At 57.3% G+C, this 62,375-nt stretch overlaps 4 protein-coding genes and 1 pseudogene across 4 annotated transcripts; 3 read left to right on the top strand and 2 right to left on the bottom strand.

Moving 5' to 3' along the window:
- Positions 1-3,271: 3,271 nt before the first annotated feature.
- LOC133264348 (multifunctional procollagen lysine hydroxylase and glycosyltransferase LH3-like) lies at positions 3,272-22,479 on the bottom strand (the record flags this gene model as incomplete). Its single annotated transcript, XM_061444298.1, has 11 exons — positions 22,388-22,479; positions 20,551-20,642; positions 18,582-18,718; positions 16,197-16,378; positions 12,995-13,107; positions 11,433-11,496; positions 11,243-11,340; positions 8,348-8,446; positions 6,676-6,807; positions 4,193-4,314; positions 3,272-3,405 (listed from the first exon to the last, which is right to left on the bottom strand). Coding segments are annotated over exons 1-11 (1,240 nt in total), but the record flags the coding sequence as incomplete, so codon positions are not given.
- On the top strand, positions 18,849-20,533 carry LOC133264346 (uncharacterized). Its single transcript, XM_061444295.1, has 3 exons — positions 18,849-18,987; positions 20,184-20,245; positions 20,507-20,533. Exons 1-3 carry the CDS (start codon positions 18,849-18,851, stop codon positions 20,531-20,533), a joined length of 228 nt encoding a protein of 75 aa, XP_061300279.1.
- Positions 22,480-23,181: 702 nt separating the features above from the next.
- On the top strand, positions 23,182-30,251 carry ZNHIT1 (zinc finger HIT-type containing 1). The gene is made up of 5 exons (XM_061444299.1): positions 23,182-23,216; positions 24,130-24,300; positions 26,606-26,685; positions 28,547-28,716; positions 30,186-30,251. Exons 1-5 carry the CDS (start codon positions 23,195-23,197, stop codon positions 30,205-30,207), a joined length of 465 nt encoding a protein of 154 aa, XP_061300283.1. The 5' UTR covers positions 23,182-23,194; the 3' UTR covers positions 30,208-30,251.
- On the top strand, positions 24,355-25,804 carry LOC133264350 (uncharacterized; annotated as a pseudogene).
- Positions 30,252-30,477: 226 nt separating the features above from the next.
- On the bottom strand, positions 30,478-60,439 carry LOC133264347 (retinal guanylyl cyclase 1-like). Its single transcript, XM_061444296.1, is given in 24 exon segments — positions 30,478-30,624; positions 31,217-31,312; positions 32,773-32,795; positions 32,798-32,858; positions 35,144-35,238; positions 36,175-36,273; positions 38,011-38,185; positions 39,580-39,772; positions 41,433-41,596; positions 42,766-42,914; positions 44,521-44,670; positions 46,295-46,451; positions 47,942-48,118; positions 50,211-50,291; positions 52,451-52,534; positions 52,815-52,919; positions 53,614-53,710; positions 53,831-53,915; positions 54,951-55,305; positions 56,419-56,720; positions 57,055-58,120; positions 58,523-59,180; positions 59,391-59,815; positions 60,353-60,439. Coding segments are annotated over 24 exon segments (5,031 nt in total).
- Positions 60,440-62,375: the final 1,936 nt, after the last annotated feature.

Raw genomic sequence — 62,375 nt, 5'->3', positions numbered from 1 at the left:
TGTGGAATGGGGTTATAATGGGGTGTAATGGGGTTATAATGGGGTATAATGGGGTGGAATGGGGTTATAATGGGGTGTAATGGGGTTATAATGGGGTATAATGGGGTGGAATGGGGTTATAATGGGGTGGAATGGGGTGTAATGGGGTGGAATGGGGTGGAATGGAGTGGAATGGGGTTATAATGGGGTTATAATGGGGTGGAATGAGGTGGAATGGTGTATAATGAGGTGTAATGGGGTTATAATAGGGTTATAATGGGGTGTAATGGGGTGGAATGGGGTTATAATGGGGTGTAATGGGGTTATAATGGGGTGTAATGGGGTTATAATGGGGTGGAATGTGGTGTAATGGGGTGTAATGGGGTTATAATGGGGTGTAATGGGGTGTAATGGGGTTATAATGGGGTGTAATGGGGTTATAATGGGGTGTAATGGGGTGTAATGGGGTTATAATGGGGTGTAATGGGGTGGAATGGGGTTATAATGGGGTGGAATTGGGTTATAATGGGGTGTAATGGGGTGGAATGGGGTTATAATGGGGTGGAATGGGGTAGAATGGGGTGTAATGGGGTGGAATGGGGTTATAATGGGGTGTAATGGGGTGGAATGGGGTTATAATGGGTTATAATGGGGTGGAATGGGGTGTAATGGGGTGTAATGGGGTTATAATGGGGTGTAATGGGGTGGAATGGGGTTATAATGGGGTGTAATGGGGTTATAATGGGGTTATAATGGGGTATAATGGGGTGTAATGGGGTTATAATGGGGTGGAATGGGGTAGAATGGGGTGTAATGGGGTGGAATGGGGTTATAATGGGGTGTAATGGGGTGTAATGGGGTTATAATGGGGTGGAATGGGGTGGAATGGGGTTATAATGGGGTGAAATGGGGTGTAATGGGGGTAATGGGGTTATAATGGGGTGTAATGGGGTGGAATGGGGTTATAATGAGGTGTAATGGGGTTATACATAGGGTATAATGGGGTGTAATGGGGTGGAATGGGGTTATAATGGGGTGTAATGGGGTTATAATGGGGTGTAATGGGGTTATAATGGGGTGGAATGAGGTGTAATGGGGTGTAATGGGGTTATAAGGGGTGGAATGGGGTTATAATGGGTGGAATGGGGTGGAATGGGGTTATAATGGGGTGTAATGGGGTTATAATGGGGTGTAATGGGGTGATGGGGTTTTAATGGGGTGTAATGGGGTTATAATGGGGTGTAATGGGGTTTTAATGGGGTTGGAATGAGGTGTATGGGTGTAATGGGGTTATAATGGGGGGAATGGGGTTATAATGGGGTGGAATGGGGTGGAATGGGGTTATAATGGGGTGTAATGGGGTTTAATGGGTGTGTAATGGGGTGGAATGGGGTTATAATGGGGTGTAATGGGGTTATAATGGGGTGTAATGGGGTTATAATGGGGTGGAATGAGGTGTAATGGGGTGTAATGGGTTATAATGGGGTGGAATGGGGTTATAATGGGGTGGAATGGGGTGGAATGGGTTATAATGGGGTGTAATGGGGTTATAATGGGGTGTAATGGGGTGGAATGGGGTTATAATGGGGTGTAATGGGGTTATAATGGGGTGTAATGGGGTTATAATGGGGTGGAATGAGGTGGTAATGGGGTGTAATGGGGTTATAATGGGGTGGAATGGGTTATAATGGGGTGGAATGGGGTGGAATGGGGTTATACTGGGGTGTAATGGGGTTATAATGGGGTGTAATGGGGTGGAATGGGGTTATAATGGGTGTAATTGGGTTATAATGGGGTGTAATGGGGTTATAATGGGGTGGAATGAGGTGTAATGGGGTGTAATGGGGTTATAATGGGGTGGAATGGGGTTATAATGGGGTGGAATGGGGTGGAATGGGGTTATAATGGGGTGTAATGGGGTGGAATGGGGTTATAATGGGTGTAATGGGGTTATAATGGGGTGTAATGGGGTTATAATGGGGTGGAATGAGGTGTAATGGGGTGTAATGGGGTTATAATGGGGTGGAATGGGGTGGAATGGGGTTATAATGGGGTGTAATGGGGTTATAATGGGTGTGTAAATGGGTGGAATGGGGTTATAATGGGGTTATAATGGGGTGTAATGGGGTGGAATGGGGTTATAATGGGGTTATAATGGGGTGTAATGGGGTGGAATGGGGTTATAATGGGGTGTAATGGGTTATAATGGCGTTATAATGGGGTGGAATGGGGTTATAATGGGGTTATAATGGGGTTATAATGGGATATAATGGGTGTAATGCAGCATAATGGCATCTAATGGGATATAATGGGGATATAATGGGGTGTCCATTGGAATGGGGTATGGGGTATTATGGGATGTGACGGGGTATTATGGGATGCGATGTGGCACTATGGGATGTGATGGGGTATTATGGGGTATTATGGGATGCGATGTGGCACTATGGGATGTGATGGGGTATTATGGGGTATTATGGGATGCGATGCGGTACTATGGAATGTGATGGGGTATTATGGGATGCGATGTGGCACTATGGGGTATTATGGGATGCGATGTGGTACTATGGGATGTGATGGGGTATTATGGGATGCGATGTGGTACTATGGGATGTGATGGGGTATTATGGGATGCGATGTGGTACTATGGGATGTGATGTGGCACTATGGGGTATTATGGGATGCGATGTGGTACTATGGGATGCGATGGGGTATTATGGGATGCGATGTGGCACTATGGGATGCGATGGGGTATTATGGGATGCGATGTGGCACTATGGGATGCGATGGGGTATTATGGGATGCGATGTGGCACTATGGGATGTGATGGGGTATTATGGGATGCGATGTGGCACTATGGGATGCGATGGGGTATTATGGGATGCAATGTGGTACTATGGGATGTGATGGGGTATTATGGGATGCGATGGGGTATTATGGGATGCGATGTGGCACTATGGGATGTGATGGGGTATTATGGGATGCGATGTGGCACTATGGGATGCGATGGGGTATTATGGGATGCAATGTGGTACTATGGGATGTGATGGGGTATTATGGGATGCGATGTGGCACTATGGGATGTGATGGGGTATTATGGGATGCGATGTGGCACTATGGGATGCGATGGGGTATTATGGGATGCAATGTGGTACTATGGGATGTGATGGGGTATTATGGGATGCGATGTGGCACTATGGGGTATTATGGGATGCGATGTGGTACTATGGGATGTGATGGGGTATTATGGGATGCGATGTGGCACTATGGGGTATTATGGGATGCGATGTGGCACTATGGGGTATTATGGGATGCGGGCCGCACCGGTTCTGCCGCAGCAGCGCCCGCAGGGTCCCCTTGTGGGTCAGGGCCACGTCCGCGTCCAGGCTCAGGTAATGCTCGCACTGAGGGTCCTGGCGGCAAAGGGACCTGCACCGGGGGCACCGTCACCCCATAGGGACCCATAGACCCCCCCTAGACAGCCGCAGACCCCCATGGAGCCCCATAGACACCCATAGACCTCCAGAGACCACCACAGACCCCAATAGGCCCCCATAGACACCTATAGACACCCCATAGACCCCCCATAGACCCCCACAGACCCCCATAGACCCCCCCATAGACCCCCTCATAGACCCACCACAGACCCCCATAGACCCTCCATTGACCCCTCATAGACCCCCATAGACCCCCCATAGACCCCCATAGTGCCCCATAGACCCCCCATAGACCCTCATAGCCCCCCCATAGAACCCCCATAGAGCCCCCACAGACCCCCCATAGACCCCCATAGTGCCCCATAGACCCCCATAGACCCCCCACTGACCCCTATAGACCCCCATAGACCCCCCATAGACCCCCATAGTGCCCCATAGACCCCCCATAGACCCCCATAGTGCCCCATAGACCCCTATAGACCCCCATAGACCCCCCATAGACCCTCATAGACCCCCATAGACCCCCCCGGACACCCCATAGACCCCCCACAGACCCCCCATAGACCCCCCATAGACCCTCATAGACCCCCATAGAGCTCCCACAGACCCCCCATAGACCCCCATAGACCCCCCACAGACCCCCCATAGACCCCCATGGACCCCCACAGACCCCTCATAGACTCCCATAGACCCCCATAGTGCCCCATAGACCCCCATAGCCCCCCATAGCGCCCCATAGAACCCCATAGACCCCCCATAGCGCCCATCCCCGTCCCTACATGCCCATGTCCCGCGCCTCTCCCGGCTCCAGCCCCTCCTCGGGCCCCACGAGGCGGACGGAGGCGAAGCGGCGGCGCAGGCGCGGCCACCAGGCGGCGATGTGGGGCTCGTGGTGCGGCACCTGCCATAGGGAACCATAGGGACCCATAGAGACCCCATAGGGAACCATAGGGACCCATAGAGACCCCATAGGGAACCATAGGGACCCATAGAGACCCCATAGGGAACCATAGGGACCCATAGAGACCCCATAGGGAACCATAGAGACCCCATAGGGAACCATAGGGACCCATAGAGACCCCATAGGGAACCATAGGGACCCATAGAGACCCCATAGGGACCCCATAGGGAACCATAGGGAACCATAGGGACCCATAGAGACCCCATAGGGACCCATAGGGACCCATAGAGACCCCATAGGGACCCCATAGGGACCCATAGAGACCCATACAGACCCCATAGAGACCCATAGAGCCCCATAGAGACCCCATAGGGACCCATAGGGAACCATAGAGACCCCATAGGGACCCATAGGGAACCATAGAGACCCATAGAGACCCCATAGAGACCCATAGAGACCCATAGAGACCCATAGAGACCACATACAGACCCATAGAGACCCCATAGAGACCCATAGAGACCCCATAGAGACCCATAGGGAACCATAGAGACCCATAGAGACCCCATAGAGACCCATAGAGACCCATAGAGACCCCATAGAGACCCATAGGGACCCATAGAGATCCATAGAGACCCATAGAGACCCCATAGGGACCCATAGAGACCCATAGAGACCCCATAGGGAACCATAGGGACCCATAGAGACCCCATAGGGAACCATAGGGACCCATAGAGACCCCATAGGGAACCATAGGGACCCATAGAGACCCCATAGGGAACCATAGGGACCCATAGAGACCCCATAGGGACCCCATAGGGAACCATAGGGAACCATAGGGACCCATAGAGACCCCATAGGGAACCATAGGGACCCCATAGGGAACCATAGGGACCCATAGAGACCCCATAGGGACCCATAGGGACCCATAGGGACCCATAGAGACCCATACAGACCCCATAGAGACCCATAGAGCCCCATAGAGACCCCATAGGGACCCATAGGGAACCATAGAGACCCCATAGGGACCCATAGGGAACCATAGAGACCCATAGAGACCCCATAGAGACCCATAGAGACCCATAGAGACCCCATAGAGACCACATACAGACCCATAGAGACCCCATAGAGACCCATAGAGACCCCATAGAGACCCATAGGGAACCATAGAGACCCATAGAGACCCATAGAGACCCATAGAGACCCATAGAGACCCCATAGGGACCCATAGAGATCCATAGAGACCCATAGAGACCCCATAGGGACCCATAGAGACCCCATAGGGGCCCATAGAGACCCATAGAGACCCATAAAGACCCCATAGAGACCCACAGAGACCACATAGGGACCCATAGAGAGCCCATAGAGACCCATAGACACCCACAGAGACCCATAGAGACCCCACAGACACCCATAAAGACCCCAGAGAGACCCAAAGAGACCCCATAGAGACCCATAGAGACCCACAGAGACCCCATAGAGACCCATAGAGACCCCACAGAGACCCATAAATGTACTTATGGATCCCATAGGGTACTTAGGGGTCCCATAGAGCACTTACGGCTCCCATAGGGTACTTAGGGGTCACTTATGGGTCCCATAGAGCACTTATGCCCTCCCCATAGCACCCCATAGCCCCATACCCCCCATAGCCCCATTCCCCCTATAGAGCTCCATAGCCCCCCCCCGACCCCATAGCGCCCCATCCCCCCCATAGAGCCCCATGCCCTGCATAGAGCCCCATAGCCCCCCCAGACCCCACAGCACCCCATACAGCCCATAGAGCCCCATAGCCCCCCCCCAGACCCCATAGCTCCCCCTAGCGCCCCATAGCACCCCATACACCCCATAGCGCCCCATAGCCCCCCCCAGACCCCATAGCGCCCCATCCCCCCCATAGCCCCCCAGACCCCATAGTGCCCCATAGCCTCCCCAGACCCCATAGCTCCCCAACCCCCCCATAGAGCCCCATACCCCCCCCAGACCCCATAGCACCCCATACACCCCATAGCGCCCCATAGCCCCCCCCAGACCCCATAGCACCCCATCCCCCCCATAGAGCCCCATGCCCTGCATAGAGCCCCATAGCCCCCCCAGACCCCATAGCACCCCATACACCCCATAGAGCCCCATAGCCCCCCCCAGACCCCATAGCGCCCCATAGCCCCCCCCAGACCCCACAGCGCCCCATAGCCCCCCCCAGACCCCATAGCACCCCATCCCCCCCCATAGCACCCCATAGCCCCACACAGACCCCATAGTGCCCCATAGCGCCCCATAGCCCCCCCCCCAGACCCCATAGCGCCCCCATAGCGCCCCATAGCGCCCCATAGAGCCCCATAGCGCCCCATAGCGGGGACGGACCCTGTTGTGCACGAAGAGGCGCAGGCGGCTCCCGGGGTAGCTCCAGTGCAGGAGGCGCCGCAGGAAGTGGGGCAGGAACGGGGTCGGCTCCTCCACAAAGACCCCCACGAGCACGGAGGGCAGCGCCTCCGCCTGGACCCATAGAGAGGGGGCAAGAGCATCCCCATAGGGCCCTATGGTGTCCTATGGCGTCCCCATAGGGCCCTATGGTATCCTAGAGCATCCCCATAGGGCCCTATGGAAGCCTATGGTATCCTAGAGCATCCCCATAGGGCCCTATGGAAGCCTATGGTATCCTAGAGCATCCCCATAGGGCCCTATGGTGCCCTATGGCGTCTCCATAGGGCCCTATAGTATCCTATGGTATCCCAGAGCATCCCCATAGGGCCCTATGGTATCCTATGGCGTCTCCATAGGGCCCTATGGAAGCCTAGAGTATCCTATGGCGTCCCCATAGGGCCCTATGGTGTCCTATGGCGTCCCCATAGGGCCCTATGGCATCCCCATAGGGCCCTATGGTGTCCTATGGCGTCCCCATAGGGCCCTATGGCATCCCTATAGAGCCTTATGGCATCCTATGGTGTCCCCATAGGGCCCTATGGAAGCCTATGGTATCCTAGAGCATCCCCATAGGGCCCTATGGTAACCTATGGCGTCCCCATAGGGCCCTATGGTGTCCTATGGCGTCCCCATAGGGCCCTATGGCACCCCATAGCCCGCATAGCACCCTATAGCACCCTATAGCACCCCATACCCCCCATAGCACCCCATAGCACCCCACAGCACCCCATACCCCCCATAGCACCCCATACCCCCCATAGCACCCCACAGCACCCCATAGCACCCCATACCCCCATAGCACCCCATAGCACCCTATAGCACCCCATACCCCCCATAGCACCCCACAGCACCCCATAGCCCGCATAGCACCCCATAGCACCCTATAGCACCCCATACCCCCCATAGCACTCCACAGCACCCCATACCCCCCATAGCACCCCATAGCACCCCACAGCACCCCATACCCCCCATAGCACCCCATACCCCCCATAGCACCCCACAGCACCCCATAGCACCCCATACCCCCATAGCACCCCATAGCACCCTATAGCACCCCATACCCCCCATAGCACCCTATAGCACCCCATACCCCCCATAGCACTCCACAGCACCCCATACCCCCCATAGCACCCCATAGCACCCCACAGCACCCCATACCCCCCATAGCACCCCATACCCCCCATAGCACCCCACAGCACCCCATAGCACCCCATACCCCCATAGCACCCCATAGCACCCTATAGCACCCCATACCCCCCATAGCACCCTATAGCACCCCATACCCCCCATAGCACCCCACAGCACCCCATAGCCCGCATAGCACCCCATAGCACCCTATAGCACCCCATACCCCCCATAGCACTCCACAGCACCCCACAGCCCGCAGAGCACCCCATAGGACCCCACAGCACCCCATAGCACCCCATACCCCCCATAGCACCCCACAGCACCCCATAGCACCCCATACCCCCCATAGCACCCCATACCCCCCATAGCACCCCATACCCCCCATACCCCCCATAGCACCCCACAGCACCCCATAGCCCACATAGCACCCCATACCCCCCATAGCACCCCATAGCACCCCACAGCACCCCATAGCACCCCATACCTTGACCCCACGCAGGTCCCGGAGCCCATAGTCACAGTCCCCACAGCCCTCGGGGCTCCAGCCCCACGGCACGTAGTTCCCCAGGTAATTGAGCTGGAGCTGTGGGGCAGGGGCACAGGGCACCCTATAGAGCCCTATAGGGGCTATAGGGGGGGCTATAGGGGGGGAATGGGGTGCTATAGGGGGTAATGGGGTGCTATAGGGGGTAATGGGGTGCTATGGGGGGGAATGGGGTGCTATAGGGGGTAATGGGGTGCTATAGGGGGGGTAATGGGGTGCTATAGGGGGGGTAATGGGGTGCTATGGGGGGGAATGGGGTGCTATGGGGGGGGAATGGGGTGCTATGGGGGTAATGGGGTGCTATGGGGGGGCTATAGGGGGGGAATGGGGTGCTATGGGGGGGGAATGGGGTGCTATGGGGGTAATGGGGTGCTATAGGGGGGGAATGGGGTGCTATAGGGGCTATAGGGGGGGCTATAGGGGGGGAATGGGGTGCTATAGGGGGGGAATGGGGTGCTATGGGGGGGTAATGGGGTGCAATAGGGGGGAATGGGGTGCTATAGGGGGGGTAATGGGGTGCAATAGGGGGGAATGGGGTGCTATGGGGGGGAATGGGGTGCTATAGGGGGGTAATAGGGTGCTATGGGGGGAATGGGGTGCTATAGGGGGGGAATGGGGTGCTATGGGGGATAATGGGGTGCTATAGGGGGGTAATGGGGTGCTATGAGGGGGAATGGGGTGCTATGGGGGTAATGGGGTGCTATAGGGGGGTAATGGGGTACTATGGGGGGTAATGGGGTGCTATGGGGGGAATGGGGTGCTATGGGGGGAATGGGGTGCTATGGAGGGTAATGGGGGTGCTATGGAGGGTAATGGGGTGCTATGGGGGGTAATGGGGTGCTATGGGGGGGGAATGGGGTGCTATAGGGGGGTAATGGGGTGCTAAAGGGGGGTAATGGGGTGCTATAGGGGGGAATGGGATGCCATTTTTGGGTGCAAAAAGGGCGTTTTTGGGTGCAAAAAGGGCAGATTTGGGTCCAAAAAGTCCATTTTTGGGTGCGAAAAGGCCGGTTTTGGGTTCAAAAAGGCCGGTTTTGGGTGCGAAAAGGTTCATTTTGGGTGCAAAAAGGCCGGTTTTGGGTCTGAAAAAGCCATTTTTGGGTCCGAAAAGGCTGGATTTGGGTCCAAAAAGGCCAGTTTTGGGTCTGAAAAGGGCGTTTTTTGGGTGCAAAAAGGCGGGTTTTGGGTGCAAAAAGGCCGGTTTGGGGTCCAAAAAAGCCATTTTTGGGGTGCAAAACAGAGTGATTTTGGGTCGCCAGACCTGATTTTGGGTCCTAAAAGAGCAATTTTTGGTCCCCAGACCTGATTTTGGGTCCCAAAAGAGCAGTTTTGGGGTCCCCAGCTGTGATTTTGGGTCCTAAAAGGGCAATTTTGGGTCCCCAGACCGGATTTTGGGTCCTAAAAGGGCAATTTTGGGTCCTAAAAAGCAATTTTAGGTCCCCAGACCCGATTTTGGGTCCTAAAAGAGCAATTTTGGGGCTCCAGACCCGATTTTGGGTCCTAAAAAAGCAATTTTAGGTCCCCAGACCCGATTTTGGGTCCTAAAAGCTCAATTTTGGGTCCTAAAAGAGCAATTTTGGGGCTCCAGACCCGATTTTGGTTCCTAAAAGAGCAATTTTGGGTCCGCATACCCGATTTTGGGTCCTAAAAGAGCAATTTTGGTCCCCAGACACGATTTTGGGTCCCAAAAGAGCAGTTTTGGGGTCCCCAGCTGTGATTTTGGGTCCTAAAAGGGCAATTTTGGGTCCCCAGACCGGATTTTGGGTCCTAAAAGGGCAATTTTAGGTCCTAAAAGAGCAATTTTGGGTCCCCAGCTGTGATTTTGGGTCCTAAAAGCTCAATTTTTGGGTCCTAAAAGAGCAATTTTGGGTCCTAAAAGAGCAATTTTGGGTCCCCAGACCCGATTTTGGGTCCTAAAAGAGCAATTTTGGGTCCTAAAAGGGCAATTTTGGGTCCCCAGACCCGATTTTAGGGCCTAAAAGGGCAATTTTAGGTCCTAAAAGAGCAATTTTGGGTCCTAAAAGGGCAATTTTGGGTCCCCAGACCCGATTTTGGGTCCTAAAAGGGCAATTTTGGGTCCTAAAAGAGCAATTTTGGGGTCCCCAGACCCGATTCTGGGTCCTAAAAGTGCAATTTTGGGTCCCAGAACAGCAATTTTGGGTCCCCAGACCCGATTTTGGGTCCTAAAAGCTCAATTTTGGGTCCTAAAAGAGCAATTTTGGGGCTCCAGACCTGATTTTGGGTCCTAAAAGGGCAATTTTGGGTCCTAAAAGAGCAATTTTGGCGCTCCAGACCTGATTTTGGGTCCTAAAAGCTCAATTTTGGGTCCTAAAAGAGCAATTTTGGGGCTCCAGACCTGATTTTGGGTCCTAAAAGGGCAATTTTGGGTCCTAAAAGAGCAATTTTGGGGCTCCAGACCTGATTTTGGGTCCTAAAAGGGCAATTTTGGGTCCTAAAAGAGCAATTTTGGGGCTCCAGACCTGATTTTGGGTCCTAAAAGGGCAATTTTGGGTCCTAAAAGAGCAATTTTGGGGTCCCCAGACCCAATTTTGGGTCCTAAAAGGGCAATTTTGGGTCCTAAAAGAGGAATTTTGGGGTCCCCAGACCCGATTTTGGGTCCTAAAAGGGCAATTTTAGGTCCTAAAAGAGCAATTTTGGGTCCCAAAAGAGCAATTTTGGGGTCCCCAGCTGTGATTTTGGGTCCTAAAAGGGCAATTCTGGTGTCCCCGGGGGGGTTTTTGGGGTGCCCGGACCCATTTTTGGGCCCCCAAAAGCCGTTTTTGCCCCCCCAAAAGGGGTTTTTGGGTGCAGAAAGGCCGTTTTTGGGGTCCTCACCTTGGTGGGGCCGTTGCCATGGATCACAATGGGCAGGGAATCGGTGGCCACGTTGCGGACCCGCACGCGCCCCGGCTCGAACTTGACCACGACCTCGTCTATGGGGGGGGGAAATGGGGTCCTATAGGGGGGTCCTATGGGGGGGGGGTATAGGGACCCCCATAGGACCCACACCCCCCCCCATTGGTACCTATGGCTCCATTGAGGTTCTGGAAGATGCGGGAATGATGATCCAGGGCCAGCCCCAGCTCTTCCTATAGGGAACAATGGGGGGTTATTGGGGGGCTATAGGGGGGGAATGGGGTTCTATGGGGGAGAATGGGGTGTTATGGGGGAATGGGGTTCTATGGGGGGGTAATGGGGTGTTATGGGGGGAATGGGGTTCTATGGGGGGAAATGGGGTTCTATAGGGGGGTATTGGGGTTCTATGGGGGGAGAATTGGGTTCTATGGGGGGGAATGGGGTCCTATGGGGGGGAATGGGGTTCTATAGGGGGGTATTGGGGTTCTATGGGGGGAGAATTGGGTTCTATGGGGGGGAATGGGATTCTATGGGGGGGAATGGGGTTCTATAGGGGGGGTATTGGGGTTCTATGGGGGGAGAATTGGGTTCTATGGGGGGAATGGGGTGTTATGGGGGGGAAATGGGGTTCTATGGGGGGGAATGGGGTGTTATGGGGGGAATGGGGTTCTATAGGGGGTAATGGGGTGTTATAGGGGGGAAATGGGGTCCTATGGGGGGGATTGGGGTTCTATTGGGGGTAATGGGGTGTTATAGGGGGGGAATGGGGTTCTATGGTGGGGAATGGGGTTCTATGGGGGGGTAATGGGGTTCTGTAGGCGGAGAATGGGGTTCTATGGGGGCAATGGGGTTCTATGGGGAGAAATGGGGTCCTATGGGGGGGAATGGGGTTCTATAGGGGGAGAATGGGGTTCTATGGGGGGGTAATGGGGTTCTATAGGGGGGTATTGGGGTTCTATGGGGGGAGAATGGGGTTCTATGGGGGGAATGGGGTTCTATAATGGGATAATGGGGTTCTATGGGGGGGTAATGGGGTTCTATAGGGGGGGAAATGGGGTCCTATAGGGGGGGGAAATGGGGTTCTATAGGGGAAATGGGGTTCTATGGGGGAGAATAGGGCTCTATGGGGGGGAATGGGGTTCTATTGGGGGTAATGGGGTGTTATAGGGGGGTAATGGGGTCCTATGGGGGGGAAATGGGGTGCTATAGGGCTGTTTTGGGCTGGTTTAGGGTGATTTTGGGCCATTTCAGGCGATTTTGGGGCTATTTTCGAGCGTTTTGGGGTATTTTGGGGTGTTTTCTAGTGTTTTTGGGGGTGGTTTTGTCCCTTTTGGGGGTGTTTTTGCCCATTTTGGGTGGGTTTTGGGGTGTTTTGGGGCTCACCCGTAGCTGGGGAGCTGCAGGTCCAGAAGAGCCGTTTTGGGGCTATTTCAGGCCATTTTGGGGCTATTTTCGAGCGTGTTTTTGGCATTTTGGGGTATTTTGGGGTGTTTTATGGCGTATTTTGGGGTGGTTTTGCCCGATTTTGGGTGTTTTTGGGGGGTTTTTGGGGTGCTCACCAGCACCTGGGGCTGCAGGTCCAGAAGAGCCGTTTTGGGGCTATTTCAGGCCATTTTGGGGCTATTTTCGAGCGTTTTTTTGGCATTTTGGGGTATTTGGGGGTGTTTTCTAGCGTTTTTTGGGGTGTTTTTGCCCGTTTTTGGGTGTTTTTGGGGTGTTTTTGGGGCTCACCCGTAGCTGGGGCTGCAGGTAGAGGCGGGTATAGAAGAGCTGGTCGTCGTCGTCGTCGCGATAGCGCCACCTCTCGACTAGGCGCCAGATGGCGGGGGCGAAGCCAATGAAGCCTGGGGGGGGGAGTGACCCCCATTGAGACCCATTGAACCCCATTGAGCCCCATTGAACCCCATTGAGACCCATTGAGACCCATTGACACCCATTGAGACCCATTGAGACCCATTGAGCCCCATTGACACCCATTGATCCCCATTGACACCCATTGAGCCCCATTGAACCCCATTGAGCCCCATTGAACCCCATTGAGACCCATTGACACCCATTGAGCCCCATTGACACCCATTGAGCCCCATTGAGCCCCATTGACACCCATTGATCCCCATTGACACCCATTGAGCCCCATTGACACCCATTGAGCCCCACTGACTCCCATTGAACCCCACTGACACCCATTGAACCCCATAGAGCCCCCTTGACTCCCACTGAACCCCATTGATTCCCCCTGACACCCCCCACGAACCCCATATCCAACATAGGAACCCATTCCCCTCCCCATAGAACCCGATTCCCACCCCATAGCCCCTCACAGGATCCCATTCCCACCCTATAGAACCCCATTCCCACCCCATAGAACCCCATAGCCCCCCCATATCCCCCCATTCCCACCTCATTCCCACCCCATAAAACCCCCTAGCCCCCCCATAGAACCCATAGAACCCCATCCTCACCCCATAGACCCCCCATAGAACCCCATAGCCCCCCATTCCCACCCATAGAATCCCATAGCCCCCCCATCCCCCCCCATTCCCACCCCATAGCCCCCCCATCCCCCCATTCCCACCCCATAGCCCCCCCATAGAACCCCATCCCCACCCCATAGCCCCCCCCATCTCCCCCCATTCCCACCCCATAGCCCCCCATAGCCCCCCCATTCCCACCCCATAGAACCCCATAGAACCCATAGAACCCCATCCCCACCCCATAGAACCCATAGCCCCCCCCATAGCCCCCCCATAGAACCCCATAGCCCCCCATTCCCACCCCCATAGCCCCCCATAGAACCCCATAGCCCCCCATCCCCACCCCATAGCCCCCCCATAGAACCCCATAGTCCCCCATTCCCACCCCATAGCCCCCCATAGAACCCCATCCCCACCCCATTCCCACCCCATAGAACCCCATCCCCCCCATCCTCACCCCATAGCCCCCCATAGAACCCATAGAACCCCATCCCCACCCCATAGAACCCATAGCCCCCCCCATAGCCCCCCCATAGAACCCCATAGCCCCCATAGCCCCCCCATCTCCCCCCATTCCCACCCCATAGAACCCCATAGCCCCCCCATCCCCCCCCATTCCCACCCCATAGAACCCCATCCCCCCCATTCCCATCCCATAGCCCTCCCATCCCCACCCCATAGAACCCCATCCCCACCCCATAGCCCCCCCATAGAACCCCATCCTCCCCCATCCCCACCCCATAGCCCCCCATTCCCATCCCATAGCCCCCCCATCCCCCCCCATCCTCACCCCATAGCCCCCCATAGAACCCATAGAACCCCATCCCCACCCCATAGAACCCATAGCCCCCCCATAGCCCCCCATAGAACCCCATCCCCCCCATCCTCACCCCATAGCCCCCCATAGAACCCATAGAACCCCATCCTCACCCCATAGCCCCCCACAGAACCCATAGAACCCCATCCCCACCCCATAGAACCCCATAGCCCCCCATTCCCACCCCATAGAACCCCATAGCCCCTCCCATCCCCACCCCATAGAACCCCATTCCCACCCCATAGCCCCCCCATAGAACCCCATCCTCACCCCATAGCCCCCCCATCCCCACACCATAGAACCCATAGCCCCCCATAGCCCCCCCATAGAACCCCATCCCCCATCCCCACCCCATAGCCCCCCCATAGAACCCCATAGCCCCCCATCCCCACCCCATAGAACCCCATCCCCACCCCATAGCCCCCCCATAGAACCCCATCCCCCCCATTCCCAACCCATAGCCCCCCCATAGAACCCATAGCCCCCATCCTCACCCCATAGCCCCCCCATAGAACCCCATAGCCCCCCCCATCTCCCCCATTCCCACCCCATAGAACCCCATCCCCACCCCATCCCCACCCCATAGCCCCCCCATAGAACCCCATAGCCCCCCCATCTCCCCCCATTCCCACCCCATAGAACCCCATCCCCACCCCCATAGCCCACCCCATAGAACCCCATCCCACCCCATAGAACCCCACCCCCACCCCATAGCCCCCCATAGCCCCCCCATAGAACCCCATAGCCCCCATAGCCCCCCCCATCTCCCCCCATTCCCACCCCATAGAACCCCATCCCCACCCCATTCCCACCCCATCCCCACCCCATAGCCCCCCATCCCCACCCCATAGAACCCATAGCCCCCCCCATAGCCCCCCATAGAACCCCATAGCCCCCCATAGCCCCCCCATCTCCCCCCATTCCCACCCCATAGAACCCCATCCCCACCCCATTCCCACCCCATCCCCACCCCATAGAACCCCATCCCCACCCCATAGAACCCCACCCCCACCCCATAGCCCCCCATAGCCCCCCCATAGAACCCCATAGCCCCCCATAGCCCCCCCCATCTCCCCCCATTCCCACCCCATAGAACCCCATCCCCACCCCATTCCCACCCCATCCCCACCCCATAGAACCCCATCCCCACCCCATAGAACCCCACCCCCACCCCATAGCCCCCCATAGCCCCCCCATAGAACCCCATAGCCCCCCATAGCCCCCCCCATCTCCCCCCATTCCCACCCCATAGAACCCCATCCCCACCCCATTCCCACCCATTCCCACCCCATAGAACCCCATCCCCCCCCATTCCCATCCCATAGCCCTCCCATCCCCACCCCATAGAACCCCATCCCCCCCCATCCTCACCCCATAGAACCCCATAGCCCCCCCATAGCCCACCCCATAGCCCCCCCATAGAACCCCATAGCCCCCCCCATCTCCCCCCATTCCCACCCCATAGAACCCCATCCCCACCCCATAGCCCACCCCATAGAACCCCATCCCCACCCCATAGAACCCCACCCCCACCCCATAGCCCCCCATAGCCCCCCATAGAACCCCATAGCCCCCCATAGAACCCATAGAACCCCATCCCCACCCCATAGCCCCCCATAGCCCCCCATAGCCCCCCCCGTACCTCCGGAGTTAAGGAAGGGCTTTCCGCGGGGGGGAGGCCGGGGGTAGGCTCCGGCCAGGCCGGGCTGGGGCCAGCAAAAGGCCTCGGCCGAGAACAGGAGCCCGGGGGGGGAGGCACCGCCGGCGGCAGCGGCGAAGGAGGAGACGAGCTCGGGGGGCGGAGCGGCCAGGAGCACGTCATAACTGGGGGCGGGCAGCGGAGACCCCATAGGGGGATTATATAGGGAGGGATGGGGGTGCGGAGAGAGACCTATGGGGATCTATAGGGATACAGAGAGACCTATAGGGACCCCATAAAGAGACTCATAGAGACCTATAGAGACCTATAGAGACCCCATAGAGAGACCCATAGAGACCTATAGGGACCCCATAGAGAGACCCATAGAGACCTATAGGGACCCCATAGAGACCCATAGAGACCTATAGGGACCCCATAGAGAGACCCATAGAGACCTATAGGGACCCCATAGAGACACATAGAGACCCATAGGGACCCATAGAGACCCCATTGAGACACATAGGGACCCATAGAGACACATAGAGACCCCATAGGGGGATTATATAGGGAGAGATGGGGGTGCGGAGAGAGACCTATGGGGATCTATAGGGATACAGAGAGACCTATAGGGACCCCATAGAGACCTATAGGGACCTATAGAGACCCATAGGGACCTATAGAGACCCATAGAGACACATAGGGACCCCATAGAGAGACCCATAGGGGGATTATATAGGGAGGGATGGGGGTGTGGAGAGAGACCTATGGGGATTTATAGGGATACAGAGAGACCTATAGGGACCCCATAGAGACCCATAGAGACCTATAGGGACCCCATAGAAAGACCTATAGAGACCTAGAGAGACCCTATAGAGACCCCATAGGGGGATTATATAGGGAGGGATGGGGGCACGGAGAGAGACCTATGGGGATCTATAGGGACACAGAGAGACCTATAGGGACCTATAGAGACCCACAGAGACCCACAGGGACCCCATAGAGAGACCTATAGGGACCCCATAGAGAGACCCATAGAGCCCTACAGGGACCCCATAAAGAGACCCATAGGGACCTATAGAGACCCCATAGGGACCTATAGGGACCCCATAGGGACACATAGAGCCCTACAGAGACCCCATAGAGAAACCCATAGGAACCTATAGAGACCCCAGAGGGACACATAGAGCCCTATAGAGACCCCATAGGGGGATTATATAGGGAAGGATGGGGGGGCAGAGAGAGACCTATGGGGACTATAGAGACCCCATAGAGAGAGACCCTATAGGCACCCCATAGGGACCCACAGAGAGACACATAGAGCCCTATAGAGACCCCATAGAGAGACCCATAGGGGACCTAGAGAGACCCCATGGGGACCACATAGGGACACATAGAGCCCTATAGGGACCCCATAGAGAGACCCATAGAGCCTATAGGGACCCCATAGAGACCCACATAGAGCCCTATAGAGACCCCATACAGAGAGATACATAGGGGGATGTGGGGGGCGGGCCCCATAGGGATACATAGGGACCCCTAGAAACCCCATAGACCCCCCTTGAGTTCCACACCCCCCCCGAGACTCCCCCATAGACACTCACAGCACACCCCATAGATGCCCCCATAGACCCACCCCACAGCACCCCCCCATAGCACAACCCCATAGACCCCCCCAGCGCACCCCCCATAGCACAACCCCATAGATCCCCCCTACCACCCCCCCACAGCACACCCCCTAGACCCCCCACAGCACCCCCCCATAGCACACACCCCATAGACCCCCCCCAGCGCACCCCCCATAGCACAACCCCCTAGACCCCCCATAGCGCACACCCCATAGACCCCCCACAGCACCCCCCCATAGCACACACCCCATAGACCCCCCCAGCGCACCCCCATAGCACAACCCCCTAGACCCCCCCTAGTGCACACCCATAGACCCCCCCATAGCGCACACCCCATAGACCCCCCACCGCACCCCCCATAGCACCCCCCCATAGCGCACACCCCATAGACCCCCCACAGCACCTCCCCATAGACCCCCCATAGCACACCCCATAGACCCCCCCCAGCGCACCCCCCATAGCACCCCCCCATAGCGCACACCCCATAGACCCCCCATAGACCCCCCCCAGCGCACCCCCCCATAGCACAACCCCCTAGACCCCCATAGCGCACACCCCATAGACCCCCCACAGCACACCCCATAGCACAACCCCATAGATCCCCCCTACCACCCCCCCACAGCACACCCCATAGACCCCCATAGCACCCCCCCATAGCGCACACCCCATAGACCCCCCATAGCACCCCCCATAGACCCCCCATAGCGCACACCCCATAGACCCCCCACAGCACACCCCATAGCACCCCCCATAGCGCCCCCACCTGTCCACGAAGAGCACGAGGAGCTCCCCCCTCGCCTTCAGGGGTTCCAGCGCCTCCTTGAGCCACCGAACCTTCTGCCCCCCCCCCACCGTGTGGGCCACGTCCCCCCCCCGCCATTCCTGACCCATTCCCAGCGTCTGGAACGGGAGCAAACGGGGGGGGGGGGGGAGCGATAATGAGGGGACACCGCCATCAAGACCTGCCCCCCCCTTTCCTATTGGTTCCTTCCACCCCCCCCTTAGCTGCCCATTGGGGTCCCCCCCCTTTATGGGGTCCCCCTCCCATTGTGTCCCCCCCCCATTGGTTCCTCCCACATTGGTCCCCCCCATTGCTTCCCCCCCCCGGTTCCCATTGGTCCCCCCCCTTATTGGGTCCCCCTTTTCTCCCCCCATTGGTCACCCCCTCTGTTAGGTTCCCTCTCATTGAGCCCCCCATAGGTTCCCCCCTCTATTGGTTTGGTTCCTCCCCCATTGGTCCCCCCCCTTATTGGGTCCCCCATTGCTTCCCCCCCCCCCCCCATTGCTTCCCCCCCCCCCCATTGGTCCATCCCTCTGTTGTGTTCCCCCCCTCTATTGATTCCCCCCCCATTGCTCCTCCCCCCCATTGGTCCACCCCTCTGTTGTGTTCCCCCCCAAAGGGTCCCCCCCCTCTATTGGGTCCCCCCCTTATTGGGTCCCCCCATTGCCCCCCCCCCCGCCCCTTGGTTCCCCCCCCCCCCCCATTGGTCCATCCCTCTGTTGTGTTCCCCCCCTCTATTGGTTCCTCCCCACTGGGTTCCCATGCCATAAGCCCCCCCACAATGGGGTCTCCCTCCCCATTGGTTCCTTTCTTCCCCCCCCCCCCCCCATTAAATTCCCCCTCCCATTGGGTGTCGCCCCCCCCCCCATTGGTTCCTTCCTATTGGTTCCACCATCTATTGGGTCCCCCATTGGTTTCCCCCCCCATTGGGTTCCGCCATTTTGTTCCCGTCCCCATTGGGTCCCCCTCTATTGTGTTCCCCCCTCTATTGGGTCCTCCCATTGGTCCCCCTCTCTATTGGATCCCTCCCCATTGGTTCCCCCTCATTGGACCCACCCCCCCATTGGTTCCCCCCCATTGGACCCACCCCCCCATTGGTTCCCCCCTCTATTGGGTCCCTCCCCATTGGTTCCCCCCCCCCCGCCATTGGTCCCCCCCTCATTGAGTCCCCCCATTGCGTTCCCTTCCCATATGGGTCCCCCCTCTTATTGATTCCTCCTCCCATTGGGCCCCCTCTATTGGTTCCTCCCCCATTGGTTCCCCCCCTCCCATTGGGTCCCGTTCCCCCCATTGGGTTCCACCCCTTTATTGGGTCCCCACATTGGTTCCACCCCATTGGTCCCCCCTCTATTGGTTCACCCCATTGGTCCCCCCCATTGGGTTCCCATCCCCATTGGTTCCCCCCCATTGGTCCCCCCTCTATTGGTTCACCCCATTGGTCCCCCCCATTGGGTTCCCATCCCCATTGGTTCCCCCCATTGGTACTCCTCTATTGGTTTACCTCATTGGTCCCCCATTGGGTTCCCATCCCCATTGGTTCCCCCCCATTGGTTCCCCCCCCTCCATTGGGTTCCCTTCCCCATTGGTCACCCCCTCTATTGGTTCCCCCTCCCATTGGTTCCCCCCCATTGGCTCCGCCCCCATTGGTGTCCCTTCCCCATTGGTCCCCTGCTCCATGGGTTTCCCCCATTGGTTCCTCTCCCCATTGGTTCCCCCCCATTGGCTCCGCCCCCATTGGCGTCCCTTCCCCATTGGTCCCCTGCTCCATGGGTTCCCCCCATTGGTTCCCCCCCTTTGGCTCCGCCCCCATTACTCCCCACCCCTTCACCCCTCCATTGGTCCCCTGCATTCCCGTCCCCCTCCCTCCCACTCTCCCCTCCATTAGTTCCGCCCCCATTCATTCCCAGCCCCCCACTTATGGGTCCGCCCCATAGCGCCCCCCCCCCCCCACCTTGACGCTGTAGTTGAAGCGCTGCGCCGAGCGCAGGAACCGCTCGTAGCCCTCCGTGGCCTCCGTGGCCACCGTCAGCACCAGGAGCTGCTCTGCCGGGGGCACAGGAGACCCATTGGGACCCATAGAGACCCATAGACACCCATGGGGACCCATAGAGACCCATTGGGACCCATAGAGACCCCATAGACACCCATTGGGACCCATAGAGACCCCATAGACACCCATGGGGACCCATAGACACCCACTGGGACCCATAGAGACCCCATAGACACCCATTGGGACCCATAGAGACCCCATAGACACCTACTGGGACCCCATAGAGACCCCATAGACACCCACTGGGACCCATAGAGACCCATAGAGAACCCATAGAGACCCCATAGACACCCATTGGGACTCATAGGGACCCCATAGACACCGATAGAGACCCCATTAGAGACCCATAGAGACCCCATAGACACCCATTGGGACTCATAGAGACCCCATAGACACCGATAGAGACCCCATAGACACCCATTGGGACCCATAGAGACCCATTCACCCCTGTTATGGCCCCATTGAGCTCATGGACCACCCATAGAGACCCCATAGAGCCCCATGGAGACCCCATAGACCACCACAGAACCCCATACAGACTCGAGAGAGACCCATAGAGCCCCATAACCACCATAGAGCCCCATAACCCCCCCATAGACACCCACAGAGACCTCTATAGACCCCCATAGATCCCCCTTTAGACTCCCTAGAGCCCCATAGAGACCACTAGACCCCATAGAAGCTTCATAAGCCCCATAGAGACCCCATAGACCCCACCAACCCCACCACAGACCACCCATAGACACCCCCAGAGATGCTTAGAGACCCCATAGTGAACTATAGACCCCCACAGAGCCCCATGGAGACCTCTATAGACCCCATAGACCCCATAGAGACCTCTGTAGACCCCCATAGAAACCCCACAGACCTGCCCATAGACACCCCATAGACCCCCCACATAGACCCCATAGAGACCTCTGTAGACCCCCATAGAAACCCCATAGACCCCCATACAGAACTATAGACCCCCCACAGACAACCCTAGAGCCCCATAGAGACCTCTAGAGACCCCATAGACCACTCATAGACCCCAGAGAGACCCATAAGAGACCTCTATAGACCCCATAGAAGCCCCATACAGCCACACAGACACCCCTAGAGCCCCATAGACCATAGAGACCTCTGTAGACCCCATAGAGACCCCACAGACACCCCTAGAGCCCCATAGACCCCACAGACACCCCTAGAGCCCCATAGACCACCCATAGACCCCATAGAGACCCTACAGACACCCCTAGAGCCCCATAGACCACCCACAGACCCCATAGAGACCTCTGTAGACCCCATAGAGACCTCATAGATGCCCCACAGACACTCCTAGAGCCCCATAGACCACCCATAGACCCCCAGAGACCTCTATAGACCCCACAGAAACCCCATAGACCCCCATAGAGAACTATAGACCCCCCACAGAGACCTCTAGAGACCCCATAGACGCCCCATAGACCACTCATAGACCCCAGAGAGACCCATAAGAGACCTCTATAGACCCCATAGAAACCCCATAGACCCCCATAGATTCCCCCCCATAGACCCCACAGAGACCCATAAGAGACCTCTATAGACCCCATAGACCCCCCCAGATCCCCCCCTCATAGACCCCACAGAGACCCATAAGAGATCTCTATAGACCCCATAGACCCCCCCCATAGACACCCCATAGACCCCCCCACAGACACCCCATAGACCCCCCCCATAGACACCCCATAGACCCCCCCCCCTCTCCGTCGCCCCCTACCGGGCCGGAGGTCCCCGAGGGCCGCGGGCGGCGGCAGCGCCAGGAGCAGGAGCAGCAGCGGGGCCATGGCGGGCACCGGGGCGGAGGGGCGGGGCCTGCGGACGGCGCCGGCCAATCAGGGGGCGGCTCACGGCGGCGCCCGCCCAATCGCGGCGCGTTGCCACGTTGGCTGGGGGGAGGAAGGGGCGGGGCAAGGGAAGGAAGGGGCGGGGCGACGATACCAAGATGGCGGCGCCACACTCAAGATGGCGGCGTCCGGGTCAAGATGGCGGCGCGGAGGCCTCCGGAACCATAGAGAAGGCGGCGGTTTGGCCTAGAGAGGCGCTGTGCCGCCAGCAATGGCGCTCCGTACGGGGCCCTATGGCTGCCGATGCCCTTCTCTATGGTCACAGGGCATCAAGTCCTCCAACCCCATAGAGTCTGACCCCCAACCCCACTGCAGGCCCCTCTAAGAGCCCTCCAAGAGACCATCGAGACGAAGACAGAGCGGCCCCCCCCCCTCCCTCCCTTCACAACCCCTCCTCTTCCCAGCCCAGGGGGATTTATGGGGCGGCGACACACTCAAGATGGCGGCGCCCCATGCATCACGGTGCCACACTCAACATGGCGGCGCCCTCGCAAGCTGACGGTGCCACACTCAACATGGCGGCTCCCGTCTTACGCTGGGGTGGGGGGAGCCACACTCAAGATGGCGGCGCCCGGCTCACCACGCTGCCACACTCAACATGGCGCCTCCCCACGCCTCACACCGGAAGCCCCCCTCCTCACCGGAAGCCCCAGCCTCCCAAACCGGAAGCCGCCTCAGCGATGGTGGAGAAGAAGCCTCCCGGTACCGCTCCCCTCCCGTCCCTTTTTCCCCCTTTTACCCCCTTTTCCACCCTTTTTCCCCCTTTCCCCCCGTTTTCCCCTCTTTTCTTCCCCCTTCCCCCCTTTTTCCGCCCTTTTTCCCCTTTCTCCCCCATTTTTCCCCCTTTTCCCTTCTTTTCCTCTTTTCCCCCCTTTTCACCCCCTTTTTCCACCCTTTTTCCCCCTTTCCCCCCGTTTTCCCCTCTTTCCCCCTTTTCTCCGCCCTTTCCCCCATTTTTCCCCCCTTTCCCCCCATTATTTCCCCCTTTCCCTCCCCTTTCCTCCCTTTTCCCCCTTCCTCCCCCTTTTCTCCTCTTTTTCCCCCTTTTTGCCCTTTCTCCCCCTTTTCTCCCCTTTTTTCTCCCCCCCCCCCCTTTCCCCCTTCCCCCTTTTTCCCCTTCTTTTCCCCCCTTTTCCCCCTTCCCCCTTTCGCCCCCTTTTTCCCATCCCCCCACTTTTCTTTCTTTCCCTTTTCCCCCTTTTCCCCCCTTCCCCCCTTTTTCCTCCCCTTTCCTCCCCTTTTCCCCCTTCTTTTCCCCCCTTTTCCCCCTTCCCCCCTTTCACCCCCTTTTTCCCTTCCCCCCCTTTTCCTTCTTTCCCCTTTTCCCCCCTTTTCCCCCCTTTTCCCCCCTTTCTCCCCCTTTCCCCCCATTTCCCCCCATTTCCTCCCTTTTCCCCCTTTCCTCCCCTTTTCCCCCTTCTTTTCCCCCTTTTCCCCCTTCCCCTTTTGCCCCCTTTTTCCCTTCCCCCATTGTTGCCCTTTTTTCCCCTCTTTTCTCCCCTTCCCCTCCTTTTCCCCCCCCTTCCCCCCCATTTCCTCCCTTTCCCCCCTTTTCCCCCTTCTTTTCCTCCCTTCCCCCCCGTTTCCCCCCGCTCACCGCCCCCGTTCCCCGCAGGCCGCCTCCCGGACGGGCCCCACGGCCGGGTTTTGGACCGGGCCGCCCGGCAGCGCCGCCTCCACCGCCAGCTCGAGGCCCTGGAGAACGACAACTTCGGCGACGACCCCCAGGCGGGGCTGCCCCGGCCCGGCAAGCGCCTCCCGCACTTCGCAGACACCGCCGAGACCGGTGCGGGCCTCTAGGGGGCTCTAGGGGAGCTCTATTGGGGCTCTGTGGGGCTCTATGGGGCTCTGTGGGGCTCTATTGGGTGTCTATGGGGATCTAGGGGTGTCTATGGGGCTCTATGGGGCTCTGTGGGGCTCTATTGGGTATCTAGGGGGCTCTATGGGTGTCTATGGGGCTCTGTGGGGCTCTATTCGGTGTCTATGGGGCTCTATTGGGTGTCTATGGGGCTCTGTGGGGCTCTATTCGGTGTCTATGGGGCTCTATTGGGTGTCTATGGGGCTCTAGGGGTGTCTATGGGGCTCTGTGGGGCTCTATTCGGTGTCTATGGGGCTCTGTGGGGCTCTATTGGGTGTCTATGGGGCTCTATTGGGTGTCTATGGGGCTCTAGGGGTGTCTATGGGGCTCTGTGGGGCTCTATTGGGTGTCTATGGGGCTCTAGGGGTGTCTATGGGGCTCTATGGGGCTCTGTGGGGCTCTATTGGGTGTCTATGGGGCTCTGTGGGGCTCTATTGGGTGTCTATGGGGCTCTATTGGGTGTCTATGGGGCTCTGTGGGGCTCTGTTGGGTGTGGGGCTCTGTTGGGTGTCTGTGGGGCTCTATTGGGTGTCTGTGGGGCTCTATTGGGTGTCTATGGGGCTCTATTGGGTGTCTATGGGGCTCTGGGGGGCTCTATTGGGTGTCTAGGGGGCTCTGGGGGGCTGTATTCCGTGTCTAGGGGGCTCTGGGGAGCTCTGTGGGTGTCTATGGGGCTCTGTGGGTGTCTATGGGGCTCTGTGGGTGTCTATGGGGCTCTATTGGGTGTCTAGGGGGCTCTGTTGGGTGTCTATGGGGCTCTGTTGGGTGTCTATGGGGCCCTATGGGTGTCTATGGGGCTCTATTGGGTGTCTAGGGGGCTCTGTTGGGCTGTATTCGGTATCTATGGGGCTCTAGGAGTCTCTATTGGGTGTCTATGGGGCTCTGTGAGTCTGTATTTGGTGTCTAGGGGCCCTATGGGGCTCTATTGGGTGTCTATGGGGCTCTATGGGGCTCTTTTGGGTGTCTATGAGGCTCTGTTGTGTGTCTGTGGGGCTCTATGGGGCTCTGTTGGGTGTCTATGGGGCTCTGGGGGTCTCTATTGGGTGTCTATGGGGCTCTGCTGGGTCTCTATTGGGTGCCTGTGTGGCTCTATGGGGTGTCTGGGGGCTATGGGGGGGCTAAGGGGGTCTATTGGACTTTGTGGGGGGTCTGTGGGTCTCCATGGGGCCTCTATGGGAGTCTATGTGGGGCTAAGGGGGGTCTGTGCGGGTCTGTGTTGGGGCTCTATGGGGGTCTGGGGGGCTCTATGGGTCTCTATGGGGGGGTCTGTGGGTCCCTATGGGGCTCTATGGGGTCCTTATGGGGCTATATGGGGGGCTCTGGGGTGTCTATGGGGGTCTGTGGGTGTCTATGGCGCATCTGTGGGGGTCTGTAGTTCTCTATGGGGATCTATGGGGGGCTGTGGGTCAGTGGGGTCCCTATGGAGTCTTGAGGGGGTCTCTGTGGGGTCTCTATGGGGCTCTGTGGGTCTCTATGGGTCTTAATGTCTCTCTATGGGGCGCTTGAGGCTCTCTGTGGGTTCCTGTTGGGTCCCTGTGTGGCTGAATCTCTCTCTATGGGGCCCGTGGGAGTCTCTATGGGTCACTGCAGCCCTATGGCCCCTATGCAATCTCTGGTTCCTATGGGTCCCTATATACCCCTTGTCGTCCCTATACATCCCTGTGTCTCGTATACATCCTTATGGCTCCTATGGGTCCCTATACATCCCTATGGGTTTATATGGGTCCCTATACATACCTATACGTTTGTATAGGACCTATACATCCCTATGGCCCCTGTGCATCTCTATGGGTCGCTATACATCCCTATGGGTCGCTATACATCCCTATGATATCTATACATTTATATAGGACCTATATATCCCTATGGGTCGCTATACATACCTATGGGTCCCTATACATACCTATACATTTGTATAGGACCTATACATCCCTATGGCCCCTATGCATCCCTATGGGTCCCTATACATACCTATACATTTGTATAGGACCTATACATCCCTATGGCCCCTATGCATCCCTATGGGTCCCTATGCATACCTATACATTTGTATAGGACCTATACATCCCTATGGCTCCCTATACATCCCTTGGCCTCTGTGCATCCCATATGGGTCTCTATCCATCCCTATGGTCCTTAGACAACCTTATGGCCCCTATGCATCCCTATGGTCGCTATGGGTCCCTATGGGTCCCTATGGGTCTCTATGGGTCGCTATGGGTCCCGTCCCTAGGGAAGAAGAAGAAGAAGACGCGTGGGGACCACTTCAAGCTCCGCTTCCGCAAGAACTTCCAGGCACTGCTGGAGGAGCAGGTGGGGGCTATGGGGGGGGCTATGGGGCTATGGGGGGGGCTATGGGGCTATGGGGGGGCTATGGGGCTATAGGGAGTCTATGGGGCTCCATTTTGGGTGACTTTGGGTCCGATTTGTTCTCATTTGACCCAGTTTTAGCTCATTTTTAGCCCGTATTTGCCCATTTTTGGCTCATTTTCCCTAGTTTTAGCTCCTTTCTGACCATTTTTGGCCCATTTTGGCCCATTTTTGGCTCCTTTCTGCCCAGTTTTGCCCATTTTTAGCTCTTTTTTGCACATATTTAGCTCCTTTGGCTCATTTTTTGCTCCTTTTGCCCCCTTTTTATCTCATTATACCCATTTTTAGCTCCTTTTTTTGCACGTTTTTGGCCCGTTTTGGCCCCTTTTGATCTCATTATATAACCATTTTTCGCTCCTTTTTCCCCATTTTCCCCTCCTTTTTCCCCATTTTCTCTCCTTTTCCCCCATTTTCCCCTCCTTTTTCCCCATTTTCCCCTCCTTTTCCCCCATTTTTTGCTTCTTTTTTCCCCATTTTTTGCTTCTTTTCCCCATTTTCTCTCCTTTTTCCCCATTTTCCCCTCCTTTTCCCCCATTTTCCCCTCCTTTTTCCCCATTTTCCCCTCCTTTTTCCCCATTTTCCCTCCTTTCCCCTCCTTTTTCCCTCCTTTTCCCATTTTTTGCTGCTTTTTCCCCATTTTTTGCTTCTTTTCCCCATTTTCCCCTTCTTTTTTCCCCATTTTCCCCTTCTTTTTCCCCATTTTCCCCTCCTTTTTCCCCATTTTCCCCTCCTTTTCCCCTCCTTTTCCCCCATTTTCCCCTCCTTTTCCCCATTTTCCCCTCCTTTTTCCCCATTTTCCCCTCCTTTTCCCCCATTTTCCCTCCTTTTCCCCCATTTTCCCTCCTTTTTCCCCATTTTCCCCTCCTTTTCCCCATTTTCCCCTCCTTTTTCCCCATTTTCCCCTCCTTTTTCCCCATTTTCCCCTCCTTTTCCCCATTTTCCCCTCCTTTTCCCCATTTTCCCCTCCTTTTTCCCCATTTTCTCTCATTTTTCCCCATTTTCCCCTCCTTTTTCCCCATTTTTTGCTTCTTTTCCCCCATTTTTGCTTCTTTTCCCCCATTTTCCCCTCCTTTTCCCCCATTTTCCCCTCCTTTTCCCCCATTTTCCCCTCCTTTTCCCCATTTCCCCTCCTTTTCCCCCATTTTCCCCTCCTTTTCCCCCATTTTCCCCTCCTTTTCCCCCATTTTCCCCCATTTCCCCCATTTTCCCCTCCTTTTTCCCCATTTTTTGCTCCTTTTCCCCATTTTCCCCTCCTTTTCCCCATTTTCCCCTCCTTTTTCCCCATTTTCTCTCATTTTTCCCCATTTTCCCCTCCTTTTTCCCCATTTTTTCTCCTTTTCCCCATTTTCCCCTCCTTTTTCCCCTCCTTTTCCCCCATTTTCCCCTCCTTTTCCCCCATTTTCCCCTCCTTTTCCCCCATTTTCCCCTCCTTTTCCCCATTTCCCCTCCTTTTCCCCCATTTTCCCCCATTTTCCCCCATTTTTTCTCCTTTTTCCCCCAATTTTTGCTCCTTTTTCCCCATTTTTTGCTCCTTTTTCCCCATTTTTTGCTCCTTTTTCCCCATTTTTTGCTCCTTTTTCCCCATTTTCCCCTCCTTGTTCCCCATTTTCCCCTCCTTGTTCCCCATTTTCCCCTCCTTTTTCCCCATTTTTTCTCCTTTTTCCCCCATTTTTTCTCCTTTTTCCCCAATTTTTGCTCCTTTTTCCCCATTTTCCTCTCCTTTTTCCCCATTTCCCCTCCTTTTTCCCCATTTTTCCCCCCTTTTCCCCCCCTCTTTCCCCGTTTCCTCCTCTTTCCTGCGCAGAACCTGAGCGCTGCCGAGGGCCCCACGTACGTGTCTGCGTGTGCGGGGCCCTCGCGCCGGCCCCAGCGCCACTTCTGCAGCGTCTGCGGCTTCCCCTCGGCCTACACCTGCGTGAGCTGTGGGGCCCGCTTCTGCTGCGCACGCTGCCTCGGCACCCACCAGGACACGCGGTAACGGGGGGGGAACACATGGGAGAACGTGGGATAACGTGGGGAGAACATGGGGGAATGCATGGGATAACATGGGGAGAACATGGGGAGAATGCATGGGATAACGTGGGGAGAACATGGGGATAACGTGGGGAGAACATGGGGGGAATGCATGGGATAACATGGGGAGAACATGGGGGGAACGTGGGGGATAAAATGGGGAGAACATGGGGGGAATGCATGGGATAACATGGGAGAACATGGGGACAACATGGGGAGAACGTGGGGGGAATGCATGGGATAACGTGGGGAGAACATGGGGACAACATGGGGAGAACGTGGGGAGAACACGGGGGGAATGCATGGGAGAACGTGGGATAACGTGGGGGAATGCATGGGATAACATGGGGACAACGTGGGGAGAACATGGGGAGAACATGGGGAGAATGCATGGGATAACGTGGGGAGAACATGGGGCTAACATGGGGAGAACATGGGGGGAATTCATGGGATAACATGGGGAGAACGTGGGGAGAACATGGGGGGAATACATGGGAGAACATGGGGGTAACATGGGGAGAACATGGGGGTAACGTGGGGGTAACATGGGGAGAATGCATGGGATAACATGGGGAGAACATGGGGGTAACATGGGGAGAACATGGGGGTAACATGGGGAGAACATGGGGGGAATACATGGGAGAACATGGGGGTAACATGGGGAGAACATGGGGGTAACGTGGGGGTAACGGGGGGAATTCATGGGATAACATGGGGGGAACATGGGAGAACATGGGGAGAACATGGGGGGAATTCATGGGATAACATGGGGAGAACATGGGAGTAACATGGGTATAACATGGGGAGAATGCATGGGATAACATGGGGAGAACATGGGGGGAATTCATGGGATAACATGGGAGAACATGGGGATAACGTGGGGAGAACATGGGGGGAATGCATGGGAGAACATGGGGGGAATTCATGGGATAACATGGGGGAACGTGGGATAACGGGGTAACATGGGGAGAATACATGGGGGAACATGGGGAGAACATGGGGGGAATTCATGGGATAATATGGGGGAATTCATGGGATAACATGGGGAGAGCATGGGATAACGTGGGGGTAACATGGGGAGAATTCATGGGATAACATGGGGGGAACATGGGGACAACATGGGGAGAACATGGGAGTAACGTGGGGGTAATATGGGGAGAACAGGGAGAATGCATGGGATAACATGGGGGGAACGTGGGGGAATACATGGGGGAACATGGGGGTAACACGTATAGAACGGGGGGTAACATGGGGGGAACATGGGGGTAATACATGGGATAACATGGGGGGACTTCATGGGATAACATGGGGAGAACATGGGGGGAATACATGGGATAACATGGGGATAACACGGGAATAACACGGGATAACGCTCTATGGGATCCTGGCCTGTGCTGACGTGAACCCTCCCCCCCCCCATCTCCCCCCAGCTGCCTCAAATGGACGGTGTGAGATGACGTCACCCACCCCCCCCCGTGATGACGTCACCCCCCCATCCCCGATGACGTCATCCCCACGACGGCGCCGCCACCCGGAGCCCCCGTTTTGGGGTCGAAACCCGTGGTTTTGGGGCCAAAAAAAGGCAACAAAGAGATTTGGGTGAATTCTTGGTGTCTATGCTTTAAATGGGGGGGGAAGGGGGGGAGGAACCCCTTTAAATGGGGACGGGGCCCCTTTAAATGGGGGGGGGGGACCACAGAGGGCGACGGAGCCGTTGCCCCTTTAAGAGCGGCCGCCCAAGATGGCCGCTGCCATCGAGCGTCGATCCAACATGGCCGCCGCCAGCGGGCTCTCTGCGCGTCGCCTTCCTGTGACGTCACTGGAGGGGTGGGGGGACGTCGACCAATCAGAGCGGAGCCGTCGCTGTCCCTGCAAGGGGTTGGGGGCGCCGCTAGGGGGCGCTCTAGGCGGTTGTCTATGGGGGGGTGCTCTAGGCCCTGATCTCTATGGTCTTGGAGGACTCTATGCTCTATGACCATAGAGAGGGCTCCATGGTGGGATAGAGCGGCCTTGGAGGACCATAGAGAAGGGCTCTGTTGGGATAGAGCGGCCACCTTGGAGCAGCTCTCTATGGTCTTGGAGGACTCTATGGCCTATAACCATAGAGAGGGCGCCGTGGTGGGATAGAGCGGCCTTGGAGGACCATAGAGAAGGGCCCTATTTGGGGATAAAGCGGCCATCTTGGAGCTGCTCTCTATGGTCTTGGAGGACTCTATGCCCTATAACCATAGAGAGGGCTCCATGGTGGGATAGAGCGGCCTTGGAGGACCATAGAGAAGGGCTATGTGTTGGGATAGAGCGGCCACCTTGGAGCAGCTCTCTATGGTCCTGGAGGACTCCGTAAGTCCTCCAAGGAGCCATTGACCTCTATGGGCAGCTGGAGGGGGCGGAACCTATTGGAGGGGGCGGAGCCTGTTGGGAGGGGTGGGAGCCAATGGGAGGGGAGGGGGCGTGGCCTCACCTGCCTTATTTGGGCACCTGCCCCGGCCGCGCCTTCTCCAGCTTCCTCCTGCGCTCGGCGGGGATCTCGTCCAGGCTGATGCCGTGGTTGCTGGCGCTGGGGGGCGGAGGCAATGGGGCGCTATGGGGCGGGCCTGAGCCCCGCCTTCAGCCCCATAGACCCCCATGGACACCCCATAGACACCTGTGTCCCTATGGGGGCCCCGATATCCGCCCCAAAGGTCCCCATATCCGCCCCATAGATCCCAATGTTCACCCCATAGACCCCCATATCCCCCCCATAGAACCCCATATCCATCCCATAGACCCAATATCCCCCCCAAAGACCCCCATATCCACCCCATAGACCCCAATACCCCCCCATAGACCCCAATACCCCCCCATAGACCCCCATATCCACCCCATAGACCCCAATACCCCCCCATAGACCCCAATACCCCCCCATAGACCCCCATATCCACCCCATAGACCCCAATACCCCCCCATAGACCCCAATACCCCCCCATAGACCCCCATATCCACCCCATAGACCCCCATATCCGCCCCATAGACCCCCATACCCCCCCATAGACCCCAATACCCCCCCATAGACCCCCATACCCCCCCCATAGACCCCCATATCCACCCCATAGACCCCAATACCCCCCCATAGACCCCCATATCCACCCCATAGACCCCAATACCCCCCCATAGACCCCCATATCCACCCCATAGACCCCAATACCCCCCCATAGACCCCCATATCCACCCCATAGACCCCAATACCCCCCCATAGACCCCAATACCCCCCCATAGACCCCCATATCCACCCCATAGACCCCCATATCCGCCCCATAGACCCCCATACCCCCCCATAGACCCCAATACCCCCCCATAGACCCCCATACCCCCCCCATAGACCCCCATATCCACCCCATAGACCCCAATACCCCCCCATAGACCCCCATATCCACCCCATAGACCCCAATACCCCCCCATAGACCCCCATATCCACCCCATAGACCCCAATACCCCCCCATAGACCCCCATATCCACCCCATAGACCCCCATATCCGCCCCATAGACCCCCATACCCCCCCATAGACCCCAATACCCCCCATAGACCCCCATACCCCCCCATAGACCCCCATATCCACCCCATAGACCCCAATACCCCCCCATAGACCCCCATATCCACCCCATAGACCCCAATACCCCCCCATAGACCCCCATATCCACCCCATAGACCCCAATACCCCCCCATAGACCCCCATATCCACCCCATAGACCCCAATACCCCCCCATAGACCCCCATATCCACCCCATAGACCCCAATACCCCCCCATAGACCCCCATATCCACCCCATAGGCCCCCATATCCACCCCATAGACCCCCATATCCACCCCATAGACCCCAATACCCCCCCCATAGACCCCCATATCCACCCCATAGACCCCAATACCCCCCCATAGACCCCCATATCCACCCCATAGGCCCCCATATCCACCCCATAGACCCCCATATCCACCCCATAGACCCCAATACCCCCCCCATAGGGCCCCCCCCTTTGGTCTCACCCAGGCAGGAGGTCGGGGGGGGTGGGGATGGGTTTGGTGAAGCCCTCGCGTCCAACCAGCCAATAGGTGTCCTCCACCCCCTTCCCCTGGGGGGGGGGCAATGGGGGTCAATGGGGGTAATGGGGGTCAATGGGACAATGGGGGTAATGGGGGTCAATGGGACAATGGGGGGCAATGGGGCAATGGGGGTAATGGGGGTCAATGGGGGTAATGGAGGCAATGGGGGTCAATGGGGGTAAAGGGGGGAATGGGGGCAATGGGGGCAATGGGGGTAATGGGGGTCAATGAGGGGTAATGAGGGCAATGAGGGTCAATGGGAGCAATGGAGGCAATGGGGGTCAATGGGGTAATGGGGGTCAATGGGGGGCAATGGGGGTCAATGGGGGCCATGAGGGTCAATGGGAGCAATGGAGGCAATGGGGGTCAATGGGGGGTAATGGGGGTAATGGGGGTCAATGGGGGTAATGGGGTAATGGAGGTCAATGTGAGCAATGGGGGTCAATGGGGGTCAATGGGGGTAATAGGAGTCAACATATAAGGGGCAATAGGGGTCAATGGGGCAAGAGGAACCAATGGGGGCAATGAGGCCTCAATGGGGGCAATAAGGCCTCAATGGGGGTGATAAGGGCTCAATGGGGCAATAGGGGTCAATGGGGGTGATAAGGACTCAATGGGGCACTAAGGAGTCAATGGGGCAATAAGGAGTCAATGGGGCACTAAGGAGTCAATGGGATCCCTCAATGGCCGAGGGGCTCCAATGAAGGAGCCAGGGGGCTGCTTATGGGGCACTTGGGGGGCCCTTGGGGGGCACTTATGGGGCACTTACGGGTCCCTTGGGGGGCACTTGTGGGTCACTTACGGGTCCCTTGGGGGGCACTTCGAGGTCACTTATGGGGCATTTGGGGTGCACTTGTGGGGCACTTGTGGGGCACTTATGGGTCCCTTGGGGGCACTTCGAGGTCACTTATGGGGCACTTGGGGGGCACTTGTGGGGCACTTGGGGGTCACTTATGGGTCCCTTGGGGGGCACTTGGAGGTCACTTATGGGGCATTTGGGGTGCACTTGTGGGGCACTTGTGGGTCACCTATGGGTCCCTTGGGGGGCACTTGGAGGTCACTTATGGGGCACTTGGGGGGCACTTGTGGGGCACTTGGGGGTCACTTATGGGTCCCTTGGGGAGCACTTGGAGGTCACTTATGGGGCACTTGGGGGGCACTTGTGGGGCACTTGTGGGGCACTTATGGGTCCCTTGGGGGGCACTTCGAGGTCACTTATGGGGCATTTGGGGTGCACTTGTGGGGCACTTATGGGTCACCTATGGGTCCCTTGGGGGGCACTTGGAGGTCACTTATGGGGCACTTGGGGTGCACTTGTGGGGCCCTTGTGGGGCACTTGTGGGGCACTTGTGGGGCACTTATGGGTCCCTTGGGGGGCACTTCGAGGTCACTTATGGGGCATTTGGGGTGCACTTGTGGGTCCCTTGGGGGGCACTTATGGGTCCCTTGGGGGGCACTTCGAGGTCACTTATGGGGCATTTGGGGTGCACTTGTGGGGCACTTGGGGTGCACTTATGGGTCCCTTGGGGGGCACTTCGAGGTCACTTATGGGGCATTTGGGGTGCACTTATGGGGCACTTGTGGGGCACTTATGGGTCCCTTGGGGGGCACTTGGAGGTCACTTATGGGGCCCTTGGGGTGCACTTGTGGGGCCCTTGTGGGGCACTTGTGGGGCACTTGTGGGTCACCTATGGGTCCCTTGGGGGGCACTTGGAGGTCACTTATGGGGCATTTGGGGTGCACTTGTGGGGCACTTGTGGGGCACTTGTGGGGCACTTGGGGGGCACTTATGGGTCCCTTGGGGGGCACTTCGAGGTCACTTATGGGGCACTTGGGGTGCACTTGTGGGGCACTTGTGGGGCACTTGGGGGGCACTTATGGGTCCCTTGGGGGGCACTTGGAGGTCACTTATGGGGCATTTGGGGTGCACTTGTGGGGCACTTGTGGGGCACTTATGGGTCCCTTGGGGGCACTTCGAGGTCACTTATGGGGCACTTGGGGGGCACTTGTGGGGCACTTGGGGGTCACTTATGGGTCCCTTGGGGGGCACTTGGAGGTCACTTATGGGGCACTTGGGGTGCACTTGTGGGGCCCTTGTGGGGCACTTGTGGGTCACCTATGGGTCCCTTGGGGGGCACTTGGAGGTCACTTATGGGGCACTTGGGGGGCACTTGTGGGGCACTTGGGGTGCACTTGTGGGGCACCTATGGGTCCCTTGGGGGGCACTTGGAGGTCACTTATGGGGCCCTTGGGGGGCACTTGTGGGGCACTTGGGGTGCACTTGTGGGGCACTTATGGGGCACTTGGGGGTCACCTTGAGCTCGGTCTTGCCCCTGATGTCCAGCTTGAAGCCCTCCTGCAGCGCGTGCAAGATGGCGACGGTGCGGGCGTTCACATGGATCCGATAGGCTGTGGGGACAGTGACGTCATCGCGGGGCCCCTCCCCCCCTGCCCCACAGCCCCTATGGGGGCCCCATTGGTGGCCCCATTGATGGGGGGATGTGGGGCAGGGACGCTTGTGTGGGGCAGGGGCGTGCGTGTGTGGGGCAGGGATGTGTATGTGGGGCAGGGATACGTATGTGGGGCAGGGATACGCGTGTGGGGTAGGGACCCGCGTGTGTGGGGCTGGGACCCGCGTGTGTGGGGCAGGGACCCATATGTGGGGCACGAATACATATATGGGGCAGGGACCCACATGTGTGGGGCCGGGATGCACATGTGGGGCAGGGGCACGTGTGTGTGTGTGACAGGGACCTATGTGTGTGGGGCAGGGACGCATATGTGTAGGGCAGGGGCATGCGTGTGTGGGGCAGGGATGCATATGTGGAGCAGGGACCCATATGTGGGGCGGGGACACGCATGTGTGGGGCAGGGACCCACGTGTGTGGGGCCGGGATGCACATGTGGGGCAGGGGCATGTGTGTGTGTGTGACAGGGACCCATGTGTGTGGGGCAGGCATGCATATGTGTAGGGCAGGGGCATGCGTGTGTGGGGCAGGGACGCATATGTGGAGCAGGGACCCATATGTGGGGCGGGGACATGCATGTGTGGGGCAGGGACCCACGTGTGTGGGGCAGGGATGCACATGTGGGGCAGGGGCACGTGTGTGTGTGTGACAGGGACCTATGTGTGTGGGGCAGGGACGCATATGTGTAGGGCAGGGGCATGCGTGTGTGGGGCAGGGACGCATATGTGGAGCAGGGACCCATATGTGGGGTGGGGACACGCATGTGTGGGGCAGGGACCCACGTGTGTGGGGCAGGGATGCACATGTGGGGCAGGGACCCATGTGTGGGGCAGGGACCCATGTGTGGGGCTGGGACCCCCACGTGTGGGGCACTCACGGAGGCCGGTGGACTCCATGCGCGAGGCCGTGTTGACGGTGTCACCAAAGAGGCAGTAGCGGGGCATGGTGAGGCCCACGACGCCGGCGACGCAGGGGCCTATGGGGTGGGCAAGGGGGGAAGGTCAATGGGGGGTGGGCAACGGGGGATGGGCAATGGGAGATGGTCAATGGGAGAAGGTCAATGGTCAACAGGTGATGGGCAATGGGCAATGGGTGATGGTCAATGGGAGAAGGTCAATGGGAGAAGGTCAATGGTCGACAGGTGATGGTCAATGGGAAAAGGTCAATGGGAGATGGTCAATGGTCAATGGGAGAAGGTCAATGGTCAGCAGGTGATGGTCAATGGGCAATGGGTGATGGTCAATGGGAGAAGGTCAATGGGAGATGGTCAATGGTCAATGGGTGATGGTCAATGGGAGATGGTCAATGGGAGATGGTCAATGGTCGACAGGTGATGGTCAATGGGAAAAGGTCAATGGGAGATGGTCAATGGGTGATGGTCAATGGTCAACGGTCAACGGGTGATGGTCAATGGGAGAAGGTCAATGGTCAACGGGTGATGGTCAATGGTCAATGGGAGATGGTCAATGGGAGATGGTCAATGGGAGATGGTCAACAGGTGATGGTCAATGGTCAATGGGTGATGGTCAATGGGTGATGGTCAATGGTCAATGGGTGATGGTCAATGGGAGAAGGTCAATGGGAGAAGGTCAATGGTCAATGGGAAATGGGTGATTGTCAATGGGTGATGGTCAATGGGTGATGGTCAATGGGTGATGGTCAATGGGAGATGGTCAATGGGTGATGGTCAATGGGAGGTGGTCAATGGTCAGTGGGTGATGGGCAATGGGCAATGGGTGATGGTCAACGGGTGGTGGTCAATGGGAGATGGTCAATGGGCAATGGGTGGTGGGTGGTGGTCAATGGGTGGTGGTCAATGGGAGATGGTCGATGGTCAATGGGTGATAGGCAATGGGCAATGGTCAATGGGTGATAGGCAATGGGCAATGGTCAATGGGAGATGGTCAATGGTCAATGGGTGATAGGCAACGGGTAATGGTCAACGGGAGATGGTCAATGGTCAATGGGTGATAGGCAACGGGTAATGGTCAATGGGAGATGGTCGATGGTCAATGGGTGATGGTCAACAGATGATGCTCAATGGGAGATGGTCAATGGTCAATGGGTGATAGGCAATGGGCAATGGTCAATGGGAGATGGTCAATGGTCAATGGGTGATAGGCAACAGGCAATGGTCAACGGGAGATGGTCAATGGTCAATGGGTGATAGGCAACGGGTAATGGTCAATGGGAGATGGTCGATGGTCAATGGGTGATGGTCAACAGATGATGCTCAATGGGAGATGGTCAATGGTCAATGGGTGATAGGCAATGGGCAATGGTCAACAGGAGATGGTCAATGGTCAATGGGTGATAGGCAACAGGCAATGGTCAATGGGAGATGGTCAATGGTCAATGGGTGATAGGCAACGGGTAATGGTCAATGGGAGATGGTCGATGGTCAATGGGTGATGGTCAACAGATGATGCTCAATGGGAGATGGTCAATGGTCAATGGGTGATAGGCAACGGGCAATGGTCAATGGGAGATGGTCAATTGAAGGCACCCAACGGCGGACACCCAACGGCAGACACCCAATGGAAGACACCCAATGGAAGACACCCAACGGAAGACACCCAACAGCAGACACCCAACGGCAGACACCCAACGGAAGACACCCAACGGCAGACACCCAACGGCAGACACCCAACGGAAGACACCCCTATCCCCTCCATGGCACCCAATGGAAGACGCCCCACGGCCCCGCGCTCACCCGAGTGGAGGCCGATGCGGATGCGCACGGGCACCTCGGGCATGTGGCGCATCTTGAAGGTGCCCACGGAGCTGAGGATGTCCAACGCCATGTTGGCGATCTCCCCCGCGTGCCGGTTCCCGTTGCGCTTGGGCAGCCCCGACGCCACCATGTAGGCGTCGCCGATGGTCTCCACCTAGAGGAGGATGTGGGGCACGGCCATAGGCACCCAATGGGGTGGGGGGTGTGGACCCTATGGGAGGAGGTGGTGGTGGTGGTGGTGGTGGGGATGGGGAACTTGGTGGGATGCTATAGGGAGGTATATGGCTGGTGGGGACCCATAGGGTTATATGGGGCTGGTGGAACTCCATAGGGAGATATGGGACTCTGTAGGGAGAGAGGGGGCTGGTGGGACTCTATAGGGTCATATGGGGCTGGTAGAACTCCCTAGGGAGATATGGGACTCTGTAGGGAGATAGGGGGCTGGTGGGACTCCATAGACACATATGGGGCTGGTAGAACTCCCTAGGGAGATATGGGACTCTGTAGGGAGGTAGGGGGCTGGTGGGACTCTATAGGGTCATAGGGGGCTGGTAGGAAACTATATGGAGATAAGGGGTTCCATAGAGAGATATGGGGCTGGTGGGACTCTGTAAGGACGTATGGGACTCTATAGGGAGATATAGGGCTGGTGGGACTCCGTAGGGACATATGGGGCTGGTAGAACTCTATAGGGAGATATGGGAGTCCATGCTAACATAGGGAGCTGGTAGAACTCCATAAGCACATGTGGGGCTGGTAGAACTCCATAAGGACATGTGGGGCTGGTAGAACTCCATATGGAGATATGGGACTCCATAGGGAGATATGGGACTCCATAGGGAGTTATGGGGCTGGTAGACCTCCATATGAAGATATAGGACTCCATATGGAGATATGGGACTCCATAGGGAGATATGGGACTCCATAGGGAGTTATGGGGCTGGTAGACCTCCATATAAAGATATAGGACTCCATATGGAGATATGGGACTCCATAGGGAGATATGGGACTCCATAGGGAGTTATGGGTCTGGTAGACCTCCATATGGAGATATAGGACTCCATATGGAGATATGGGACTCCATAGGGAGATATGGGACTCCATAGGGAGATATGGGACTCCATAGGTAGTTATGGGTCTGGTAGACCTCCATATGGAGATATGGGACTCCATAGGGACATATGGGTCTGGTAGACCTCCATATGGAGATATGGGACTCCATAGGGACATATGGGTCTGGTAGACCTCCATATGGAGATACGGGACTCCATATGGAGATATGGGACTCCATAGGGAGATATGGGACTCCATAGGGAGTTATGGGGCTGGTAGACCTCCATATGAAGATATAGGACTCCATATGGAGATATGGGACTCCATAGGGAGATATGGGTCTGGTAGACCTCCACATGGAGATATGGGCCTTCATATGGCGATATGGGACTCCATAGGTAGTTATGGGTCTGCTAGACCTCCATTTAGACCCCTGGAACTGACGGGACACCATGGGGGAGCTGTGGGTCCCATTCCCCCCCCCACCCCCCCAACCTTGTAGACATCATGGGAGCCGATGATGGCGTCGAAGAGGGTGTAGAGGTCGTTGAGGAGATCGACCACCTCGATGGGCTCGCTCATGGCCGAGATGGTGGTGAAGCCCACGATGTCGCTGAAGTACAGCGTCACCTCCTCGAAGTACTCGGGCTCCACCGGCGTGCCCATCTTCAGCGCCTCGGCCACCGACCTGACGAGGAAATGGGGTGTGTGGGGGGGTGATGGGGGGCGATGGGGGGCGATGGGGGGCGATGGGAGTCAATGGGGGGCAATGGGAGTCAATGGGGGGCAATGGGAGTCAATGGGGGGCAATGGGGGGCAATGGGGGGCAATGGGGGGCAATGGGGGGCAATGGGAGTCAATGGGAGTCAATGGGGGTCAATGGGGGTCAATGGGGGGCAATGGGGGGCAATGGGGAGCAATGGGGGTCAATGGGGGTCAATGGGAGTCAATGGGGGGCAATGGGGGCAATGTGAGTCAATGTGAGTCAATGGGGGCAATGGGGGGCAATGGGGGGCAATGGGGGGCAATGGGAGTCAATGAGGGAAATGGGGGGCAATGGGAGTCAATGGGAGTCAATGGGGGTCAATGGGGATCAATGGGAGGCAATAGGGGGCAATGGGAGTCAATGGGGGGCAATGGGGTGCAATGGGGGGCAATGGGGGGCAATGGGAGTCAATGGAAGTCAATGGAAGTCAATGGGGGTCAATGGTGGTCAATGTCCCCTAACTCCCTATGGACCCCCCACCCCATAGCTCCCCATAGACACCCCCCCGAACCCCACCCCATAGCTCCCCATAGACCCCCCCAACAACCCAACCCCATAGACACCCCACCCCCATAGCTCCCCATAGACACCCCCTCAAACTCCGCCCCATAGCTCCCCATAGACACCCCCCCAAACTCCGCCCCATAGCTCCCCATAGACCCCCCCAACCCAACCCCATAGACACCCCACCCCCATAGCTCCCCATAGACACCCCCGCCCCCCAACAACCCAGCCCCATAGCTCCCTATGCACCCCTCCCAACCCAACCCCATAGACACCCCACCCCCATAGCTCCCCATAGACACCCCCCCCGAACCCCACACCCATAGCTCCCCATAGACCCCCCCAACAACCCAACCCCATAGACACCCCACCCCCATAGCTCCCCATAGACACCCCCCCAAACTCCGCCCCATAGCTCCCCATAGACACCCCCCCAAACTCTGCCCCATAGCTCCCCATAGACCCTCCCAACCCAACCCCATAGACACCCCACCCCCATAGCTCCCCATAGACACCCCCGCCCCCCAACAACCCCGCCCCATAGCTCCCTATGCACCCCTCCCAACCCAACCCCATAGACACCCCACCCCCATAGCTCCCCATAGACCCCCCCCAACAACCCAACCCCGTAGACACCCCACCCCCATAGCTCCCCATAGACACCCCCCCCGAACTCCGCCCCATAGCTCCTCATAGACCCCCCCAACCCAACCCCATAGACACCCCACCCCCATAGCTCCCCATAGACATCCCCCCCCGCCCCCCAACAACCCAGCCCCATAGCTCCCTATGCACCCCTCCCAACCCAACCCCATAGACACCCCACCCCCATAGCTCCCCATAGACCCCCCGCCAACAACCCAACCCCATAGACACCCCACCCCCATAGCTCCCCATAGACACCCCCCCCAAAATTCACCCCATAGCTCCCCATAGACCCCCCCAACCCAACCCCATAGACACCCCACCCCCATAGCTCCCCATAGACACCCCTCCCAACCCAGCCCCATAGACACCCCCGCCCCATAGCTCCCCATAGACACCCCCGCCCCCCAACACCCCCGCCCCATAGCCGCACGGGGGCAGCATCTGCGTGAGGAGCCGGTCTGTTTTCTGCTTCTCGAGCTCGAGCTCCTCGGTGCGCTCGCGGATGAGGTCCTCCAGGTTGCTCGAGTACTGCTCCAGCATGCGCAGCATGGAGTCGATCAGGTTCGTCTTCCGGCCCTTGTTGATGCCTTTGAACTGCCCAACAACGCCGCCTCCCATTGGCTCAGCGCCCTTGGGGTCCGCGACACCCCCCCCCCCCACCCAAACCGAACACCTTGCCCCATAGGAGTGGTTGGGCGGCGCGACGGAAGGCGCTCAAAGGGACGATGTTGGGTGGGTGGAAGCGTTGGGAAGGTCATGGAAGACCATTCAGGTCCGTGTTCGACCCCGTAGCCCCATATTGAGCCCATAGCCCCATATTGAGCCCATAGCCCCATATTGAGCCCATAGCCCCATAATTGGTCCCATTCGACCCCATAGGGGAGGTGGGGCGGAGCGATGCGGCGTGACGGAAGGCGCTCAAAGGGACGATGTTGGGTGGGTGGAAGCGTTGGGAAGGTCATGGATGACCATTCAGGTCCATGTTCGACCCCATAGCCCCATATTGAGCCCATAGCCCCATAATTGGTCCCATTCGACCCCATAGGGGATGTGGGGCAGAGCGGTGGGGGGCAACAGAAGGCGCCCAAAGAGGGGATGTTGGGTGGGTGGAAGCGTTGGGAAGGTCATGGATGACCATTCAGGTCCGTGTTCGACCCCATAGCCCCATATTGAGCCCATAGCCCCATATTGAGCCCATAGCCCCATAACTGGTCCCATTCGACCCCAGAGGGGATGTGGGGTGGAGCGACGCAGCGCGACGGAAGGCGCCCAAGGGGACGATGTTGTGTGGGTGGAAGCGTTGGGAAGGTCATGGAAGACCATTCAGGTCTGTGTTTGACCCCATAGCCCCATATTGAGCCCATAGCCCCATATTGAGCCCATAGCCCCATATTGAGCCCATAGCCCCATAACTGGTCCCATTCGACCCCATAGGGGAGGTGGGGCGGAGCGATGCGGCGTTACGGAAGGCACCCAAAGGGACGATGTTGGGTGGGTGGAAGCGTTGGGAAGGTCATGGATGACCATTCAGGTCCATGTTTGACCCCATAGCCCCATATTGAGCCCATAGCCCCATATTGAGCCCATAGCCCCATATTGAGCCCATAGCCCCATAACTGCTCCACCACCCCATATTGCTCCCATCCAACCCTTTACTGCTCCCACCACCCCATAGTGGCCCCATAGCCCCATAACTGCTCCAAATGCCCCCATATCGGTCCCATGGCCCCACCGCCCCCCATCTCGCCCCACATCGCCCCCACCTGGTCGAAGACCTGGTCGATGGTGGGCCTGCGCTCGGGCTGCTCGCTCCAGCACTGCTTCATCAGGTGAATGCACTCCAATGGGGCCTGGTCGGCCGACACGGCCGGGCGGCACAAGGGGGGCGGCTTCCTCACCTTCTCGATGATCTCTGGGGGGCAGCAATGGGGCAATGAGACCCCCAGGGGGGTCTAGGGGTGGTTATGGGGGTGCTGGAGGTGGTTATGGGGGTCTTAAAGCGGTTATGGGGGTCTTGGGGATGGTTATGGGGGTCTTGGAGGTGGTTATGGGGGTCTTGGGGTTGGTTATGGTTATTCTGGAGGTTGTTATGGGGGGTCCTAGAGGTAGTTATGGGGGTTCTGGAGGTGGTTATGGGGGTCTTGGGGATGGTTATGGTTATTCTGGGGGTGGTTATGGGGTTCCTGGAGGTGGTTATGGGGGTCCTGGAGGTGGTTATGGGGTTCTGGAGGTGGTTATGGGGGTTCTGGAGGTGGTTATGGGGTCCTGGAGGTGGTTATGGGGGTTCTGGATGTGGTTATGGGGCTCATGGTGGTGGTTATGGTTATCCTGGAGGTGGTTATGGGGTTCTGGAGGTGGTTATGGAGGTTCTGGAGGTGGTTATGGGGGTCTTGGGGGTGGTTATGGGGGTTCTGGGGGTGGTTATGGGGTTCTGGAGGTGGTTATGGGGGTCCTCGAGGTGGTTATGGTTATCCTGGAGGTGGTTATGGGGCTCATGGTCGTGGTTATGGTTATCCTGGAGGTGGTTATGGGGGTCTTGGGGGTGGTTATGGTTATTCTGGGGGTGGTTATGGGGTTCCTGGAGGTGGTTATGGGGGTCCTGGAGGTGGTTATGGGGTTCCTGGAGGTGGTTATGGGGGTCCTGGAGGTGGTTATGGGGGTCCTGGAGGTGGTTATGGGGTTCTGGAGGTGGTTATGGGGGTTCTGGAGGTGGTTATGGGGCCCTGGAGGTGGTTATGGGGGTTCTGGATGTGGTTATGGGGCTCATGGTGGTGGTTATGGTTATCCTGGAGGTGGTTATGATGTTCTGGAGGTGGTTATGGGGGTCTTGGGGGTGGTTATGGTTATTCTGGGGGTGGTTATGGGGTTCCTGGAGGTGGTTATGGGGGTCTTGGGGGTGGTTATGGTTATTCTGGAGGTTGTTATGGGGGATCCTAGAGGTAGTTATGGGGGTTCTGGAGGTGGTTATGGGGGTTCTGGAGGTGGTTATGGGGGTTCTGGGGGTGGTTATGGGGCTCATGGTGGTGGTTATGGTTATCCTGGAGGTTGTTATGGGGGTGCTGGAGGTGGTTATGGGGGTCTTAGAGGTGGTTATGGGGGTCCTGGAGGTGGTTATGGGGGTCTTGGGGGTGGTTATGGTTATTCTGGGGGTGGTTATGGGGCTCATGGTTGTGGTTATGGTTATCCTGGAGGTGGTTATGGGGCTCATGGTTGTGGTTATGGTTATCCTGGAGGTGGTTATGGGCCTCATGGTGGTGGTTATGGTTATCCTGAATGTGGTTATGGGGTTCTGGAGGTGGTTATGGCTATCCTGAATGTGGTTATGGGGTTCTGGAGGTGGTTATGGGCCTCGTGGTGGTGGTTATAGGTGTCCTGTAGGTGGTTATGGGGTTCCGGAGGTGGTTATGGTTATCCTTGTGCTTGCCATCCCCTGTAGATGCTTGCCTGCATCCCATAGGCGGACCAATGACCGCGTGCCCGGGGGGCTGCCCTATGGCTGGCCGCTATGGGGCCGGTACCTTCGGGAGGCAATCCCAGCATGCAATAGGGCCCGCTGCGGCAGATGACCTCCTGCATGATGATCCCGATCCCATAGACGTCCCCACGGAAGGAGCCGCGCCGCTCTAGGGCCTCGTCCCGCAGCAGCTCTGGGGCTGTCCATAGGCGCTCTATGGGGGGGGGGGGGACGGACACGGGACACAAGACCCCTTGAGGACCCCCCATTGGGTGATGGAAGAGCCTTCAAGAACCCCATTGGTTGGTAGAACATCCCCTTAGGACCCCATTGGGTGATGGAAGACCCCTTGAAGACCCCATTGGGTGGTGGAAGAGCCCCCAAGGACCCCATTGGGTGGTGGAAGAGCCCCCAAGGACCCCATTGGTTGGTAGAACATCCCCTTAAACCCCATTGGGTGGTGGAAGAGCCCTCAAGGACCCCATTGGTTGGTAGAACATCCCCTTAGACCCCATTGGGTGGTGGAAGACCCCTTGAAGACCCCATTGGGTGGTGGAAGAGCCCCCAAGGACCCCATTGGGTGATGGAAGAGCCTTCAAGAACCCCATTGGTTGGTAGAACATCCCCTTAGGACCCCATTGGGTGATGGAAGACCCCTTGAAGAGCCCATTGGGTGGTGGAAGAGCCCCCAAGGACCCCATTGGTTGGTAGAACATCCCCTTAGACCCCATTGGGTGGTGGAAGAGCCCTCAAGGACCCCATTGGTTGGTAGAACATCCTCTTAGACCCCATTGGGTGGTGGAAGAGCCCTTGAGGACCCCATTGGGTGATGGAAGAGCCTTCAAGAACCCCATTGGTTGGTAGAACATCCCCTTAGGACCCCATTGGGTGATGGAAGACCCCTTGAAGACCCCATTGGGTGGTGGAAGAGCCCCCAAGGACCCCATTGGTTGGTAGAACATCCCCTTAGACCCCATTGGGTGATGGAAGACCCCTTGAAGACCCCATTGGGTGGTGGAAGAGCCCCCAAGGACCCCATTGGTTGGTGGAACATCCCCTTAAACCCCATTGGGTGGTGGAAGACCCCTTTAGGACCCCATTGGGTGGTGGAAGACCCCTTGAAGACCCCATTGGGTGGTGGAAGAGCCCCCAAGGACCCCATTGGGTGGTGGAAGAGCATTCAAGAACACCATTGGTTGGTAGAACATCCCCTTAGGACCCCATTGGGTGATGGAAGACCCCTTGAAGACCCCATTGGGTGGTGGAAGAGCCCCCAAGGACCCCATTGGTTGGTAGAACATCCCCTTAGGACCCCATTGGGTGGTGGAAGACCGCTTTAGGACCCCATTGGTTGGTAGAACATCCCCTTAGACCCCATTGGGTGGTGGAAGGGCCCTTGAGGACCCCATTGGGTGGTGGAAGACCCCTTGAGGCCCCCATTGGTTGGTGGAAGACCCCTTTAGGACCCTATTGGGTGGTGGAAGAGCCCTCAAAGACCCCATTGGGTGGTGGAAGAGCCCTCAAGGACCCCATTGGGTGGTGGAAGGGCCCTTGAAGACCCCATTGGGTGGTGGAAGAGCCCTTGAGGACCCCATTGGGTGGTAGAAGAGCCCTCAAGGACCCCATTGGGTGGTGGAAGACCCCTCAAGGACCCCATTGGGTGGTGGAAGACCCCTTGAGGACCCCATTGGGTGGTAGAAGAGCCCTCAAGGACCCTATTGGGTGGTGAAAGACCCCTTGAGGACCCCATTGGGTGGTGAAAGACCCCTTGAGGACCCCATTGGGTGGCGGAAGAGCCCTGGAGGACCCCATTGGCTGGGGCTGGGCCCCGCCCTCACCCTGTGCTTGCAGAGGGGGGGTGGGGACCCGCTGGGCCTCCAGGAGCTCGTTGTAGCCGTGGTCGGTGACCTTGAGCACGAAGCGCCCGTCCACGACGCAGTTGCGGGACTTGAGGCGCCCATGGACGACGTCGCGGTGGTGGAGGTAGCGCACGCCCTGCGGGAGATGGGGCGGGCAATGGGGCGGGCAATGGGGCGGGAGATGGGGCGGGCAATGGGGCGGGCAATGGGGTAGGCAATGGGCAATGGAAGGGTCAGCGGGGTTGGCAATGGTCAACGGGATGGTCGAAGGGAGGGTCAATGGGGTGGTCAATGGGGCGGGCAATGGGCAATGGAAGGGTCAGCGGGGTTGGCAATGGTCAACGGGATGGTCGAAGGGAGGGTCAATGGGGTGGTCAATGGGGCGGGCAATGGGGTAGGCAATGGGCAATGGAAGGGTCAGCGGGGTTGGCAATGGTCAACGGGATGGTCGAAGGGAGGGGCAAGGGGGTGGTCAATGGGGCGGGCAATGGGGTAGGCAATGGGCAATGGAAGGGTCAGCGGGGTTTGCAATGGTCAACGGGATGGTCGAAGGGAGGGTCAATGGGGGGGTCAATGGGGCGGGCAATGGGGTGGGCAACGAGATGGGCAATGGGCAGTGGGGCAGGCAATGGGAGGGTCAGTGGGGTGGACAATGATCAGTGGGTTGGGTAATGGGCAATGGGGTAGGCAATGGTCAACGGGGTGATCAGTGGGAGGGTCAATGGGATGGTCAATGGGAGGGGCAATGGGGTGGGCAATGGGGTGGAGAACAACATGGGCAACAGCATGGTCAATGGGATGGGCAATGGTCAATGGGGTGGGCAATGGGGTCAGCAATGGGGTGGTCAGTGGGAGGGTCAATGGGATGGGCAATGGCATGGGCAATGGGCAATGGGATGGTCAATGGGCAATGGGATGCTCAGTGCTCAATGGTCAATGGCACGGTCAATGGGATGGTGAATGGGAGGGTCAATGGGATGGTCAATGGGATGGTCAATGGCATGGTCAATGGGGTGGTCAATGGGGTGGTCAATGGGGCAGTCAATGGGATGGTCAATGGGAGGGTCAACGGGGTGGTCAATGGGAGGGTCAATGGGAGGGGCAATGGGGCGGGCAATGGGATGGGCAATGGGAGGGTCAATGGAGTGGTCAATGGGAGGGTCAATGGGGTGGTCAATGGGAGGGTCAATGGGAGGGGCAATGGGGTGGGCAATGGGATGGGCAATGGGAGGGTCAATGGGGCGGTCAATGGCATGGTCAATGGGGTGGTCAATGGGAGGGGCAATGGGAGGGGCAATGGGGTGGGTAATGGGATGGGCAATGGGAGGGTCAATGGAGTGGTCAATGGGAGGGTCAATGGGATGGTCAATGGGATGGTCAATGGGGCAGTCAATGGCATGGTCAATGGGGTGGTCAATGGGATGGTCAATGCTCAATGCTCAATGGTATGGTCAATGGGATGGGCAATGGGAGGGTCAATGGGGTGGTCAATCGTCAATGGAGTGATCAACGCGATGCCCAATGCTCAACGGGGCGGTCAATGGGACGGCCAACGCGCAACGCGGGTGTAGGGTGTGAGGTGCGCGCGTGCGGGTCGTGGGGGGTGTGTGCACGTGTGGGGGCCACCTTGATGAGGTCGATGAGCAGGGAGGACTTGAACATCCAATCGAGCTTCATGTCCTCGTTGCGCAGGAGGTCCTCGAGGCTGCCCCGCGAGCAGTGCTCCGAGACGATGGCGAAGATGCCGCAGTCGTGGAAGAAGCCCAGGAAGAGGTTGACGTTCTCATGGCGCAGGTCCCGCAGCTGCGGGGGACCCATGGCAGGGGGGGGGACGGACACGACACACCATTGGCCATGGGGCAGCTCTTGGGGCCCCCCATGGCTTCCTATGGCCCCGCATTGGCTCCCTATGGCGTCCTATGGACCCATATTGGCTCCCTATGGTGTCCTATGGACCCATATTGGCTCCCTATGGCTTCCTATGGACCCACATTGGCTCCCTATAGCTTTCTGTGGACCCACATTGGCTCCCTATGGCTTCCTATGGACCCACATTGGCTCCCTATAGCTTCCTGTGGACCCACATTGGCTCCCTATGGCTTCCTATGGACCCACATTGGCCCCCTATGGCTTCCTGTGGACCCACATTGGCTCCCTATGGCTTCCTGTGGACCCACATTGGCTCCCTATGGCTTCCTGTGGACCCACATTGGCCCCCTATGGCTTCCTATGGACCCACATTGTCCCCCTTGGCTCCATGATGTCCTCATGACCCAATGTTGTCTCCATGACCCACAGATGTCCTCAATGACCCATTGATGTCCCCATGACCCCATGTTGTCCCCCATGACCCACTGATGTCCCCATGACCCACTGATGTCCCCCATGTCCCATTGATGTCCCCATGACCCATGGTTGTCCCCCATGTCCCATTGATGTCCCCATGACCCATGGTTGTCCCCCATGACCCATTGATGCCCCCATGACCCAATGTTGTCCCCCATGACCCATTGATGTCCCCATGACCCAATGTTGTCCCCCATGACCCAATGTTGTCCCCCATGACCCATTGATGCCCCCATGACCCATGGTTGTCCCTCATGACCCACTGATGTCCCCATGACCCAATGTTGTCCCCCATGACCCATTGATGTCCCCATGACCCATGGTTGTGCCCCATGTCCCATTAATGTCCCCATGACCCATGGTTGTCCCCCATGGCCCATTGATGTCCCCATGACCCAATGTTATCCCCCATGACCCATTGATGTCCCCATGACCCATGGTTGTCCCCCATGACCCATTGATGTCCCCATGACCCAATGTTATCCCCCATGACCCATTGATGCCCCCATGACCCATGGTTGTCCCTCATGACCCATTGATGTCCCCATGACCCAATGTTGTCCCCCATGACCCATTGATGTCCCCATGACCCAATGTTGTCCCCCATGACCCATTGATGTCCCCATGACCCACTGATGTCCCCATGGCCCATTGATGTCCCCATGATCCATTGATGCCCCCATGACCCAATGTTGTCCCCCATGACCCATTGATGTCCCCATGACCCATTGATGTCCCCATGACCCAATGTTGTCCCCCATGACCCATTGATGCCCTCATGACCCAATGTTATCCCCCATGACCCATTGATGTCCCCATGACCCAATGTTATCCCCCATGATCCATTGATGTCCCCATGACCCAATGTTATCCCCCATGGTCCATTGATGTCCCCATGACCCATGGTTGTCCCCCATGACCCATTGATGCCCCCATGACCCATGGTTGTCCCTCATGACCCATTGATGTCCCCATGACCCAATGTTGTCCCCCATGACCCATTGATGTCCCCATGACCCATGGTTGTCCCCCATGGCCCATTGATGTCCCCATGACCCAATGTTATCCCCCATGACCCATTGATGTCCCCATGACCCATGGTTGTCCCCCATGACCCATTGATGTCCCCATGACCCAATGTTATCCCCCATGACCCATTGATGCCCCCATGACCCATGGTTGTCCCTCATGACCCATTTATGTCCCCATGACCCAATGTTGTCCCCCATGACCCATTGATGTCCCCATGACCCATGGTTGTCCCCCATGACCCATTGATGCCCCCATGACCCAATGTTGTCCCCATGACCCATTGATGTCCCCATGACCCACTGATGTCCCTATGGCCCATTGATGTCCCCCATGATCCATTGATGCCCCCATGACCCAATGTTGTCCCCCATGACCCATTGATGTCCCCATGACCCATGGTTGTCCCCCATGTCCCATTGATGTCCCCATGACCCAATGTTGTGCCCCATGTCCCATTGATGTCCCCATGACCCATGGTTGTCCCCCATGGCCCATTGATGTCCCCCATGGCCCTCACCTTGCAGAAGGCCAACTTGGTGGCCGGTTTCACCTCCCTGTGCTCGTCGCCAGGGAACTTCTTCAGCCAGACCCAGTCACCCTGAGGGGCAAAGGGGGTGAGGACTGAGCCCCCCTGGGAGCAGCCCCACCCCGAGGTCCTGGGGGACACCGTGGGGGTGCCCCAACGTTGACTCAACCCATCTCAACCCAACTCAACTCGATTCAACCCGATTCAACCCAACTCAATGAACGCAACCCAACTGAAGTCAACCCAACTCATCTCACCTCAATGATCGCCGCTCAAACCCAAGCCAACTCAATGACCTCAACCCAACCCAACTCAACCCAATTCAACTCAACGCAACACAATGATCTTAACTCAACCCAACACAAGTCAATGAATTCAACCCAACCCAATCTGGCTCAACTCAACTCAATGATCTCCACTCAAACACAAGCCAACTCAACGATCTCAACACAAGCCAACTCAACCCAACCCAATTCAACTCAACGCAACTCAATGGTCTCAACTCAACTCAACCCAACTCAACTCAACCCAACACAACTCAATGAACTCAACCCAACCCAACTCAACCCAGTTCAACTCAACTCAATGATCTCCACTCCAACCCAAGACAACTCAGTGATCTCAACCCAACCCAATTCAATCCAGTTCAACTCAGCGCAACTCAATGATCTCAACTCAACCCAACTCAACCCAATTCAATCCAATTCAACTCAACCCAGCTCAGTTCAGCTCAACTCAATGATCTCCACTCAAAGCCAAGAGAACTCAACGATCTCAATACAGCCAAACTCAACTCAATCCGACTCAACTCAATTCAACTCAACCCAACTCGAGCCAATTCAATGACCTCAACTCAATCCAAACCAACCCAGCTCAACCAAATCCAATTCAACACCTTCAACTCAGCTGAACTCAACCCAATGAACTCAACTCATCCCAAGTCAACTCAACCCAACTCAATGACCTCAACCCAACTCAACGACTTCAACTAAACCCAACTCAACCCAACTCAATGACCTCAATTCAACTCAACCCAACTCAATGAACTCAACTCAACCCAACTCAATGAACTCAATTCAACCCAACTCAATGAACTCAACCCAACTCAACGAACTCAACCCAACTCAAGCCAACTCAATGACTTCAACCCAACTCAACTCAACCCAACCCAACTCAATGAACTAAACCCAACTCACCGACTACAACTCAACCCAACTCAACGAACTCAACCCAAATCAACCCAACTCAATGACTTCAACCCAACCCAAACCAACTCAATGACCTCAACCCAACCCAATCCAACTCAATGACCTCAACCCAACCCAATCCAACTCAATGACCTCAACCCAACCCAACCCAACTCAATGACTTCAACCCAACCCAAACCAACTCAATGACCTCAACCCAACCCAATCCAACTCAATGACCTCAACCCAACCCAACCCAACTCAATGACTTCAACCCAACCCAACCCAACTCAATGACTTCAACCCAACCCAAACCAACTCAATGACCTCAACCCAACCCAATCCAACTCAATGACCTCAACCCAACCCAACCCAACTCAATGACTTCAACCCAACCCAAACCAACTCAATGACTTCAACCCAACCCAAACCAACTCAATGACCTCAACCCAACCCAAACCAACTCAATGACCTCAACCCAACCCAACCCAACTCAATGACTTCAACCCAACCCAAACCAACTCAATGACTTCAACCCAACCCAAACCAACTCAATGACCTCAACCCAACCCAATCCAACTCAATGACCTCAACCCAACCCAATCCAACTCAATGACTTCAACCCAACCCAAACCAACTCAATGACTTCAACCCAACCCAAACCAACTCAATGACCTCAACCCAACCCAATCCAACTCAATGACCTCAACCCAACCCAATCCAACTCAATGACTTCAATCCAACCCAAACCAACTCAATGACCTCAACCCAACCCAAACCAACTCAATGACCTCAACCCAACCCAATCCAACTCAATGACCTCAACCCAACCCAATCCAACTCAATGACCTCAACCCAACCCAATCCAACTCAATGACCTCAACCCAACCCTCCACTGGAGATCCCTCTCCATCCCCAACCCCCCCCCCTTCCTTCTCTCCCCACTCATGCCCAGGGGAGGACACTGGGTGGTGGATCCAGGGTCTGGGATGGAGCAGGAGGACCACGTTGTGGGGGGGGGGGGGGGTCACCGGTGCCTCTTACCTGCACGGAGGCGACAAGGCCCTGCTGGTTAAACAAAAGGAGGAGCAAGGGGAGGTGGTTGTGGGCCCTCAGAGGCTCATCTCCCTGCGGGAAAGGGCAATCGTGACCCACGGCCCAACGTGCCCACCTATGGCCACCAACGGCCCCCAGCCCTCAAGCGGGATGAAGCTGCTCCAAAGGGGGGTCGAGGTGCCGGCGTCCCCTTCCTTCCTCATGGAGCCCTATGGAGGTGGCCTTGCCTTGTCGCCCCCGGTGGTGGCAATGGGGAGGTGGGGTGGGGGTGATGGGGCGGGCAAAGGGGACAATGGGGAGCAAGAAGGGGGGGGGGTGACCCAAGGGGAAGGGGACAAGGGGGAGTTCTCACCTCGGCGATGGCCACGTTGGTGGTGTCCGGGGTGGCGGCGGCGCTCTTGGTGCTCTTGTTGTCACCGCTGCTGGGGCCGGCGAGGCTGGTCCTGCTGCCATCGACCTGCATGGCGATGGGGGGTGTGGGGAGGGGGGTATGGGGTGTATGGGGTATGCAATATGGGGCATGGGGTGTGGGGTATGGGATATGGGGTGTGGGGTATGGGGTGCATGGGGTGTGGGATATGGGGTGTGGGGTGTGGGGTGTGGGATATGGGGTATGGGATATGGGGTGTATGGGGTATGGGATATGGGGTGTATGGGGTATGGGATATGGGGTGTGGGGTGTGGGGTATGGGGTGTGGGATATGGGGTGTATGGGGTATGGGATATGGGGTATGGGGTACGGGATATGGGATATGGGGTGTGGGGTGTGGGGTATGGGACATGGGGTATGGGATATGGGGTATGGGATATGGGGTGTGGGGTGTGGGGTATGGGATATGGGGTATGGAATATGGGGTATGGGGTACGGGATATGGGGTATGGGGTATGGGATATGGAATATGGGATATGGGGTGTGGGGTATGGGATATGGGGTGTGGGGTATGGGAAATGGGGCATGGAGTATGGGATATGGGGTATGGGATATGGGGATACGAGACATGGGGACACGTCACCCATCAGAGCACATCACCCACAGGGTCCCATGAAACCCATGGCTCTCCTCCCGAGCTCAAGCATCAGGGTCTCCTTCCCAGCCCCCCCATTGAGCACCACAGCCCCATTGGGGCCCCCTATGGGTCCCCCTATGGCACCTGCTTGCAGCTGTGGGTGTTGATGAAGGTCAGGTCGTCCATGGTGAGGATGATCTTGTTGGGGCCCTTCATGAGCTGGGCCTGTTGGATGCGGCGCCTGCATTGGATGGGACACGGAAGCTGCTGAGATGCCTCCATAGGGAGCCCCATAGCACCCATTGGAGCCCCGTAGCACCCATTGGAGCCCCATAGCACCCATTGGGGTGGTGGCACCCACCTGATGAAGCAGGCGAGGGCAGCGCCGGCCGCGGCCAGGGCGCAGATGAGGATCAACATGAGGAGGACAACGGTGGCGTCCAGCCCTATGGGAGAGAAAGGGGGTGAGGGCCTTCATCAAGGGCACCCATGGGCACCGATGGTCACCTATGGCTACCTATGGCCACCTATGATAAGCCATGGCCACCTATGGTCCACCTATGGCTACCTATGGCCACCTATGGCTACCTATGGTCACCTATGATAAGTCATGGCCACCTATGGTCCACCTATGGCTACCTATGGCCACCTATGATAAGCCATGGCCACCTATGGTCCACCTATGGCTACCTATGGTCACCTGTGGCCACCTATGGTCACCTATGGCCACCTCTAACCATGGTCACCCTTGGCCACCTATGGTCAACCCTGGCCACCTATGGGCAGCCATGGTCACCTGTGAGCGCTATGGTCATGGGTGCCCACCATGGCTACCTATGATAAGCCATGGCCACCTATGGTCCACCTATGGTGGGGTGTGATGGATGATGGTGGATGGAGGTGGATGGATGATGATGATGATGATGGATGGATGGAGGTGGATGGATGATGATGATGATGGATGGATGGATGATGGATGGAGGTGGATGGATGATGATGATGATGATGGATGGATGGAGGTGGATGGATGATGATGATGATGATGATGATGATGGATGGATGATGGATGGAGGTGGATGGATGATGATGATGATGATGGATGGATGGATGGATGGAGGTGGATGGATGATGATGATGATGATGGATGGAGGTGGATGGATGGTGATGGTGATAATGATGATGATGGATGGATGGAGGTGGATGGATGGTGATGGTGATGATGATGATGATGGATGGATGATGGATAGAGGTGGATGGATGATGATAATGATGATGGATGGATGGATGGAGGTGGATGGATGATGATGATGTATATTGATGGATGGATGGATGATGGATGATGATGGATGGAGATGATAATGATGAGGATGGATGGATGATGATGATGTAGATGGATGGATGATGCCTGATGATGATGGATGATGGATGGATGATACATAATGGATGCATGATGACTCTACCAGACCCACACCCCCCCTCACCCCCATTACAGATGGAGCCCGTCTCGAACCAACACCCGGCGTCGGTGCCGGGGCTGGAGCTGCGCGGCCAATGTGGGGCCCGTTCCCGTTGGCTCAGGCCTCGCGTCCCCGGCTCCAGCCCATAGACCGGCCACAACCGGTCCCCTTGACCGTCGGTGTCCAGCACCACGTAGGGGACCCTGACGGCCCCATCCTGGTCAATGGAGAAGCTTTGGCAGAAGCCATCGACGTGGAGGTCGTGGAAGCTCTGGGCCACGCTGGTGCCCATCACCCAACGGCCCGCGCGGCGCGCGGCCTCCACCGCCGCCGCCAGCACGAAGATGGAGTTGTAGATGGTGGCGAAGAGAGGGTGGACCTATGGGGGGGGGGACAAGGGAAGGGGAAGGGGGGTGTGTGTCAATGGGGTGAGGGAGCGGCAGGAGGTGGAGGGTATGGGAATGGGGTCGGTTGGGGTTGCTGTGGGTCAAGGGTGGTGGTCATGGTCATCTCTACTCAATGATGTTGGCCATGGTTATCTCTACCCAATGACGTTGGCCATGGTTATCTCTACTCAATGATGTTGGCCATGGTCATCTCTACTCAATGACGTTGGCCATGGTCATCAACATCCAATGCCATTGGCCATGGTCATCTCTACTCAATGATGTTGGCCATGGTCATCAACATCCAATGCCATTGGCCATGGTCATCTCTACTCAAGGATGTTGGCCATAGTTATCTCTACCCAATGGTGTTGGCCATGGTTATCTCTACTCAATGATGTTGGCCATGGTCATCTCTACTCAATGATGTTGGCCATGGTCATCAACATCCAATGCTATTGGCCATGGTCATCTCTACTCAATGATGTTGGCCATGGTCATCAACATCCAATGCTATTGGCCATGGTCATCTCTACTCAATGATGTTGGCCATGGTCATCAACATCCAGTGCTATTGGCCATGGTCATCTCTACTCAAGGATGTTGGCCATAGTTATCTCTACCCAATGGTGTTGGCCATGGTCATCTCTACCCAATGATGTTGGCCATGGTCATCACCATTCAATGCCATTGGCCATGGTCATCTCCATTTGAGTCCCATTGGCCAAGTTCTCCTCTAACTGCCCCATCCTACAACCAATCCATCACCCATCTCTGTAGATCCCATTCCCACCCCCTAGATGTGTCCTTCTCCCCATAGACCTGTCCCTCACCCCATAGACCTCCCCTACACCCCATAGACGTGCTCCACACCCCATCGACCTTCCCTCACCCAATAGAGACGTCCTTCACCCCATAGAGATGATACCCCACAGAGGTGTCCCTCACCCCATAGACCTCCCCTACACCCCATAGCCCTGCCCCTCACCCCATAGCCCTGCCCTCCACCCCATAGACATGCCCTCCACACCATATCCCTGCCCTCCACCCCATAGACATGTCCCTCCCCCCATAGCTCCCCCCCCCCCCATAACCCTGCCCCACACCTGCATGGGATCGATGTAAGCAGGGACCTCATTGGCCTCCTGGGCCCGGAGCAGGGCTTGGTGGAAGGAGCCGTGGGGCGAGTCCATGGTGATGGTGAGGACGGCGTCGTGGGCGCGGCGCAGGCGGGTGCTGTTGGCCAAGCCGGGGTAGGCGAGGCTCTGGTAGGGCAGGGGGAAGGTGAGGGTGTCGTAGGGGATGAAGACGAAGGAGCCGTCGGCCATGCCCATGTCCTCGGCCGTCTCCAGGAGGACTTTCTGCTCCTCGCCGCCCAGCAGCACCGAGTGCATGCACATCAGCACCACTGCGGGGACAGCGCCGTCATCGTCGTCGTCGTCGTCATCAATCATCCATCCATCGTCATCAATCATCCATCCATCATCATCCATCATCATCGTCATCCATCGTCATCATCCATCCATCATCATCAACCATCATTGTCATCATCCATCATCATCCATCCATCGTCATCATCGTCATCCATCCATCATCATCATCATCCATTATCCATCATCATCATCACCATCATCCTCCATCCCCATCCTCCACCCTTCTTCACCTTCATCCCCCCCATCCCCATCCTCCACCCCCCATCCCCCCCATCACCCCCACCCCCCCCACATCCCCCTGCCCCTCACCTCTCACTCCATCCGCCCTCTTCACCTTCCTCAACGCCTCCTTCGCCTCCTCTTCCTCGGCCCCGGCCACGGCCACCACGCTCACGGGCAAGCCCTTGGCCCTCAGCCCTTGGGCCACCCCTTGCCCCACTTCCCTCCATGGGTCCTGTGGGGCGGCCACCACGGCCACGTGGGCCCAGCGGAAGAAGCTCAGCACCGCGTGCAGCACCTCCACCGCCCCCGGCATGGGGGGCACCAACGTCTCCAACCCCTCCCCGTCACCCGCGCCCCCTAAGCAGCTCCAGGCCACCAAGGGCTTGTTCCAAGCGGCCATAAGGAGGGCGGCTGCCCCACAAGTGCCCGGGTTGATGGGGCCCACCAAGGAGGAGGCGTAGCGCTCGACGTTGAGGAGCCCCATGGTGGCTTGGGGGGTGGAGCAAGCTTCCGAGAGGACCACGGCGTCCCACCAATAGGCTTGGTTGTAGTTGGGGTCCCCGTTGAGGCGGGAGGTGGCCAAGCGAGAGGCCAGCTCCGGGTGGGCCCGGGCCAGGATGGGGTCGCAGGACCAGGGCCCCATGACCCCCACCTTGAAGGTGGCGGCGTGGGTGGGGGGGGAAGGGAGGAGGAGGAGGAGGAGGAGGAAGAGGAAGAGGAAGGGGAAAGGGTGGGGGAAGGGCCACCGGGGGTGGTGGGAGAGGTGGAGGAGGAAGAGGGGGGAGAGGGGGGCGGCGGTGGAGGGGCAGCCGGTGGAGGTGTCCCCATGGGTGACCCCATTGAGGCTCCCGTTGGAGATGCCATCGTTGGAGATGATGTCCCCATTGATGTCCCCATTGATCTTCCCATTGGAGATGCCATCGTTGGAGATGCAACCATTGGAGATGTCCCCATTGATGTCCCCATTGATCTTCCCATTGGAGATGCCATCGTTGGAGATGCAACCATTGGAGATGTCCCCATTGATGTCCCCATTGATCTTCCCATTGGAGATGCCATCGTTGGAGATGCAACCATTGGAGATGTCCCCATTGATGCCCCCGTTGATCCTCCCATTGGAGATGCCACCATTGGAGATGCCATCGTTGGAGATGTCCCCATTGATGCCCCCATTGATCTTCCCATTGGAGATGCCCCCATTGGAGATGCCATCGTTGGAGGTGCAACCGTTGGAGATGTCCCCATTGATGTCCCCGTTGATGCTCCCATTGGAGATGCCACCATTGCAGATGCCACCATTGGAGATGTCCCCATTGATGCCCCCGTTGAGGCTCCCATTGGAGATGACACCATTGGGGGTGCCACCATTGGAGATGCCATCGCTGGAGATGCAACCATTGATGTCCCCATTGATCTTCCCATTGGAGATGCCATCGTTGGAGATGCAACTATTGGAGATGTCCCCATTGATGCCCCCGTTGATGCTCCCATTGGAGATGCCACCATTGCAGATGCCACCATTGGGGATGCCCCCATTGAGGCTCCCATTGGAGATGACACCATTGGGGGTGCCACCATTGGAGATGCAACCATTGGAGATGCCATCGTTGGAGATGCAACCATTGGAGATGTCCCCATTGAGGCTCCTATTGGAGATGCCACCATTGGAGATGCCACCACTGGAGATGCAACCATTGGAGATGCCATCGTTGGAGATGCCTCCATTGATGCTCCCACTGGAGATGCCGTCGTTGGAGATGCAACCGTTGGAGATGTCCCCATTGCTGCCACCATTGGCGACGTCGTTGTTGGAGGGGCAACCATTGGAGATGCCCCCATTGATGCTCCCATTGGAGATGCCACCATTGGAGATGCTGTTGTAGGCGATGATGCCGTTGGAGACACCCCCAGTGATGTTCCCATTGGAGATGCCATCATTGGAGATGTCCCCATTGACGCTTCCATTGGCGATGCCATCATTGGAGATGCAACCATTGAAGATGTCCCCATTGATGCTCCCATTGGCGATGCCATCGTTGGAGATGCAACCATTGAAGATGTCCCCATTGATGCTCCCATTGGAGATGCAACCATTGAAGATGTCCCCATTGATGCTCCCATTGGAGATGCTGTTGTTGGGGGTGATGTCATTGGAGATGCAGCCATTGGGGATGCCCCCATTGGTGCTCCCATTGCAGATGCCACCATTGGAGGTGGCGCCATTGGAGATGCAACCCCCATTGGAGACGATGCCCTTGGAGGTGTTGCCATTGGAGAAGCCATTGTAGGAGATGCCACCATTGGAGGTGTCATCGTTGGAGATGTCCCTGGTGGAGACGCCGCCATTGGAGACGCCATTGGCATGGGTGGCACTGTGAGTGTTGGAGGTGCCACCACTAGGGGAGGTAGAGCTCTTCAGAGAGATGCCACCATTGGCGATGTCCCTGTTGGAGAGGCCACCATTGGAGATGCCTCCAACGATGTCCCCATTGAAGATGTCCCCATTGATGTTCCCATTGGAGATGTCCCCATTGGAGATGCCTCCAACGATGTCCCCATTGAAGATGTCCCCATTGAAGATGTCTCCATTGGAGATGCCACCATTGGAGATGCCGCCATTGGAGATGCCACCATCGATGTCCCCATTGAAGATGTCCCCATTGGAGATGCCACCATCGATGTCCCCATTGAAGATGTCCCCATTGATGATGTCCCCATTGGAGACGCCATCATTGGAGATGACGCACCCATTGATGTCCCCATTGAAGATGTTGTCCCCATTGATGTCCCCATTGAAGATGTCCCCATTGACGTTCCCATTGGAGATGCCACCATGGACAAGGTCTTCCTTGGAGAGGTCCCCATTGGCGATGATGCCCCCATTGGTGATGTTGCCCCCATTGATGCCCCAATTGGTGATGCCGTCGATGGCCCCATTGACGGCCCCATTGATGGCCCTATTGACGGCCCCATTGACGTCCCCATTGACATCCCCATTGACGTCCCCATTGATGACCCCATTGAAGCCCCCATTGACGCCCCCGTTGACGGCCCCATTGACATCCCCATTGACATCCCTACTGACGTCCCCACTGCCGGCCCCACTGACGTCCCCATTGATGCTCCCATTGATGGCCCCATTGATGCCCCCATTGACATCCCCATTGAAGCCCCCATTGACTTCCCTATCGAAGCCTCCATTGGTGCCCCCATTGACGGCCCCATTGACGTCCCTATTGATGCCCCCATTGAAGTCCCCATTGACGTCCCCATTGATGTCCCTATTGATGCCCCCATTGACGTCCCCATTGATGTCCCTATTGATGCCCCCATTGACGTCCCCATTGACGACCCCATTGACCGCCCCATTGAAGTCCCTATTGACAGCCCCATTGACGGCCCCATTGACAGCCCCATTGACGGCCCCATTGATGCCCCCATTGGTGTCCCCATCGGTGCCTGCAGGGGCCATGGCCCTGCCTCCCCCCATGCTCTGGGGGCTCTTCAGGCCCGGGGGGGCCGCGCAGGGGGGGCTCGGGGGGGTCCCCATGGGTCCAGCGAGGTCACCATGGCCGGGGGGGGCGATACCACCTGTGGGGGGGGTAGAAAGGGGGTGATGATGGGGGGGGGGGCCATTGAGGGGGTATGGGGGTGGCCTAAGGGGGGTTATAGGGACCCATAGGGGGGGTAATGGGGCGCTATGGGGGTCCATGGGGGGTAATGGGGGCCTATGGGGGGGCTATGGGGGTTATAGGGGGGTTATGGGGGTCCATTGAGGGGCTATGGGGGGGGCTATAGGGGGGTAATGGGGGCCTATGGGGGGGCTATGGGGGTTATAGGGGGGTTATGGGGGTCCATTGAGGGGCTATGGGGGGGGCTATAGGGGGGTAATGGGGGCCTATGGGGGGGCTATGGGGGTTATAGGGGGGTTATGGGGGTCCATTGAGGGGCTATGGGGGGGGCTATAGGGGGGTAATGGGGGCCTATGGGGGGGCTATGGGGGTTATAGGGGGGTTATGGGGGTCCATTGAGGGGCTATGGGGGGGCTATAGGGGGGTAATGGGGGGCTATGGGGAGGTAATCAGGGGTTATGGGGGCCCATAGGGGAATAATGAGGGGCTATGGGGGTCCATAGGGGGATAATGGGGGGCATAGGGGAGGCCTAAGGGGGGTTATAGGGGCCCATAGAGGGGCAATGGGGGGCTATGGGGAGGCAATGGGGGGGTTATGGGGGTGGTTATGGGCACCCATAGGAGAGTAATGGAGGGCTATGGGGCCCATAGGGGGATAATGGGGGGGCTATGGGGGGTTATGGGGGTGGTTATGGGGGCCCATACGGGGGTAATGGGTGGCTATGGGGTGGTATGGAGGGGCTATGGGGGTTATGGGGGTCTATAAGGGGGTAATGGGGGACTATGGGGGTCTATAGGGGGTTAGGGGGGTCCATTATGGGGTTATGGGGGGGGTATAGCGGCCCATAGGGGGGTAAGGGGGGTGTTATGGGGGGCTATGGGGGCCTATGGGGGTTATGGGGGGGGGTTATGGGGGTCTATAGGGGGCTATGGGGGGTTATGGGGGGGGTTATGGGGGTCTATAGGGGGTTATGGGGGGGTTATGGGGGTCTATGGGGGCCTATGGGGGGTTATGGGGGGGTTATGGGAGTCTATAGGGGCCTATGGGGGGTTATGGGGTCTATGGGGGCCTATGGGGGGTTGGGGGGGTTATGGGGGTCTATAGGGGCCTATGGGGGGTTATGGGGAGGGTTATGGGGGTCTATAGGGGCCTATGGGGGGTTATGGGGGGGTTATGGGGGTCTATAGGGGCCTATGGGGGGTTATGGGGAGGGTTATGGGGGTCTATAGGGGCCTATGGGGGCGTTATGGGGTCTATGTGGGGCTATGGGGGGGTTATGGGGGTCTATAGGGGGCTATAGGGGGCTATGGGGGGGTTATGGGGATCTATAGGAGGCTATGGGGGGTTATGGGGTCTATGTGGGGCTATGGGGGGGGTTATGGGGTCGATGTGAGGCTATGTGGGGTTATGGGGGTCTATAGGGGCCTATGGGGGGTTGTGGGGGGATTATGGGGGGCTATGGGGGGCTATGGGGGTCTATGTGGGGCTATGGGGGGTTATGGGGGGGTTATGGGGGGCTATGGGGGGCTATGGGGGGTTATGGGGGTCTATAGGGGCCTATGGGGGGTTGTGGGGGGGTTATGGGGGCTATGGGGAGCTATATGGGTCTATGTGGGGCTATGGGGGGTTATGGGGTCTATGTGGGGCTATGGGGGGTTATGGGGTCTATGTGGGGCTATGGGGGGTTATGGGGTCTATGTGGGGCTATGGGGGGTTATGGGGTCTATGTGGGCCTATGGGGGGTTATGGGGGTCTATGTGGGGCTATGTGGGTCT

This window comes from Pezoporus flaviventris, unplaced genomic scaffold (assembly GCF_033815535.1).
Source record: "Pezoporus flaviventris isolate CSIRO_AGI_PZ_B2104156 unplaced genomic scaffold, CSIRO_AGI_Pfla_v1 ptg000789l, whole genome shotgun sequence".
Classification (NCBI taxonomy): domain Eukaryota; kingdom Metazoa; phylum Chordata; class Aves; order Psittaciformes; family Psittacidae; genus Pezoporus; species Pezoporus flaviventris.
This window is presented reverse-complemented; position numbering and strand designations above follow the sequence as displayed.

What these genes read in the sequence shown, in the direction of transcription:
- LOC133264346 (XM_061444295.1), top strand. Translation starts at nt 18,849, where the DNA reads ATGGGGTCCCCCTCCCATTGTGTCCCCCCCCCATTGGTTCCTCCCACA. An exon ending in CCCCATTGGTCACCCCCTCT is followed by an intron (nt 18,988 to 20,183) that starts GTTAGGTTCCCT and finishes CCCTTCCCCATT; the next exon opens with GGTCACCCCCTCTATTGGTT. An exon ending in CATTGGCTCCGCCCCCATTG is followed by an intron (nt 20,246 to 20,506) that starts GTGTCCCTTCCC and finishes ATTCATTCCCAG; the next exon opens with CCCCCCACTTATGGGTCCGC.
- ZNHIT1 (XM_061444299.1), top strand. Translation starts at nt 23,195, where the DNA reads ATGGTGGAGAAGAAGCCTCCCG. An exon ending in CGCAGACACCGCCGAGACCG is followed by an intron (nt 24,301 to 26,605) that starts GTGCGGGCCTCT and finishes TCCCGTCCCTAG; the next exon opens with GGAAGAAGAAGAAGAAGACG. An exon ending in GGCACCCACCAGGACACGCG is followed by an intron (nt 28,717 to 30,185) that starts GTAACGGGGGGG and finishes ATCTCCCCCCAG; the next exon opens with CTGCCTCAAATGGACGGTGT.